This window comes from Sander lucioperca, chromosome 15 (assembly GCF_008315115.2).
Source record: "Sander lucioperca isolate FBNREF2018 chromosome 15, SLUC_FBN_1.2, whole genome shotgun sequence".
Lineage (NCBI taxonomy): Eukaryota > Metazoa > Chordata > Actinopteri > Perciformes > Percidae > Sander > Sander lucioperca.
Window position 1 is genome coordinate 20,318,369 of NC_050187.1, and position 60,292 is coordinate 20,378,660.

The 60,292-nt window shown below is 41.3% G+C and overlaps 2 protein-coding genes across 6 annotated transcripts; one reads left to right on the forward strand and one right to left on the reverse strand.

Moving 5' to 3' along the window:
- Nucleotides 1-906: 906 nt before the first annotated feature.
- Nucleotides 907-19,137, forward strand: pdzd7a (PDZ domain containing 7a). Of its 4 annotated transcripts, XM_035992217.1 has the most exons (17): nucleotides 907-1,243; nucleotides 1,725-1,907; nucleotides 2,173-2,420; nucleotides 3,086-3,223; nucleotides 3,325-3,499; nucleotides 3,962-4,138; nucleotides 4,681-4,828; nucleotides 6,152-6,212; nucleotides 6,973-7,497; nucleotides 9,061-9,216; nucleotides 9,680-9,852; nucleotides 10,844-10,935; nucleotides 11,043-11,134; nucleotides 11,295-11,381; nucleotides 13,053-13,724; nucleotides 14,085-14,185; nucleotides 17,538-19,137. In XM_035992217.1, exons 3-17 carry the CDS (start codon nucleotides 2,228-2,230, stop codon nucleotides 17,712-17,714), a joined length of 2,967 nt encoding a protein of 988 aa, XP_035848110.1. In that variant the 5' UTR covers nucleotides 907-1,243; nucleotides 1,725-1,907; nucleotides 2,173-2,227; the 3' UTR covers nucleotides 17,715-19,137. The 4 variants fall into 4 exon arrangements, with proteins under 4 accessions (XP_035848110.1, XP_035848109.1, XP_031161657.1 ...); XM_035992216.1 differs by having other exon boundaries at nucleotides 1,725-2,420; XM_031305797.2 differs by having other exon boundaries at nucleotides 908-1,243; nucleotides 1,725-2,420; nucleotides 11,313-11,381.
- On the reverse strand, nucleotides 18,886-59,990 carry lzts2a (leucine zipper, putative tumor suppressor 2a). 2 transcript variants are annotated; one of them, XM_031305833.2, is made up of 9 exons: nucleotides 59,694-59,990; nucleotides 41,105-41,217; nucleotides 26,040-26,693; nucleotides 23,842-24,504; nucleotides 23,603-23,725; nucleotides 23,263-23,409; nucleotides 22,511-23,026; nucleotides 21,955-22,059; nucleotides 18,886-21,799 (listed from the first exon to the last, which is right to left on the reverse strand). In XM_031305833.2, exons 3-9 carry the CDS (start codon nucleotides 26,658-26,660, stop codon nucleotides 21,617-21,619), a joined length of 2,358 nt encoding a protein of 785 aa, XP_031161693.1. In that variant the 5' UTR covers nucleotides 26,661-26,693; nucleotides 41,105-41,217; nucleotides 59,694-59,990; the 3' UTR covers nucleotides 18,886-21,616. The 2 variants fall into 2 exon arrangements, with proteins under 2 accessions (XP_031161693.1, XP_031161684.1); XM_031305824.2 differs by lacking the exons at nucleotides 41,105-41,217; nucleotides 59,694-59,990 and adding an exon at nucleotides 37,902-38,248.
- Nucleotides 59,991-60,292: the final 302 nt, after the last annotated feature.

Here is a 60,292-nt window from a genome sequence, read left to right on the forward strand (position 1 = left end):
ATCCCATAGAAGATTGGATTCCGGAAATCAGAGCTTCGTAGAGACCTTTGAAAGCAGCACCGTGAGGGAAATACTGGGGGCGGTGCTTGTCATGGAGGACATGCGTGAGTTGTTGGAAACCGCTGGGCGTGGGAGGTAAACAACACCTGATTGGTTAAGAAACAGCTGACTGGCCCTACAGACAAAACTATTGAATAATTGTGTTTAACAAAAGCCACTTTGATTGCAATCCTGCCATTCTAATATACGTTATTAATTCAGTTATATTGTATGTATGTCGTCCGCAGTAAAAATGTGCAATGAAGTAGTCCTAAGTGTTTCTGTTTTTCTTATAGGTTTTTATTCATGATATGAATCTTGGAAAGAAGTAACCAGTATAAACCAACATCTGAAGTCTCTGTAGCATTAAAAAAATGTCATGTTAATTTTGATTGTATTTATAGTATCTATTTTGAAAACTATTATGATATATATTCGAGTATATGAATTTCATGTTTCGCTCCTTTGTTTCATGCTATGGTGTGTTGTTGTGCATTGCTTTTTTTAAATAAAGTTGTATAAAATAATAAGAATTTTGTCTAATTAAAACAACCCTTATGATTCCTGGGTGATGAGCTGACTTGAAAATTAGATAAATATCAACTTTAATCATTTTGGAGAAATTAGGTCATATATGATTAACAATATTTAAACTTATCAACCACACCAAAAAATTGAAATAACGAAGCAACGCTAATACAAAAACCATATGTTCAAGGTCAAGGTTTCCTGTTGTATATTGACTTGTATTAATATGACGAGATTGGGATCTGCACTATGGATCTGCATCGAAGTTGTGATATGACAATATGACACATCTGACCCCTTGGTGGGGTTGTTTACCCACCTTACAGGCACGGTGAAGATCCACAGCTCACTTTCTCCACATAGCCTACACCTCTCTGCAGTTTTACGGAAAAATATGGACACATTAATAACCTGAGGACAAACTGACACAGACTTGAGGCAGTATTACTGTAATATAAGTGCAATTAGTGTACTTAATTATAACTAGTCCAGCGCTAATGGCTGCACAGCTGCAGAGGCTTATGTAAAAGGCTTACAACTCATAAGACAATGATTGTCACCTGGAGAATGACTGAGGTGGCACTAATACTCCGGAGGTGTCCGATGATGCGTCAGCGAGGCGGAGCAGTGAGCGTCTGTCCGAGCTCAGCCGACACAACATGGACACACACAGCAGGTACGCTCTCATGCTTTTCTGTTCACTTTAGTTTTAACGCTCATGATGTTACAATTGTTTTACGGGCGTTTTGTACAACTTGTGGTTGAAGGGAATCAACAGGAAGAAGTTTAGATCCAAACAAGACGCGTTGAAGTTTACCGACATCGCTCGGAACAATGTCAACAATTAGTAGTAGCTTACAGAAGTTTCGTTAGTTAGTTATAGATGATAATTACCGACCAAAACGATGCCACTTGTTTATGTATGCTATCTCTTACTCGCTGTCCATGGTGCTGATTTATAGAAAATCACACGAAGTAGCCTAATAGTTCAACGTTACTTCTGTTGACACAATTTAAAAAGCGATATTCAATTTGATTTGTATTCTATTTAAGATCCCAGGCTATAGGTCATTACTGTATCATATAAACTAGTTTATTATCCCATCTGGAACTTCTGAGCCCACATTACTCACCACAGCATATGTTCTTCAAAACAGATATCCATTTAATTAAACATGACCCGAGGGGATCACCATGCACCGCTGACTTCTCTGCAGACAGGCCAACAGCCTCTCAGCTGAAGCAGGGGGAACAAGGTACCATGGGTTCTATGGAGATGGATTCAGAGGCTGCAAAGGAAACTAGTGGATTATACCAACTTCTTTAACCTACAAAGAAAGGTCCACAGTTCAATCATGGATCACTACTTCTTGCCATTGCTTTTAAATTAATGTTAGTTTGTTAATTCAGTTGTGGCATTTTATTTATGGTCTGAAACTGGTTTTAATGAAGATCAGGGATGTTACCTACATTTTTATAAGTTGCCTGCTCCAGTATTTCATCATCTACTTTGGACCAACAAGTGCAAAAAAAGTTCCCCACAACATTTGTCCCCTACCTCCGTTCCCTAAATCCCAGGCTGCATCTCTTCCATCCTGACAGCAGACACCAGATATCCTCCTGTCTGGATGACTAAGGAAAGTATTGCCAGACACATAGCATGGCTCGCTCCTCTCATCCCTCTGGCTGGAGGGAGATGACAAATGGAGGGGGGAACCCCCACTTCAACCATGGAGGCCAAACCGGGGGTTCCCACAGCACCACGCGCTACATGCTAAAGAAACAGCACCGCCACAGACATAGGTCCTCCTCACCCATGGGCAGGGTCATTCTCATTAACTCACCTGTTGATGGTGAGTTCACAATCCTCTGTTACCATGGTAACACACACATATTAATATTAGATTAGAGTTTAGAGCAAGCCAATGTGTTATTAATAATGCAATATACTGTAGGTACTAGAGAGGAAATAATTAGTCGATAAATTGTTTCGTCAATCAAATTGCTCATCTCATTTTTTAAAGCAGGAATAAAAATTCAGAGATGTGTAAATATTTGCTTGTTTTCTTATTCTTCTATGATGGTAAACTGAAAATCTTTGAGTTTTGTGATCAGAACAAACAAGCAATTTGAGTACTTCACTTCTGGCTCTGGAACATTTTTCACTATTTTCTGACATTTTATTGACGAAACAATTCATCAATGATTTAAGAAAATAACTGACAGATTAATCAATAATGGAAATAATCATTAGTTTCAGCCTTAGTAGATACTACACAGGTACACATGAATATCTCAGTGACTCATGGTTGAAAAATGTCACACTATTTGGAGGAACAATGAATGAATGTTTCTAGTTTTGTCAAGAAGTTTTTAAAAATGTATAGGTGCAAAAATATTGATGTTTCTGTTCTCTTTACCCCACAGTAATTGAGTATCAAGAATTTCTGCAAATTATTTGTTTTTCATTCAATTTTGAAATGTCTTTCTTTGTCTGTCTTTCTTTTCTGTTTTGCAGGAGGGGATGACAGTGAAGACATTCACACAGTGACAGTAGAAAAGAGTCCAGATGGGCGTCTGGGTTTCAGTGTCCGCGGGGGTTCTGAACATGGACTCGGCATATTTGTCAGCAAGGTGGAGGACGACAGCTCTGCAGGTTAGGAGGCAAGCTTATTTTTCAGTGTGGGGCATGTGGTCTTCTGTTTCCCTGTGACATTTACTGTAGTGTATCATGCTGAGTTCCACCTGTGTCTGCAGCGCAGGCTGGGCTGACTATGGGCGATAAGCTGGTGGAGGTGAACGGGGTCAGCCTGGAGAGCATCACCATAAGCAGCGCTGTGAAGGTCCTGACGGGCAACAACAGGCTGAGGATGGTGGTGAGACGGGTGGGCAAGATCCCCGGCATCCGCTACTCCAAGGAGAAGACCACATGGTGAGGCCAAACAGCTCAGAGGTGCTGCTCAGTACAGGTTCTGCCAATGTGAATACAGCTGCAAAAAAGGGATATTTTGCATCTAATCTACAATTAAATATGTATTCTACATAGTTAATTAAACAACTTTACCAAACAGTAACTGTATATTATGACTGTACTTTGCTTATTATTATGTAAAGTACAGACTACCACCTTGTTGTTATCGCCACTGACCTTTGCATGGCCCTTGTTTTGTGAAGTCTTGTCACTTGACTGTAGCTCACACTGGTAATCTTTCTTTTGGGATATACTGTATCTTGGTTTCATGTGGCAGCAGTGGATGGATTACCGCTCTGACCTTTATGGCTGTTTGATTAACCACTACTGACAGGCCTGAGTGCAGAGGAGAAAGAGAAAGCAGTGTATGTGAATGTTTTCATGCGTGCATATATTTCATCTTTTGCATGTGTTTGTGTGTAGGGTGGATCTGATTCACCGGCGGATGGTGGTGGAGGAGAGCGGTCGCACACCGTCAGAGGCCAGTTCAGACAGCGCTCTCCGCAGGATCGTACATCTCTTCACCACATCAGATGACTATTGTCTGGGCTTCAACATCAGAGGAGGCAAAGAGTTCGGACTGGGAATTTATGTTTCTAAGTATGAACCAAGCGTGGTTTGAAGCACATTCGGCTCATGGTTGTTTTTACACCTGAAGAGGCCATCAGCATCAGATAAACAAAATGGTTCAGGGTGGTGCAGTGTGTGCATGCAGTGGAGCCCAGCTTCAACCCCCCTGTTGTTTAATTAATTAAATATCTATTCATAATTTCATCTGCAGTTTTTGTTTTCTTCTTCCTGTTTTTTTGCATTTAATCAAAGCAACCAGGCTTTATTGCTTTATTGGTTGTGGCAAATGAATTATGTTGACTTCATTGCCATTACAACAAGTGGTTAAGAAACTGCCGTGATGAGCTTGTAATGAATATGGATAAGACACATACATCTAGTAAATGCAAAATATTCACTATACTTATATCACAATTAAATATAGAATAGAAAATGAAATAAGTGTTTTATTGATATAAGAAGTCAATTATAAGTAAGTGCCTTTACCCACTGCTCAGATTTAATAGATGTCTATATCTCATGTATGTATGTATGTGTGTGTGTTTGCATGCCTTTATATATTTTGCCTTCAGGTTGGACCCGGGTGGGCTTGCAGAACAGCATGGCATCAAAATGGGCGATCAAATCCTTGCAGCCAACGGGATCAGCTTTGATGACATCACCCATAGCAATGCAGTTGAGGTCCTGAAGAGCCACACCCATGTCATGTTGACCATCAGGGTGAGCGACAATTTACAGATAAACTTGAGGTCAAATTACAGTAAGTTTGGTCAAATTAATAAACCTATACCAATCAATAGTTTTTATATTGCTAATGGATCAAATGATTATGTGCAATATGAAACGGGGTTGTTTGTAATGACGAGCTGACAGAGAATTATCACCCAACTTTGCAGTTCCCCTCAGCTCTACGGCACTTTTTAGCCTCTTTAACCTAAATGTTTTAGTTTTACCCGCAACGTCAGTGTTTTGGTTCACTCTCACCGCGCTCATCATCCATTTTTTCAGCTAAAAAGCTCTAAAAACCCACTGTACACTACCTGCTCAGCACCAAACAGCAGAAAGTTAGCTACTAGCTGATAAACATAGTGGAGCATTTAGCAGCTAAAATGTGAAATAGGAGTTGGTGGAGAACAAAACACAGCTAAAAGGAGATTTTAGATATGTGCCCCCCATGTTCCTTTACACATCTCTCGTGCAGTGTCTTGTGGCAGTGTTAATCATTTGCTCAGGTTTAAACATAATTGATTGGGGGCTTTAAGTGCTTTGATACAGTAATAATTGTTACAGCGTGTTAAGCAACAGTTCTTCTCTGGAGGGGACAGAATGAGCCTGCACAGCAGAGCAGGCTGCTGGCTTACAGCCACTGAGTTCCCTTATGTGTGTCTGTGTAAGCATGCATGTGTGCAAGGCTGCGCCACATAACCTGTGTCATTTTCAGGTAAAGGAATTGTGCATATGTTTGTGTGTATGAATGGGCACGTGTGCAGTGAGTTTGAGTACTCTTTTAGCTCACTAACATTACTGCATGCTCATTTTACTCCTCTGATCTCAAGTTCCACGTGTGAAAAACAGCCAGGGACAACGTTCATTATTCAAAGGCGGTCAGGGATCAGGTTATAATCAACAGAAAGCTGAATTTTATATCTTCCTTCTGTCCTGTATTAGCCCCATTTGTGTGTCACACACAGTGGAGCTAGTGTTAATGGAAAAGTTTGTGGAAAATTGTAGATGTAACCTTGCTACATCTGCGCGTCTTCTCTTTGACCTTAAGCAATGTATTGGTGGGACAGTCTCTTAAAATAGACTTGGGAGGCTATCGGAAACTAATTGCTAATGCAAAATGGCTCCTTTCTTTAAAAACATTGCCTAGAGCAGTGGTGTCCAACCTTAAACTCATGCTTAAAGCTTGAGTTGTTTAGGAAACAGAGATATTCTACTTAATATAAGTACGTATAAGGTGTAGACACATGTGCAATTTGTAGTTTTGTTGTTTATGTTCTCACTGAATATTAATATTATCATGTTTGTGCTCTTCAACAGGAAGCTGGGAGATACCCTGCATACAAGGAAATGGTGGCTGAATACGGCTGGCTCGACAAATGTATGTTGACTATCCCAAAATATGATTTTACAAGATGGAGTGTTAAAGATGAGTGTAAAAAGACATGATGACTTGAGTAGTAGTGCGAAAGAATCACCTGCATTAAACTCAATATTACAGAACAAAATAATGAAGATGTGACCTGGTGATTAGGAGTTTTAAAATCTAATTTCCGTTTGCAAAGCCACATGTTTAATTCTACTTGGAAATCTAATGAAAAAAGTGGAACAGTGGCCACATGTATCCTGCTTATTCTAAAACCCTGTCATTTAATTTCTTCTCAAATTCCTTGTTTTTTAGTTTGATATGAGTACTTCTGAACACAGCCAGGGATTAATTCAGTGTACTCAAAGACAGCTCAGTTGTTTGGAACAGAGCATGACCTGACATCTGTGTCAAGATGCAGAGTCATTTTGGAGTTTCATTAAAAAAAGAAAGACACAGAATAACTCTGTGGGTTCATGTTCTGTCTCTCAAACGTTTAGAGGATTAACAGGACATGAGGGCAGACAGACTTTAATCTAAACAAAGCAGACTGTGTAAAATAAGGAAATTGATCTTCCTGTGCAAATCCTATTCACTGTGTTACCTAGCTGTGGTGTGTGTGTGTGTGTGTGTGTGTGTGTGTGCTTGTGTGCGTGAGTGTGTTGTGCTCAGATATAACAATTGGACAGTTTCATAAGGTATTGCACTTGCATAATAATAATGAAATACACACTAATCCCCATACTTCATTTTAATTATGGATTGTTTTCGACAGTGGCCAATGGGGGCCTGGCATCATCCTCCCAGGGTTCAGACTCCAACTCCTCTGCCTCCTCGTTGTCCTCCAGCACCCCTGTCAGCTCCCTCAGTGGTCTCTCCCAGGTCCTTTTCCCTCCTGTCTTTGGCTCCGGGATGGTAGACGTCGCCATCTCCACAGAAGACCGCTCCCAACGTCAAAGCAGCGCCGAACGAACTGCTGACACCGCCATACAGACCGACCTCCACCCTCCATACTACTTGGATCACATCTCCACTAATGGGTTGTACGCGGACAGGGTGGTCGCCACAGAAACCAGCCGGACTGTAGGTGCCACAGTGCTGCTGAAGGACACACTCATACGTGGGAAAGGGGAAGGGCCAAGGGAGATGGTAGGAGCTGGGGAAGGAGGGCGGGGACGTACGAGGACGTCATCTGGGGACCAGGAAGTAGTGAAACCCTCACCTAAGACGGCAGCGCTGATGGCCCTGAGCAGACCACGGAAGCCAATCAGACGTTCTCAGAGCCACATCATTGTGTCAGGTGAGACCTGCAGTCTCACTGGGATTGTAAGGATTGTAAGGTCGCTTTATAGACTTTAAGGTCATATTAATTAAAAAAGGTTTTTTTGTATTAGAGATAGACTGATAAGTTGGCTCGGCTGGTATATCAGCTGATATAAGCTTATTGCAGATATATCAGTATTGTTGTATATGTCGGCTGTAAAGGAACAAGAATTTGCAGTACAAAACTGGCAACATATGTTTGAGGTAGGCAAGTCCAGTATCAGTCAGGCTGTACTCTGTGATCGGGCTGGGCAATATATAACGATATTATATCGACATCGATATATGACACAAGTGTTGTCTTTTCCTGGTTTTAAAGGCTACATTACAGTAAAGTGATGTACTTTTCTGAACATACCAGACTTATTAGCTGTTTTATTTATTGCCTTTACCCACTTAGTCATTTATTGGTGATTATTTTTCAAAACTCTCATTGTGTTAATATTTTGTGAATGCACCAACTATTGACCCTACAATATCGCCGCAACATCAACATTGATGTTTTTGGTCAAAAATATTGTGATATTTGATTTTTTCCATATCGCCCAGCTCTACTCTGTATCGTGGTTGTTGATTATAGTGGTAGTATCCTCCATCTCAGTTGAGGAATCAGCCACAGCACGATGAGTATTGCAGCCAAAATCAGGTTAAATTCTTCAGCTGATTTATGTGGCAGTACCTGCATTCCCTGTGTAATGAGATCCACTCTCAAATCATCCAGAGATGTTTCTGCAGGCCATCTGTCAGTTTAATGACCCCTCATCTTTCTATCACTCCAGGAAGTAAACAAGAACATCCAGGCTCCACATTGCTGATTTAAGCTCCGGACACAAATTGTCCAAGAGCACAAAATTCAATGCAGACTCATGATTAATCACCGTCCCTTACTCTCACTTGTTGTACCTCTGTGAGAAATGAATAAGAACAAGCATATGGAGAAATATCTCATCCAAGCCTTGGTAGGGCTATTGAGTTATTAGCCTTTCCTTCTCAATTTATCCAGCTTATTCATACCTCCAAGTCCTGGCGGGGGCTTGGGGTGAAGCTCAGGGCTGATTGGACATTTGTTATGTAAGCTGGAGCACTTTGCTGTTGTGCCTTCAATAGATAGGGGTGTGTTCAGGTTGGTGTAGCTGCAATTCATCAGTATTACTGTGTTACTTTCCACAGTGGCAGATTTACTGCATTGAACAGCGGAGCTGACTGGAAGAGAAATGAACAGTCTGTACTCATAGCGGAGAGTGTGTATCACCCACTGTTATTAGCCAACAGCATAAAGCAGTACAAAGCCTAATGAATTATGTTTTTAACACCATACACAGATATGCAGAATTTTCTATTCTTGCTATGGGTCAACACCACGTATGGAAGATTTTCCTATGAGTTAGTCGTTTAGGTAAATACTTGTTTGCATTTTTTTATATAATTTAGCAAGTGTTAAAATCTGTCATTTGGTTGGGAAAATGTATCTGTATTGACTACATATGCTGATTTAGAGGGACTTGAATGCTATTTTGTCTTCCTCTTTTTCTACCTTTAGAGGAAAGACAAAAGAAGCAGAGACAACAGAAGGAAAAAAACTCTGGAGAGGGTAAAACCAGCCTGCAGCGATCTAAAACCTTTGTCAACCTGTTCTTTAAGAAAGACCGTAAAGAGAAGAGCCCATCCAAGTCATTGTCTCACAATGCAGACAAAGGTGAGGGCATGGTCACAAGGCATTATTTTTACTTTCCAGGCACATATTCTGCATCCCACACAGCAAAATATACCCTAAGGTCTTGACTGAATTGACATTTTGTTTCACTTCAATTAATATATTTGAATCCCTGAATTAAATCAGAGAAATCGGCAGCAAGTCAGGTCTGGAACCAGGAAAAATACGTAGCATCCTGTTTCAGATTATATTTTTGGCATTTGGGGGGTTACAGTTCATCACAGTAGCTATTCGCTCATTCCTTTGAGTTCTTAAATTTACATCAGTTTTGGCCATTGGTGGTGAGATGGGGTGGGAACCGACAAACATCAGACATAGAAAGACTTTGGGACTTTTTGCATGGACATCTCTGGGTTTGTGAGGTGAAATCTTATTTTTGTATGAGTGTAAGTGTCTCATGCCATCCGCAGATGCTTGTTTATTTCAGTTTGCACTAATTCCTTAGATAAGGAGCGGGGCCGTCCCTTCCAGCTCTTGACCTCCCCGAGGGAAACCCGTGCTGGGGTTAAAGATAGCAGCCCGCTGCCCCGACCAGAGACCCTGATGCATGTGGAGGACATGGCAAAGAAACTGCTCAGCCATGATGAGGTGGCTGCTGTGATGAGACACTGTCGGCGGGTGAGTTTCACACCTCAGTGGCACTCTCCTGTTTTTTTTCCTCCCACTGAATGAAAACCAGCCATATTACTTGCAGGCTTAAGTGTGCAATATTGTTCCCTGTGTTGTTCAGTGTGTCCCTTAGTCAAAGATGCGTCTGGCAGTGGCTGTGACAAAAGACGGATTTGGCCTGTCATTTATGATTAGGATCAAATACCAGCCATCATTTGATCCCCTTGTGTCTCTTGGGCCCATCTCACACTTAGTGGCCAATTTCAGGGGATCAGCTTCTTTGCCAACACTGCAGAAGATACCAAGTCTACTCAGAGCACAGTATGACTCACAATACAGTAATTAAACACCAAAGACTGAAAACAGCAGAGTGCAGTGGTGTTCTTGGAAAAGTGAATATTTAATGTACATGCAACATGTCAGAAGACAACCCAACTCCCAATCATGAAAATGAAACAACTTCAGTTAAAAGGCTACTCCAGCAATTCATTATTGCACTTCCATAAAGTTGGGGGACTCACAAGAGACAAGATAAAACAATTTAAAAAATGGTAGAACTTGATGTAGCAGAGCCAGAGATATCCTGACTTTTAGTCTCACAGTGGATCATACATTTCCCAAAATGCACCTTTATAGTGTCCATCATTAGATACTCCCTTCCTCCTCACTTCTTTCAAACCTCACACCTTCAGTTTGCAACTCAGACTTACTGTTAAAGACTCAGGCACAAGACAAGACAACTCTAATGACATTATTAAGACATCATCAGGGTTATTTTTTCAAACTTTGGAAAACTCCTACCAGAGACACAGAGGACATTATACGGCTGTTTTCACAAGCTTAGTAGTGGTCTTTGTGACGAGTAAACTGTAATTGGTGGAGTGCCCTTTAAAAAATCAGAAAACAATCTGATAGAAATCTGTCTATATACACTACCACACTTGTTGGCTCTTGTTATTCTTCTCCTCTAATTTGTGTACCTATCTAATCTTTCTCTCAGTTTTTGTCCGACAATGTAATTGAGGATTTAGTGCGTCCGCTTTTGGCCATCTTGGACAGGCCAGAGAAACTGCTACTTCTCAGAGAAATAAGGTGAGATACATATATGTAAGTATATGAACAGTAAAATACTGTTTTTCTGTATACATACTGTGTAACTATGTGTTAATATGTATGTAACTGACTCATTTCCCTTGCAGGATGCTGATACCTACTACGGAGCTGGGTCGGTTTGACAGCATGGTCATGCCCTTTGAGCTGGAGGCGTACGATATTCTCAAGAGTCGCTCTGGTAAGCAGAGGAATGGACCTAACATCACTTTCCTGATTACAACATACACATACATTCATACTTTCCTGTTTGCATGAAAGAAACAAAAGAAATATAGAAGTAACAAAAAGCAGGTACACAGACCAAAGGAATTAATGGAAAATAAACGATATATCTTTAGTTGTTTATTTCTTCTTAGTGCGTTCTCCAGCTCTGCGCTCCCCTCGCAGTGGAACCCCTCGACGTCACCTCATCACCCCAATCCCAGGTACATTCGCTGTATCTCTTCCTTCCTCTCACCCTTTCTCTTTCTAGACAGCACCTCTTTCTTCTGACTTCCTCTCTGTCTGATTGATGTCCTTTCTCTGATCCCAGAGCAACATGAGAGTCATAAGGGGCTTAACTCTCACTTTTTATCTCCTTGCCCTCCCACTCTTATAGTACCTGGCTCATCTCATATCTTTAGTGTCAAACTGAAACACCTGCAGGCACATACCATATCCTGTCACACACACACACACACACACACACACACACACACACACACACACACACACACACACACACACACACACACACACACACACACACACATACACATACCCACCTCCTGACCTCATAAAAAACACACTTACACACACACATTGCCATGCACAAAATATCTCAGGTTTCCTGTGCCTGCGCTGAAGCAGAGGCTTGTGTTACATCTCTGTGGCCAACAGAAAAGACTGAGACGAGCCTGGTTGGCCACTGTGTCACTTCAACAATACAGAGATGATTTTATCCTTTTTCTCATCCAATAGTCATTTGAGACACAGTCAATAGAGTCTAACTTTAGACTGACTGCAGCCATCTCATTTTCTAAAATCACAGGTTCGTGGTCACAAGGTCAACATCATTATTTCAGTTTGGTGCTCTGCCTCACAAATAAATTGTTTTGCAAATAAATGATAAATATAAGATGACAGCACCATTTCAAAGAGCTTTTAGACAGTGATGTTATCCATTTGTTCCAACAGTTTTCCTTATATTACAGTAAAATTGTGAATATTTGTTCTTTCATGCTGCTGTTATCCCTTAGAATGTAGGCTTATTATCATTATTTCATTTCAATTTCTATTTGCAAATATTAAAATGAAATCAAATCCATATTTTGTCATTCAGGCAGTGTAATGTAAAATCGTCACCCACTGTTTGCCTTTCAAAGGACACCCTTATGATCCTTGCATGAACAAGCTTGTTGGGATGTTTTCGTGGCATCAGTATTCCAAGTAATGTTATGTAACCCTTATAGGTTACGATGTTGTTTACTTTTTATAGTGACTTGCCCAATTGAGGAAGTAAAATGTAATAACATAGAAAATGTAGAAAAGTCTGATGCGGTGAGAATGCTAGAAGGTAGTACAGCTTGAGCTTGTTTTATCCTCAGGATTTAAAGGGGGACTCCTTTTACACATCAACGTCTGTTTAACGTTACAGGTCTTGGGTAGTACTAACATTACTGCACATGTGAAAAAAAACTTGTATAAAGCCTTTGGTGGCTCCAGAGGAAGCTGCGCAAATTCAGCGTCGGCTGAGGCTGAAGACTACATGTTTGAAAATGAAAAAGCTTGAGGCTAGCGGCCCGAGGCTACATTAGTTGCTACTAGCATAACCAAAGATCTTAACCGTCTCTGGCATAACGCACCTGAATATCCGACCCAAACTGTTGCATTGTGGGTGATGTAAGCACTAGGTTTTGAACATGGTTTTGAAAAAGAAGAAGAATGTGTGTTTTTAAACCTTCCATTGTGAGTTCAATGTTAAATCAGTGGAGTAATCTTTTAACTCATGCTGAGCAGCTGCTTTTATTCTGAATAATCTAAAGACGATCTGCAGAAGTTCTTAAAGAAACATCTACTTTTGCAGGGCTGAACTTACTGTTTTTATGTTTGTCCAGACTACAAGGGTGGGTTCCACCTCCAGCCGGTCCAGGACACACTGCGGGAGCGTCAGTTGATTGAGGAGTTGGAGAGATTACGTTTGTCCAGCCAACAGTCAGGGCATCTGCCTCCATCCCGTGCCTTCACCCCTCTGCTGGATGTACCTCTGGACAACTATGCCTCCTCTACTGTGCGATCCCGCTCCCTGAGCCCCTCACCCACCCACAGCTTCCTCCTCACAGAACCATCACACAGCACCCAACGTGGGCGCCAAACCCATCACTCCCCAAACAGAAGAGAGAACAGGGCCTCGCGGTATGACGATGTCTCCTTGTTGTCAGTGTCTGACCGAGGAGATGTGGCTCCTGAACGAGGGCGGTCACCTGTGAGGAACGGCCATGGGAGAGCAAGGAGGGAGGTGAGTCCTGACAGCATAGATGACAGAATGAGCAGGCAGGAGGGCTACACAGAGGTCAGCGTACAGGTTCCTTCACAGCTGCAAGGGAGAACCCCTTTGGCTGATGTGTTTGAGCATGAGAGAGACAAGAGTCCATCCACAGGCAGAGAGAGCAGTCAGCCGCTAAATGGACATTCACAAAATGGTCATGGTGTAAAAAGAAGAGCAACTTTGCCACCTGAGGAGTATGAAATTAACACTTTGACCATCTCTAAGGCCAAGCAGTCATTGGGTGAGTTCAACAAATAAATGCATAGTTTTCACTTTGATTTAAGTTTACTTGATTTGAATTGATTGATTTATTTAATTGTTATTATTCTTAATCTCTGAACAAGTTTGATCAATATGCCTGCAACTGCCAAATTACTTTTTTAAACTGTCCATTTCAAAGTATTCATCCTCCCATATCCATTACATCACCAGTAGAGGTCAGGGTATCACTTACTGTACTACTAAACTGAAAGGAGGAGTTGAATGCTTTAATGATAACTGAAAAAACCAAAGAGTGTATATACATTATTAGACTAGTTAGAACACAATACTGTCAAGTAATCCCTCGGTTTATTAATTTATTATTTTCCTGTATTTACAGGTATTAGTATCTCTGGTGGTATAGAGTCTAGAGTCCAGCCCATGATAAAGATTGAGAAAATCTTCCCAGGAGGAGCTGCATCCACGAATGAGGCTCTAAAGGTGAGCCGTTATGGCAGAGACAGGAAGAAACACCTCAATATATCACAAAAATGGGTGTCAATTGAAAGGCAAAGGGCTGAAAAAATGAAAAATGATTACGAGTCTTAGCCTTGTAACATGTTACAACATAATTACATCTTTTCACCATAAATGTTGACAATGTACTTTAGTTTCCACATAACACCCTGATCCTGGTTGGAGTGTATTGTAAGTACCTGTCAGACCTCTGTCCTGTGGTTATGAGTTGTTGCTATAAGTAAGCACGTCTATGATGGTGTGCAATGAGGAGTGGAGACAAGAAGAGTGGAGAGCCATCTCAAGTAGCCCATCGCCTCCATTATTTATGAAGTACACAGGTGCTGGTCTGCTAATGTATTGGTAATATATTGCCTGCACAGTAACTTAACAGTTGTCTGTGATCTTGGCCTGATTCACTTAAACACACATGATACACACACTCATTCACTGCAGTTTACCACAAGCTAATTCTAGACCAGAGTCAAAGATACAGCGGTCACACAACACTTGCATTAAGATACTTGAAAAGAAGCTAAACAGCTAGCTATAAATATCCATGCCTAATGCCTGATTAGAGTGTCAAACATAGGGGGGAACCAGTGTCTGCTCTTTTTTCATATTCAAAAAACTTTCCTCTTACAGTCCCTGTAGTCACACACATGCCTGTGCTCATAATCACACAATACACAGACACATGCAGTGCACCCAATCTTGGAAAAAGGAAAAACATAAAGAAAGAGAAGAACAAAAACTGAGAGAAAGCAAAACACCAGTAACAGAGCAACAAAGTGACAGGAATGGCAAAGATGGAGAATAAAGCAGGATATTGGGGTTTGTGAAAACCAGAACCTGGCAAAGAGAGACAGATTGGAACAAGACTTAGCCACGCGATCGTGTCTGTGAGGCTGTATTTAGACACAGTGGTACTTTGAGCTGAATGCTAACTTCATCACCACAGGTATTACAATTAATCCTGAGGGCAACATGAATGTCTGTGTAGAAATTCATGGCTTTCTATCCAATAGTTGTTGAGACATTTCACTAAAAACCATAAATGTCAACCTCATGGTGAAACCTAGAGGAAAAATCAGGAAATCACCAAAGTCAGTATGATTCATCCTCATAAATGACCAAGCCAAATTTCATGGTAATCCATTAGGTAAATGTTTAGACATTACACAGAATAAGTGAAAAGTTTGACCTGCCGGTGACGCAAGAGAAAAAGTCTGAGGATGATCAAAGTTAGGAGGATTCATCCTCCGAGAACCATGAATAAATATCATGGGAATCCATTCAATAGTTGTAAAGATATTTTAGTCTGGACCAAAGTGGTGGATGACTGACAAACTAACATACTACTGCTAGCAAAATCAGAGAAGTTGTTGCTTAGTAGACACATATCTATGACTACTTTCCAGCACCCTACTGCTATCTGTTGTCTTCACGTCCCACCTCACAACTAGGCATGTCAACTCACCAATATCAGCTCCCTGACTCAGTGCTATCACCCCCTACTCTGCAGATGGAAGTGAAACCAGGGCAGCTCTGTGTTGGTCTCCTTAGACCCACATGATAACGTCCAATCGGTGAAGAATGTTTTGTGTGTGTATCTGTGCGGCCGTGTGCACACATACTTTCCTGTTCATTAGACTCTCCCACCTGTCTTTTGTCAGCGGAAATCTGGATGTGAGTGTGTCATTTCTGCATTTAACTGGCTGTGTAAGAGGATGTAGTAAATATTGCAACATGTGACCACTGAATGCACCTGCCTTTTGTGGAAAGAGTTGGTTTACCCACAATATATTTACATTTTTTTTTCTTTTTCTTTGTTTTTATTGGAACTTGCATTTAGCAAACATTTCAGGGACAGATATCTCAAAACCTGAACAAATGTTTGGCTAGATACCATTAGAAGTAAATGAGATAATATGGATTTTGGTATATTTATTAATAATTTTAGCATCTATAATGAGATGTACCACTATTGTTTGTGCATATAAATATACAGTATGTCTACTCATCTATATAAATAATAAATTACTTTCTATTTTAGCTTACTTATTTTACTAAATGTATCTTACTTTTATTGTATAATTACTCATTATATACTTACATTTATTACTCTACTGATTTTATTGTTATGTGGTTGTAATTTCTGAGCAATCTCTGGCACAAGAATTCCTTTCAGGATTAATAAAGTTCTATTTTATGTTACTATAGAGATTTCTCTTACAATAAATAAAATAGAGAGCCAATACTTCTCCTCTCCTTAGCTAAATAATGTAGTTGAGTTTCTTTGTAATGGCCTGGTTAACCACATTATGAACTATTCACTGATCCTTCCATGCAAGCTGTAGTAATTTTGACAGTCTGTGTTATTTTTGGATTATGACGTCCATTGGCTAGAAAAGAGGAAACCTCATAAATGCACTCCATAAATGGCCGTAAAGAGGATGGGGCAGATTAGGTTTCGATCTATTTAATTCAAATAAATTACTTTTCAAAAATGAAAAAAAATCACTTTTAATCTCCTCTTTGGTTAAATGGATCTAAATCTTTTGATACTGGAAGGCTATAAGGATATTGGTGAACATCAGACTGTCTGATGAGCTTTAAGAAAACCTGTCTGGACAAACACAGGGCAGCGCATGTCGAACCTCCTCCATTACAAATATGTTTGACCCATAATAGATCAAATGCAGAAGTGCAGAAAGAAGAAAAAACAAATATCTTTGTGTCTAATCACTGGAAAGGAAAAGGGAAAAAGACAATACAACAATAGCCATCGGCCTTGCGTGTTTCTGTGCTATGTTTTGCTAACCTTTACTGAGGTTGAGCACATGAGGCAGGTGCATCCTCGTCAAACGTTGATGACATCAGAGGAAGTTTCTCTCCTCAGGCCTCCAAAGTTTTGCCACTCTCTGCTCGCATCCTGCAGGAAACAGCGAGAAAATGGTCCCTTGTGTGTGTGTGTGTGGTTGTCTCAGTGTATGTTCTTTTTTTGACAACCTTGTGCTGAAGTGGAAACTTTATATGTGCACTAGTGACGGCCTTCAGTGTGAATATATTAAACTAACGGGAGAGCCCCAATTCTCTCTGGCATAAATCAGGTTCCCGCCAAGGGACACAATCACTGCAGATTTATGGAAACTGTCCATAAGGGACGGATTGCTACAGAAAAAAGAGATACAGAGGGGGAGGAAAACATACAAAGATGTATGTAATCATGAAATATGAATACTAATCTTATTAAATATAAGATATTTATAATCTTATTCTTTGTTTACACAGAGTTTTGCATGTTAAACCTTTTACCCTGTGTTTGTATTTGTAGGCAGGGTATGAGCTGTTGGCTGTGGACGGCGAGAGTCTGCAGGGAGTGTCTCATCAGCACGCGGTGGATGTTATTCGCCGAGTGTTCAGCAACAAGGCCAAAGAACCGATGGTTTTTGTGGTCAAGGTTCCCAAGGTCCCTAACACCCCTACAAGCCCCAGGAGACCAGCAGACTAACCTTTCGCCGTACTGCAGTTTGGGCATGAAGGACACCAAAACCTGCAACTCCTGTGGGAGTGAATAAACTACAGGATTCACTCCTGAAGAGGAGATATGGGACAGGTACATCTCCGGTCATAGCGGAGAGAAATGGATGCACAGAAGCATTTGTCCTATGAGAGAAAGAGTTATGATATGTCAAAGAGAATGCATGTTGAAGCAGGTTTTTGAGACTGATGCAGTAGGTTATTTATCAGGATAAAGATTGTTATAGATCCCTTTTGCTACGATGAAATTAAGTGTGTTGCAACTGTACAACTTTTATAACATTCTTAGTGTTTTTAGCAAACATTTTACTAAGTGCATACATTGCACATTAACTGGACAAAAAATAATAATATGTGTTTTGTGATAAGATCACATGGTTCATGAACTCCTCCTTGGTTGAAATTGTGCCACTGTTTGACACGTGGCATCCTTGCCGCGACCTCTGAGCACTGTCTGATTGTGGAGCCAGTGGTCTGCACTTTTTTCAGTTGGAGCATCTCCGTCCTGCAGCCCCGCAGGCCTGCCAGAGGGAGATTACCCAAGCCTGAGTTATGAGATTTATAGATTTATACCCAGATTAAACCCCTGTATTATGTCAAAACCGATAGTTTGGGTTTAGTGGATGTCTGGGGGGATTATTACAAATTGCTGCTCAGTATTTTTGTGCTGCATTTTTCTGGCAGAAGTGCTTGTGCTCTGGAGCAATCCGCCACTTTAGAGGCTTAATTACACCACGCTGTGGACTGAGCTTATGCAGACATGTGGAGGAGCTGGAAAAACATGTCAATGAGAAATGCAGGATATGAAGGCCAGTGTCAGAGTTTAAATCAAAGTAGGCTAGAGGAGATATGGGCAGCAAAATAACTGGACTATAGTGTGCATAGTGCCTTACTTCTTCTGCAGATGGCCAGTGGGGGAAAACATTAATAAATATTACACAAATAAGTGCTAGAAAAGCTCAAGGGGAAATGTTTAAATTCAGACATGCTATTAAATTTAAAGATTAAATTGAGCGTGTCTATGCCTTTGAGTTATTATAAAGTGCTTCAGGTATTTGACTTAAATTCAATAAATGCTCATTCAGTATACGTTACTCACACTTGATGTCTTTCAGGTAAAAGAGCACATCAATCAACAGTAATTTTAAGGTGTGACAACTTGTTCTTTAATTAAAAACAGTCATTTGTACAAGACATGTACACAAAAATATACATGACAACTAAATTATGAATTACTGAAGACACAACGTAAGTAAACATAAAAACAAATTGCACACAAAAAGTTGCGAAAAATGCCACAAAAAAGAAAATGTGTTACGTTGCTTTGGTCTAGTCACAGTGGCTACATTTGAAATAGATATTCTGTCTAAATAAAAGACAATGTCACTCTGTTATACTATTAAGTGTTTTACATATTTACACAGAAAATGGTTATGCAACGATCAAGACAACTGAGATGGGAGGGAAAAACAGAAAAACGGTTTGCATCACCTGTGTTTGTTGTTAATCTGTACCTGTGCTGCATCTGTAGTGAGTGACTACTAGTGAAGGTTGAATTGAAATTCCAAGTATAGAAAACATAACATTTCCTTGGTTTGCATCAGCTCGGACCTCAACTTAATGAAGAAGTCACTCAAAAATGACCCTTCTCATGCTTTTATAAACTAACAACGTGCACGAAACCCAACAATGAAAACGTGAATTGGTTCGATATTATGATACTGAAGATCAAATGAAAGATCAATCAAAATGGAGAGACAAAACTGAGCCTAAAATAAAAGCTCCCGACTGTTTTATCAGCTGCAAAGTTTGGTCTTAGACTATGTTTGTGTCACACAGATTATATAATGTAAACATATTTTCATGCATTACATATTAGGTGCACTCTATGCTGCCGCCTCCATTTAAAACTGATCCATCATTTGAAATATATATATATATATATATATATATATATATATATATATATATATATATATAAGTCCTTTTTACTTTGTATATTAAACCCACACTTATATCAGTACTACAACAAAATATCTTCAGGTGCTATATATATATATATATATATAAAAATATACAACATCTCCTCCATTATATAGATTTCCATTTAACTATTATTCCTTGATATAGACTCTTTGTAAAATAAAAGTTCTCAGCCCACTATTTTCCCCATAGACACCCGCCATGCTCAGTGTTATACAAAGCCCTGCATATACAGTGAGAAAACAGCTTCAAATGTGAACATGCTCCCAATCGGTTTATATTTAGGGCTTTAATGGCCAACCTGCCATAAGGACATTCAGAGCTGGAGCTACTGCATCTGAAAAATTCTCATCTCACCGCTATGTGAACTGGCTTCTTCTGAAATCTAATATAACAAAGACATGCAGAGATGCCAGTCTTGCTACCTGTATAGCAGTCAGTGAATATTATAGTCTCGGCGAGACTAGGAAGACTTTAAAAGTGTTATTTGGCTTTGGGCTGCCAAAATCTAAATAAAGAGCACTAATGGGAATGAAGAAGAATAAACGGAAACTCTGACATAGCATGCCTTAAATCTCTCGGTGACGACCAAACTGAAAGAATATGCTCCATTTTTAGTTTCCTGATACTGACTGTTATAAAAATAGTTGAGTAAGAAGCAGAGACAGAGATGGAAAGAGAGAGCAGACATAGAGACAAAGGCAGAAATAGAAAGAGAAGAGGAGAATCAGCAGCATCCTGGTGATATCTCCCATGCTACGGTCTGCTTCCAAGTGCTACATAATTGAAAAATGTAAATGTTTATGTCAGAGCTTGCTGTGTTGTCTGAATGAGTTGACACATTGGTCGAGTGCACCAGCATGACTGTTGGTGGTCTAGAAAACATAAGCACATACATACATAAGCAGCTAACCTTTAGGCGTTTGGTTTCTGTGGTTTGGGAAATGAGAGATTAGGATGTCCACATGTGAATGTCAAAACTGGTTTGTTGAAGTCTGATGATTTACTCCACAGGAACGACAGCTGTATCTCGAAAAGTTGTGCAAAATGATACCATGTTGCCTTGGTGAGCAGATTCTTTAAATGCCAGTGATGCCCATTTATACTGCATTTCCCTGGAGTGATAACAGTCACAATACATTCTTTTTCAAATACACTCTGCTGAGGAAATAGAGCACAAGAACAAAAATATTCTCATCCTTTGATGAACTGCTGATCCTCTGAACACCATATAATATAACCGGCAGATGTTGTAATAGATGGTTGGTTATTTTCCTTTCAGCATTTACTTGGAGGACTAGTGCAGCTGTTGGGGTGATGAGATCATCAGTAATAGCCAGTAGTGGCGGTGTTGATGGGACTGCTGTCATGATGCATCATTACCTGCATGCTGGTGGCTGGGTGTTTAACCTTGTGTGCTACTGAGAAAGGTATGACTGCACTTTGACCAGACTGCTGTGCCTGTAGTAAAAAAAATTTGCTTTACGTTCCCGACAATTATCGATACCCTGATATGAACGTGGTTTGAGGAAGGAACACTCTCTTCACTGATTTTGCTCCCACAGAAGGAAATAAGTCTTTGTGCTGGCTTTGTAGTGGAATAAAACCTGTTAAAAGCGCCGGAAGGGACACCTTATAGGGATTTATTGGAGTACTTGTCTGTTAGTGGGAAGTAAAAATGCACATTTGGGAGATCTCCCTTTTGAGAGTGAAGAGTGGTGAGTGCTCGCTCAGTGGTCCAGGGAAAGCCATGTTGAAAATAGTGCAGTATTTGGCCTGAAGTTCAATGTTTGGTTTACATCCTCTGAGTCTTTTGTTGTATTTCCATGTTTCTGTGTATTACTGTAAGTGTGTGTGTGTGTGTGTGTGTGTGTGTGTGTGTGTGTTTTTTTAGATTTCAGTGGCGGTGATTTCCTCAAAGTGGATGTCGTTGCTGCCATTGTGAACCTCATAGTCCTCCATGTCCCTGTTCTCCAGCTCCAGACTCAGCTCCCTCATCACTCGTTCGAGGTCCCGGTTTCGACGGTACATCTGGATGTAGTTCTGCTGCAGCTGTTTCTGGTAGCGGATTACCTGGGTGGAGGGAAGTACGCTAAGTAAGTACATCAGCAGGGAGGATCAGAGTAAACTATTTTGACATAATGGCACTGAGTGAAAATGACAGATTGAAAGTCAATCCCCAAGCGATTAGACCAAAAACTTTTTTTTTTCTCCTTCCTCCTTTTTACCTTTTCCTTCTCCTCCTGCCACACCCTCCTCTCATCCTCAAACCGTGACAGTTGCTCCTCACTAGTCCTCCTCTCGTACATGAGTTCAGCCTTCAACCTGTCCACCTGCGAAAATGAGATAGAAATAATGTTAGAAACTGCACGGTTTCAGTGGAGGAAGACGTATTTAGCTTTTAAATAAGTAAGCAATATGTAGTTATGAGTTTAACATTTAAATGTACTCATTATGTAGAATAATTGTCCATGTGATTGTTATATTATATTTTAATATTCAATTATTAATATTGATGCATTAACATGCAAGCAGCACTTCAGTGTCATTAATAGTTGCGGTGGAGCCACTTTTAACTGCTTAATATACCATTTTGTAGTTTGTAGTTTATTTGTAGTCTATAACAATGGATCATATCATATAACCTAATCATATTTTTGATCTGCAAAGTAATAACTATGTGTGATCTAAATGTAGTGGAGTAAAAAGTACAATATTTTCCTCTGAAACGTAGAAGACATTTTCATTACTTATGCCTGGAAAAGGTGCAGTAAAAACATGTACCTGCTGTCTGAATCCCAACATTGCTTCTGCATTCTGCCTCTGAGCCTTGGCTTCATCACTGTCCCCTCCCCAGACCACATGAGTCTCCTCTGCATCCCGATACAAAGACGGACTGGGACCCCTCCTCCCTGCCATACCTCTACCCTGTTGGAGTGAGAGGCTCATGCACTGCCCCTTCATGCTTAGATTTCCAGGTAGAGAGTGTCCACTGTGATTGGACCGAGTGTCACGGAGGCGGGCAGACTCCTCTTCCAAACGGCCCACTTTCTCCCGGAGCAGCTCAGCTTCACTCTTGCGCCGCTGGAGTTCATTCTCACAGACTTCTAGCTCCAGAGATCGCGTCCGCAGGGCCGTCCCAGCCTCGTGGGATCGAGCCTGGCTGGCTTGCAGTTCAGAACGTGCTTCTCTCAGCTGGGCCTTTAGCACCACAATGTCTCCAGCCTTCTGGCTGAGCTCTGACTGGATCTCCTTTAGCTGCTGCTTCAGGAGGGAGATCTCTCCTGACTTCTGACATACCTGAAGGGTCAAGGGAAAGCGAGATAGAGAGAGGTGAAAGCGCTGAAAATACAGAACAAATTGTCTCTAATGGCAGATTCTCAAAGTGACACTGTGGATTGGCTCTCTTGTTCCATAAACTTCAAATACTTTTAAGCGTATAAGCTTATGAGGTTAATTTAATTTTAATTTAATTCTAATCGCATTAATCACCTTGACCTAACACCTCTCCAGTGTCTGACTCTTACAGTACTCACCTCCCACTTTGTCTCTTCCAGACGTGGCCCCAGCTGGGTCTGCTCCCTCTGAATGGTGGCACACCTCCTTTCCAGCGTCTCTCTGTCCTGCAGCAGAGAGGAGAAGTCCTCCTGCAGCTTCTTTTTTTCTTGCTGTAGTTGAAATACCTGATGACACACATAGATTCATATTTTACAACTGCCTTACATACTGAAACAGATATGTCCATCTTGAATAAGACATGCACCCTCAAAGAAAGAATCTCCAGACTCACAACTAAAGCATGAGACTAGCAAAGTAACAATTTGAACATCTCTCTCTGTGTAAATGATTAAAAAGGTTTTTAAATACTTAGCATACCTGTAACTGTAGCACCTGATGTGCCCTCTGGGCCTTCTGAGAAGCCTGCTTCATCTTTGTTGCACAGCTCTGTCTCAGCTCCTCCATCTCTTTTTCACAGCGACGTTGCTTCTCCTCATACACCTTTTAACACAAAAGACATGGGTGAGAGGTCAGTGTTTCAGCTGTACTAACAACTTAATTTGGAGTTTAAAGGAAGATTTGGTCAGTGTGGTGTGGTGAGTGTCTTTATGTCTCACCTGGCAGATGGCAGCTTCATTCTCATCCAGATTTTCCCGGAGCTGCTGGAGCTCCAGGTCTCGTTCTCTCAGCTTCTCCTCCAGCTCCCTCACCACCGCCTCGTAGCCCTCCACAGGTGGCGGCGAGTGGCCACAGGACCCGGTGTCCGACAGGGGCTGCCCGCGCCCACTTAGCGACCCCGATCCTGTGCTCTTGCTGGATGAGGAACGTCCACTGTCTGAGTTTGTGTGGCCGTGGCTCCCACTTGCAGCTGAAGTGTTTCGGACCAGGCCTGGCACGGGCTCTATCTGGCCCCCGGAGCCAGAGCCGGAGCTGGAGCCCTCACTGGGGGCCAGACTGTAGCCTGTGCTGCTGTGAGTAGGGAGGCTGGAGAGGGAGTTCCTCCCTGAATCTGACATGGAGCAGGACTGGCTGCTCCGAGCATTGCGACCTGTGCTGTAGGAGTTGCGCTTTCCTTCAGTGCTGGAATTTCCGCTCCCTCCAATGACGTTTGTGCCGCTGGTGCTGTTGGATCCCCCGAGGGGCAGCAGGAGGTTGAGGCTGGCCTGGCTCTCTGACAGACTGCTGCCCCCTGGCCGTGGTGACAAGTACAGGACAGAGTGGCGATTCTTGGGAATGACAGGTTTGAACGCTGTAGGACGGATCAGCACTTTCTCCATGTTCTGAAAGTAATTATAAAAAAAAAACAGCATTAGTGATTGATAAAAGCTAAGCTGTGCTAATTAGCAACGGCTGAATAAAACTCATTAGAGAGGGGTGAGTGATATGCTGGCAGGTCACCCCTCCAGGCTCTGATTAGTTTAATTGGTTTAATTGATATGCATGGGCTTCGTTAAGCAATTTTCTTAACGATGTTTTCTATCATTTAAGATATAGAGAGACAGGCAAGAGAGGGAGAGGACAGAGACAATCTGATTAAAGGGCAGAGAAACAAAGAGGAGGGAGAAGAGTGGAGGAAGAGCCAAGACAAAGAGAGAGAGGGGTGAAAGCTCCTCATGTTCTGAAAGCATTTTTCTTAACGATCTTCCTTAGGGTTCACTAAATACTTCAGTGAATGTAAGTGAGCGCTGACATTGAGCATGATGTGTCTGCAAGGTGAGTAGCTGTCAAATGAGCCATCAGAGCCTGTCAGGCCAGTGATTAAGCTTTTCTCTGGATCGATGGAAATAAATAGCCAATTAGACCGCTGAGGTAATCTGCTGTAAAACATGTCAGCACATGCTGCAGAAATGCTCACATCTGTTTCATAAGTACAGTGTGTATTCCAGGTAAAGCAGAGAAAAAAAGTTCTCACTATGATATTTAATGTCACAGCGTGTAATCTTGAGCTGTAATTAAAGCAGACATTTTTCTATAAATATCTTTAGGTCAGAGGTCACGGTCTACATCTACACAACAGCACTTATGGAGCTGATTCAATGTCATGCTGAAAGGCACTTAAACACTTCCAGTGAGGTAGTGTTTCTACTTTCTATACCACCCTATTGCCACAAATGTGTCACATACAAAATATTTCTATCAGGTGAAACAAATAGCATGTATTGGAGCTCATCCTATGTAGGAGTTTTGCTCCGGCAGATACTGTAATTACAAAAACACTAGCTTTTTTCGAGAGCTTTCAGCTGCATCTCACAGTGTTTAAGTAAATCGAGTTAGCTCAGAAGACTGTGATGTGGTTTAAGAGCTTCCTAAAAAGCTTGTAAGTGGACATTGAGTTAAGATTATTTTGTCAAACGATGCTTTTCAAGGTCAAGAATAAACTTTTACGCCATAACACCACAGATGTTACACCATAACATCTTTATGCAACAACAATTATATTGGCCATGGCGATTTATTGGTCGGGCTCTTGTAAATATAGCACAATCCGCTGTAGAGTGATACTGGATTTTTGAAGCCGATACTGACATTGATATTTATGAGTTTTAAAAGGTAAAGATATATATCGGCCTAAAGTTTTTATTTTTTACATTAAAAACTAACATAAACAAACAATCGGATACATATCCTTTTATGACATTTTATTTTGACCAAGAAAAAACAACTTGTCAGTGCTCTCTGGTGGATAAAACTATGTAATGGAGACACTGTTTCTAAATTGCATTTTTGTACTGCAGGTTCTTGTTACTTATCGCCCAAGCTAAATATATCTGACCGTCTGATTTATTGGTCTAGCTCTACAGTCTACTCCTCTTACCTTCTCTAACTGTCCGGACACTGGGATGAGTTTGGGAGGAGGCCCTCCAATGTTGCCATTCAGAGTCTTGTTGTCCTTTTGGTCCTCCGAGTCACTGCAGGGGCTTGCAGCTGATAGCACCAGGTTATCGTTCCAGTCTCCAACCACCACCTCGTCGCTCACATACCCAAAATTCCCATTAGTGCCACCACCTACTGCTATAGCCACCGTTCCACTGCCTGGCCCAGCAGAGTTACCCGGCCGGGGCTGCTTCTTGGTGGGCAGTGGTGGAGGCAGAACCTCGGCCTGGGGAAGTGTTTGGTTGCTGATAACCAGCAGCTGCTCCAGGGAGCTCCCACTGCGCAGGGTGTTATCCTGGAGCCGGAAGCAGCTGGTTGCCGGCGTGGAGCGGCGTGACTTGGTGGTGAATTCGCTGGCGGCCCGGCAGTGTCTCTCCTGATACGTCCGGCCTGATATGAGGCTGCTGACAGAACCCATGGCGGTCCCGGAACTGCAGGGCCCACAGGGGCCAGGGCAGGGGCCTGAGGGGGATTGGGATGATAGCGGCCGACACTGCTGGATGTCAAGACCTGGATTGGGGTGGTCAGTCACGGTCACAGGTAATGCCTGAACCAGAGCCATGGCACCCCGACAGCGTCCGACACACCACACACTCTGATGAGAGAGAAAATAAGGAAAAAAATTTATTCTTACTCGAGATATAACAGATGTGACTATTACACATGCTCTGTTGGAGAGTTGTACCCATGCATACAAGGTTTTTCCTTTGATATTTATAAGTAATTTATAATACATTCTTCTGATTGCCAATGATGTCACAACCAAGTTTATGGCCCTGTAGCCCACTAAAATGTAATTTAATTCTGCCTTCTGAGTGACTTATGATGCAATAATTTGGCGTAAACTCAGGAATCACAACACTAGAACCCAGCAAAGACTGCACTGCACTGTGGGAAACAATGCTAATTAAGTTAAATATATACCTGCTAAACATCAGTATGTTAGCATTGCCATTGTTAGTATGTTAACATGTAAACATTAGCATTTAGCTCAAAGCACTGGTGTACCTAGATGCTAACCCGCATAAATATTAAGTGTCTTGATACATTTTACTGACAAAGAATACCACTACTGTGTTTTAATATGTTTTCCCTTGCAAGTTCAGCAGAAAACAAGAGTAACAGCAGACATTTTGACTTGTCATAGCAGGTAAAGCACAGGTGTTACTAATAACATAGACAATGGCTCCGTTGTATTCAGGTGTCCCAGTAAACCATGACAGTGAGACAGCATGCACAATACCAGCACCCTGAAACAGCTAAATGGAAATCAGCCATTTATAATTTCATTATTTATACCTTTGCTTTTCCTACTGTAGATGTAATGTGCTTTAACTAAACAAGAAACATAATTACCATGGTCATTAATGTGATTTGTGCTTAGCTTCTTATCATTTACGTGTCAAAAATATGTGAATGTGACTCATTGCTTTGAATTATAAGGCAAATCATTTTATCATTATTCTTAAATTGGTCAAATTAAAACCATTAAATGCATCATCTTTAATATTTGTAATATTAAAATGCGACATTTACTTTATACAAACTTATTTGTTGATTTTAGGCCTGTTACCACTCGCAAAACTCATTAGCTACAGCCACTTAACAGCAGTTTATTTGAAACATTTTTCCTTGGGGAGCACATCCCCAGACCCCCCCGTCATTAAATAAAATACACTCTATGTCTTTGGTGACTGATAAGTGTCAATGTCATTAACGAGGCAGGAGGAGGAAAAAAAAAAAGATTGGATTTAGTCGAAACTGAGGATGACAGACAGAGAGAGATAATGAGTCACAGTCATCAGCATCTGCTCTGTGATTTTCCTGAATGTCCCTGTCTGACATGGTGAGCAGTCTTCCGTGTATTACTTCTAAAGGGGTTTGAAAACTAGTCGCTTCACTGTTTGATTATCACAGTGCTCATCCACCCATTAAAACATCTTTCCAAATGAATAATAGCCTCACTTGGTCACTGCACTATTTTAAGATGAGAAACATGGATACATAGTATTAATACAATAAGTGGCAGCAGATTAAGTCTTCTATTTGCAGATAGTATTATCAGTGTTAGTCTCCCAGGGGCACAGAGAGGGGACACATATCCTCAGTCTGTCGTGCCAAGTCCAAATCCGTCTGGCCAAGTGGAATAATCCACGCCAGCTATGTCTGTGCACAGGACTAACACAATCATACAGACTGACACACACACACACACACACACACACACACACACACACACACACACACACACACACACACACACAGTGCATTTCACTATCTTTGTGGGGACCCGTCATTGACATAATGCATTCCCTAGCCCCTTACCCTAACCTTAACCATCACAACTAAATGCCTAAACTTAACCCTACCCTAGCCATAACCTAATTCTAACCCTAATCCTAAAACCAAGTCTTAACCCTCAAACAGCCCTTTGAAGTTGTGGGGTCCAGCATTTTGGCCTGACCCCACAAGTATACTGTATTCCCGGTTTTTGGACCCCACGAATATAGTTAAACAAGAACACACACACAGACACACACACACACACACACACACACAAACACACAAACACACACACACACACACACACACACACACACGTTAAAACGAAACGAAATTAAATTCACACAACATCAAACTTTAGCTAGGTTATACGGACAATTAGCGGCTTTTCAACGCTATCAATCATCGCTTTCAATGCATCAACAGGGCTCACATCATTCATGCAATTCATGCAACTCCTGAATAGAAAATAGTCTGATGATATCAAGTTTTGGAAATGAGAGGAGTTTTTGTTTTGTTTATTGGAGCACAATTTAATCAATTAGATCAGATTGTAGTTTATTGCCAGACTCCTCTGAAATATGTGTGTTGCAAACTCTTTCAAATTTAAAAACAAACAAAAAACATTCAAGTACAGCACACTATTGCGAAACAATAGCTTACAGTATACTCTAGCAGCCTAGGGGCCTCAGTATGCTCCAAACAAAGTGGCTGTCGGACCAAAAAGTGTCTGATCCAGCACTACATGGAAATTGAGGGACAACATTATAGGGTTGGTCTAATTATTCGTTAATGATCAGTCAGCAGGGTGGTTCAATTCCTGGCAGTTGACAGTGACTATATATTGACTAACTGTGAGCATGTCTGTGAATGTGTGACAGGGAGTGAGGGAGAGTGAAAGAGAGGAGACAGAATTCATTAGTACACATGAGTCAAAGAGATTAAGATATGTGTGGTATGTGATCTCTTCCCATGCCAAAATAATCACGCCTCACAACCTCCTTTCACCTATTATCCAGCTGTGCCCACATCTTCTTCACTCACAGCCCTGACAAGGACCTCTCAGGCAGGGATAATAGAATATACAACCTCCTGAGACCGTCAACCGTGAAACCCCCTCCGCCCTAACCCTGTGACCCCCTGATGAGTAGAGAGGAGCTGGTCTGATTCTGCCCTCCCACCCCTGTGACCTCCAAGGGTTTGGTTTTGTTCTGGCTACTAGGGCAACAAATCCCAAAAGCTAATTTCCCCGTTTGATGTTGCTCACTGGTTGTTTCTTAAAGTTATTGATGCCCTCCTCTCCTCCCCTTCTTCTTGGCTGCATTCCTCTGACAAATACTTTTACCATCCCTCCACCTGCCCTCACCACTTCCTCCACCTTCCTCATTACACACATCCTCCTCTGCTCTCAGCAGCACAAGACAGGCAGAGAAAAGTCAGTCACTAAAAATAGAAAACATCTCAAGTGCCTGAAATCATTTGATAGTCTTTCATGAGGCGTTTCTGTCAGCGAGGCATTTTATTTGGCGTTTAAAAATAAACTCCAATAGTTTTTCAGCCATCTATTACAGGGTCAATCCGGGGTCACTTTACACCACTCTAAACTATTAAATAATGCTGAATAGCTTAAATGCATCCTCACTGCTTCTGACAGGAACTGGAAATGCACCAAGTGGTTGTGAGAGTTTATCCTCCACATGCCACCAACTGGCCCAGGATGAGTAAGAGTAGGACTGACAGAAGAAAGAGTTTCCCAGGTAGGTCTCTAACAAGATCCAGAAGTGGGGTCTGTGACGAGGAAATAATCCAGTTATGATAAGTCTATTCATAATGCCAGTATTACCCAGGAGAGGAAGCCCATTATTCCGCAGCAGCAGATCGCCCCTTACTATCACACGCAACCTCCAAGCTGTTCCGGAGACTCTGCTGGGCTCAGGACACAGTTAGAAAAGCGAGAATAAGGAAGAAAAAAAAGAAGTGGGTTTAGGGGCGAGAACACAAAGGCGGGCTGGGTGGGGGTGATGGTCGACAGTTTAAGGGAATTCCAATACCAGGTAGCCAAAAGAGAGGCTCCAAAGAGGCCTGAGCTCTTGGGAACACCAGACATCTATAATCCTGTTTGGACATTATTTGGCCAGCACACAGACACCAAGGTCTGAGCACCCCAAGATCTCTGAACAGGAAAATCAAATGTGAAGGCAGACATAATTTCCTATCTAAACCATCATCTCTACTGCTGAGCACCGAACCCAGTACTTATGTCCTTTTCTCTCTTTTATCATGTTCCTTCTACATGTCTGCCTCTTTCAGATATTGTAATGATAAGAGACAAAGAGCAAAAAAAAGACAGCTGAAATCTACACTGTAGCCTTTTGGCTAATTTCAGCTGATGTGAGCGATCTCTGTGAAAACAAACCAAGCTGAAGCATCCTCAGTCCTGGAGGGGAGGTTATGGGCGCATGTTGTCATGAGATCTACAGTCGAGAAAGGCAGCAGCTGTTAAAACGTGGATAATGTACATACTAGCAATGTGTGGTGCTAGCCATTGTACTCATGCTTGGTTTCGATCCACACAAAGGCAAAGTTTCCAGTGAGCTGGCTTTTAAAATTGTAGAAGCTGGAACCTGCAAATGTTTGGCATTCTTACTCAATAAATAGCTTTAAATGATTACTCGACTAAAACTCTTAATTTTCTGTTCATCTGTCTGACTTTAACCTGCATTCATGAATTTTTTGGCACATAACATTGACATATTATCACCTTATTAAGTTGATATGGCAAGAATGTTAGAAAACAGTTGCTTAATTACATATCCAGCAGACAAGGAGCAACATTAGCTTTCATTTGGAGTTGTGTGGAGGCTACCCAACCCATATATGTCCAATATTCACTCTCCTTTTAAATCTGTTTTGTTCTCCACCAACTCCTGAGGGAAATATCTGTCTCTTTAGCTGCTAAATGTTCCAAAATGTTCACCAGCTAGCCACTAACTGTGTCTGTCTGCTGTTTGGTGCTGAGCAGGTAGCGTACAGTTGTGTTTTAAAGCTTTTTTACTGAAAAACAGCTGTGTGTGAAAACGATGCCATGAGAGCGGTGAGAGTGAACCAAAACATTAAAATTGCAGGTCATAAAACCTAAACAATGAACTGAAAGATGCTAAAACATGTTGCTGGGTAATAATTCTTCGTAGATTTTCATCTGCCCCTTCTTCCTCAACAGCAACACTACAGCGTGACTAACCAAAGGCAAAGCCAGTGTGAAGGCGAAAGCAACAGGTGGAAAGTGTAAAAATTGTCGGATGAGAGCAGGCACTGTATGGACAAGGGCAAAAGTATCAGTATGCGAGCCTTAATAAGAACCATTCATAAAAAAATCCTATATTTAACCTTTCTTTTTCTTTAATGGGTGGTCACTGCCCAGTAGAGTTAATCAACTGATCACAAAAACAGTAGTCAGTGGTACCCTAAAACACTTCCATAATAAAGCCGGATGTTGTAAGAGTGTGGTGTTGAGAGCTTGTTCGGACCAGCAGAAATATTCCACTTTGGTATACAAAGCTTGGGTGGCCTTGATTAATCCTGAGACCAGTGATTCCAGTGGATAGACAGTAAGAAAGGCAGACAGAGAGACTGAGGTAGAGAAATCTGTCTTTCTCACTTTCTCAACAGGCTAGGTGAGTCACAATAATCCTTGATGGCTGCTAACAAAAGAAAATCCACAAGTACAGGCAAGGCAGCAACACACTGACACACACAATAGCTCAGCAAGGCAATCACTCCACACCTAATCTACTCTCCCATTTATTTGTCACGCATCTACTCACTGAAAGTCCACAATAAAACTTCAAACAGGCAAGAAAATGGTATTGGAATGAAGTCAGCCGACTCCACTGTAAAATGAGCTGAAGTCTTTTTATGTTTTGCCAGAAGACCTGAGGTTATAATATGCCTTCATTCCAACACAATGACTATCTGTCTGACTGGTCGCTCACTGTCACCTACCCCCACATGGCTTGGCTTTAAGGTCTCGCAGTGTGTGTGTATGTATGTATATGTGTGTGTGTGTGTGTGTGTGTGTGTGTGTGTGTGTGTGTGTGTGTGTGTGTGTGTGTGTGTGTTTAACGGCCCTGACACACCAACCCGATAATTGACCGTCGGACAGTCTGGCGAGGTCAGTGACTCGAGTCTGTTCGGTGTGTTCCGTGCCGTCGTCCGTCGGAGGAACTGTCGGCCTTCATTTTGGCCGACCTGACTTGCTGGGTTGGATAGCAGGCAGTCGGACTCACTCCACCAATCCGATTGGTGGAGAAAATCTTTCAAACTGACCTTTGTCGATCTAAAATGAAGACAGATTCAGCAACTGTATGGCCTATTTCTCGCTTAAAATGTTTTCAGAAACACGTTTCTGTGAACTATTTCAGTAAAATACGAGATTGTATTTAGAACAAGCCGCCATTACTATCGGCTGGAGAAGCCAGACCCACGTGACGCATTGTCATTTCTGGCTTTCATTTTTTGTATTACGTCTCGCGCACACGCAGAACGTACGCTCAAGACGGAGTCGCTTCGGTGTGTTCCAAGGCACTTTTTGGATGTCAGGGAGCCGACTGATCAGTCCGCCTTTTCTGCCAACGGTCAGCCATCGGGTTGGTGTGTCAGGGGCTTTAAATTGCTGAATGCATGCAAACCTACTCAGTCCTCATTAACCCATCATCTCACTGCCAAGAGTGTTTTCACTCAAACCAGAGAGATATTGTCCTCCTTGGCAAAGTAACATGGTTGACATTGTAGCTTTACAAAATGTGTGAGTTCAGGTTTTCTCTGTGGTGAAATAAGGTTTCTAAAAAGTGAAAAAGTGTGCAGAAGTAATTGGCAACAGGTCCTCAGACAGTTCAGTTTTTTCCCCTTCTATTCTTTTACAACCAAGTTGTTGCTGTTACAGACTTTAGCTTCTCCCTCTGTTTGGAAGCGTTGCGATGGCAGCGGAGGCCCACATTTTTCATGCATGGGGCGAAATGAGATAGAGAGACAGGAACAAAGGAAAGAAGAAAGACTGAATGAATAGGTGAAAGAATGAGCGAGTTTTGTGTGTGTGTGTGTGTGTGTGTGTGTGTGTGTGTGTGTGTCAGTCTGACAGTCTGACAGCGGACAGTTTGGCTCTTTAGCATCTCAAAGCATCTGGCCTCAATTCGGACATGAGAGGCTGCCGGAGAGTGGGGTGACTGAAGCCTAGATTCTTTTTCTCTATCACACACATTTAACTGCAGAGAGACTCACTAAGTCCCTGTGGGGGTTGACAGAGAGAGCAGCCAGCAATCTATTGAAATGGGATGCAGTAGATGTCGATGACATGAAAGTAGCGACATAGCCTTGTGAAAACACAATGGTCATTTAGGGACACAAACTGCCAATCACATCCTTATTTATGGGTCCAGTTTAAAATGAGTTTCTTCACAGAGAGCAGTAGCTTACTAAAAAAATGTAGGTTGCATTTTGTCAATGTAAAATCTTTAGTGTATGACAAAGCATATGTTTGTGCCCACGTCAAGCTACGTCATGCTTTATGTACTGTACTTAATTAAAAGTAGAGCTGTCATCTCTTTTTTTTTTCTCTTTTGCTGACAGTGAAATACAGTATCAACATGTTTTTCTACAGAATACCTCTTTTCATTTAACAAAAGAAGCCACAAGCCATAATTCAACATTTTGGGAAATAGCCTTATTCGCTTTCTTGACAAGATTTAAATGACAAAATTTATACCACTATCACACTAAATATGAAGCTATGGCCAGCAGCCGGTTAGCTTAGCTTAGCAAAGAGATGGGAAACGGGGAAACAGCTAGCCTGGCACTGTCCAAAGGTAACAAAATCTACCTACCAGCACCTCTAAAGATAATTAATTAACATGTAATATTTTGTTGTGATTCTATGGGGAGTTATGTGCCTTATCTAATTCTTGGCTTGGAGCAGTGACTTCCTAGACTGAGTAAACCCAGCCCGATCTGCCGGCGATTTGATTTCACCCTGCAGCTCAGGCTGGAAACCTGTACGTTTATCTATCCTGCTTCCGTTACAATTTTGTGGGGACCAATCACAAACTGGCTTATCCACCTGGCGCGCTATTGGTGGGTTTAACATGATGACGATAGAGAAGCGACCAAGCTGCTTTTTGTTTACATTCAACATAGCGGCCACCGAAGCGCAGCAACCCGTTGATACTGCTGTCGCTGCTAGGTGACCTGGATCGTTGGTCTGATTGGTTGAAGGACTATCCAATTGCGTACAGTCATTTGAACTATGCCCGTTGATCACGCCTCTTGTGCAGTAGAAAATACAGAGCAGACTCCCTAGACTAACGTTCAACCTTAAACGATTGAGCTTGGTCTGGTGATAGCCAGACTAGTGACGTCCTGGAGTCTCTGCTAGTTGACTGACTACAAAACTATTCATTTATAAAAGTCAAATCAGGAACTATCTAAACAAATAAAAAGTAAATAAGATTAGGAATCTGACTAGACATTTGATGCTAGCTTGCAGTACTTGATAGTTTTTGATACTGGATGTTTAGGACATATCTCAGTAACAGTTTCCATCCCCAGTCTGACACAGCACTCGAGCTGAAGAGTGCTGGTTTACTAGCTGGCATAGAAGGAAATTGAGGTAAGAGTATGTGAAAAAAGGAAGATGGCTGACATTCCTGGTCCTCTCCAAATGTTGGATTTTCCAGGAGGTTTTCCAGCCACGTACAGTTATCCAGCGGCGGTCAGTGGTCAGACCCGCAGACACTGGAAATACCAAGAATGCCGGTGGTAGAGACACAGGGATTAGTGTGGCCAGTGGACTTCTGTTTGTCAGGATCAATGGCCAGTTCAGCCTTTACTCACAGACCTAGACTTAATAGAATAACTGGGGGCAGCGCTGATCTCTTATCAGTGCATGTAATTTTGTTTTAAGCATGGTGCTTACTAGAGTATATTTTTGAAAATCCAGGTCCTCAGGCTGTTCAGACTTCTCATTGTCCCAAATCTGGAGTGAAGAGTTAAGTTTTCCCTCCTAAACTTCCCTTCCTCCCCCCTGCCGCTTTGGCTGTATGAACAGTGGAAGGCCATTGTTTCAGTTTAACAGAGGGCAGAGAGCAGAGAGGGGCCTGTTATCTCACACTGAAAGTAACAGCACTTTGACTGACAATAATGTGAGTGAGTGAGGATGACGGGAGCCTTGATTGTAGGAGAGCGGTTTACTTACAACAAGACTTCAGTGAGGAGAAGTAGGCCACAATATATGCTCAGCAAAGGTGTCACAGCTTTAGTGTGAAATCACGGAATATAACACACACACACACACACACACACACACACACACACACACACACACACACACACACACACACACACACAGCTACTAAATACAGGCAGGCAAATGAGTTTCACAGCAGCTATTACATAAGCAGTGAAGCCTCACTTTAACTGTGCCAGCCTCGATATATAATTCACTTCCACTCATCTGATAAAATATCTGACATGGCAAAGAAGCACATGTGCCGACAATGTATTCAGACACACTGTCCCTGCTGCTGTAAACTGGAGAAAGATGGAGGGGAGGACACAGACTGGCGTGGAAAACACACATTCAGCAAACTGAACAGAAGCCTGGCCGACGTCTAATCTCTTGCTGTCTCTTGGTCTTCCTGTGTTTCTGTCTCTCTCTCAGTCTCCCTCCTTCAGTTTTCCACCATGCTTCTTAACTCAAGGCTTTACATAAATACCTGGCATAACATTTAGCTTGATGGGATCACTGTAAAAAAACGGACCCGAGGATAGGACATCGAATTGAAGCTGAATCCAGTTTCAAATTCTTTAACAAATCTTTTTTTGGTTCTAATGAGGCACAAGAGTCTATCTAAGAGACATTGTGAATGTGAGATTCGATGAGGGGTTTGTTGGCCAAGCTTATCAAATCTGAATATTTTACCAACTTGGACCTGGATATCGGACCCTAAGGAATGAGGAAGAAAGGGAAGGAAAACCAAAGAGAAAGAGGTCTCACTACCTTTTATTTGGTGCTACTTTACTACCTTTTAATGCTGTACACACAGACACAAACACACACACACACACACACACACACACACACACACACACACACACACACACACACACACACACACACACAGGAAGCATGAGTCAACACAGCTGGAAAGCGTTACATATGTAACCTGCAACACGTGACACATATTTACCTCATTTGTTTTGTTTAAAGAAGATGAGGTAACCCATCTTCTCCGTCTCTCTGTCCCCCAGTCTTACTCCCCTTGAGGTAAACTTTACGTCAGCGTTTGCGTCTCGACACCTGCCCATTTACAGCCGCTAGGTTTATGGAGTGAAACGTCACTCCTTTTAACTCTGCCAAAATCCAGTCAGCAAATCAAACCTCAAAATGACACGGTCAAACAGACAGCTACTACAAAGAGTAGAGTGAATGGACGGCCTTCTAACTGCTCTGACTATAAACATATCTGCTGAAACATCACTCTTGGGCCAAAACAAACTTGATGAGAAACTACAATATGTGGCCCAGGGCACATGAGGAGTCTTGTAATTACACGCATAGGGAAGACAGAAGAGAAACAACTGCGGCCTGAGTCTCCTAAAGTGCTTTGTCATCAAAAGAAACATATATGTTTTGTACGGGTCACAATTCTAAGATGCAGCCTAATTGTCTGCTCTGGTAGAGACATATCTGCTGCCTCATGCTCTTTCTTATCTTGACTGTAAGGGTGTGCAGACAGATTGAATAACAACACCACCCTCCTCCTCTTTCCTATTACTCCTCCAGGCCAACTGTTCAGAGGGTGGGACAGCTGAAATTTCAAATCAATACCCCAACAGTCTGTAATGAGCAGATTACCCAGGGTTGGGATTAGAAAACCATCAAAAACTCATCATCCCACCTCAACAAATCCAAGCTACCGGGTCTGTTTGCCCTGGCTTGTTCAGACCAAAAGTCTCCAGGGTCATTTAGAACAGCTACAGTCCTAACAACTTTAGAAAACTAATTTCAAGCTAACACCAGTCAGCTGACTCTGAAGCATCCAGCTGCCTTCACTCTTTGACAAAATGACAGGAAACCAAGTTTTCCAGGGATCATTATTTGACCAGTTAGATCTCAGTTTATCCAGATTTTAGAAGACATCACCAACTTTTTTGCCTTCACTGACATTCCAATCCTGTTAAAATCAGTGTTTGTGTTTGAATGGGCCTGCCAAGCAACTTTTGTCTCAAACTCTTTCCATTACAAACCTTCCATTATTGGCATTTTCCACAATGGACACCCTCTTAAGTGGCTTCACACTGATTCAAGGTGCTCATGAAAACAACGTTTCCGCAAATTTGTCTTCAAGTAAACCAAGCCAAAGTGGGATAAAGGGCAGGGTAAAGAGAGCCTGAGTTTGGAGAATTAAAGACACACACACTTATGCGGACACATGCATAAACACACACACTCTTTCTCCACACTCACCCCAGTGAGAGCCCTGCATCGCTGCCTCCACTTGTCTCCGTCTCTCTTGGAAAAAATAAAATAAAAGTAATAATCACTCCAGCCTCTGCTGGCTCAGATTTTCCCAGTCTCTTCTTCCTTTTCTTCGTCGTCTACCTCTTCTTTACAACACTCCAGCTTCCTGCCGTTGCCTTTGCAGCGCGCCAGGACTTCATATCCCGACACGAGGACTTTCAAATGGAAGCCCCCTTATTTTCCTGTCCTCTCCTCCTCCTCTCTCTCTCTCTCCTCACTTTTCTCCACTGTTCCTCTTCTCAGCTTTCCTGCTGTCTGCCTTAGCACCGCCTTCCCCTCCTCCTCATTTCTTCCTCCCCTCTCTCACTTTTGTCTGCCAGCCCCCCTGCCTCTAGTTCCCCTCTTTTAACACACAGACTACTCTCCTCTGTCTCTCTCTCCTCCCCCTTCTCTTTCACACACTCTGCATCAACACAATCCTGCGTGAAAGTGAACATTTTTAGAAATGTTATCGACTATTTCTGTTTGGTGTGTGTGTGTGTGTGTGTGTGTGTGTGTGTGTGTGTGTGTGTGTAAGTTGGATGGCCCACAGGCATTCAGGGGAACACCCCCTCTTACCCCATTGTTCTGCATCTACCCTTTGGCTAAATAACAGTGCAGTTATCAAACAACATCGACTATATCAAGAGCTGTAGCCGCTACAGAGGGAGGGAGGGGGTCAATTCCCTCAGATGGGGGTAAATTACATAACATGTTTCTGCTCATCTTTGTGCCTGCACACACCACACGCTCTATCGTGCTGAGTATTATTCGGCAGGTAACAGGAAGCATTAAATGCCTGAGTGGAAAGGGATTGAAAATGTTTTGCTTGTTTTTTGTGGTGTTTGGAAGTGAAATTGAAAGGGTGATGGTGGAAAGAAAATTATGCGCGCAGTGAAATGAGGCATACTTTGGCTATATCAGGGCTGCAACTAGAGTATTTTCATTATCAATTAATCTGTTGATTATACATCATTCTATTTTGTTTTGGCTTGTGACACCTTCAGTTTAAGCTACATCTACTTGTGACCTCTCATCATTATGGCCTCAGTAAAGAGTTTTTACTTCTCAGGATATTTCTCTTAAAAAAACAGCTTAAGGAGGTAAAAGTATCTAGTATTTCAAAAGAAAAAAGCTAAAATAAGACAGACATGACCTCTTAGATTTATCTTGAAACGTGGTGGGCAACCAATGCACTAGTTAGTGTCAGTAAAAAGTGAAAAATGCTTATCACAAGTTCCCAGAGCCCAAGGTGATGTCTTAGAATTTCTTGTTTCACCTGACCTATGGTATAAAACCCAAGGACATTAAATTAAAAATTATATAAAACAAAAAAAGCAGCAAATCCTCACATTTTTTTAAGCTTGAAACACCACATTTTTGGCGATGGCAATGTAGGACTGTTAAATGTCAGTCCACCACTTTGACTGAAAACTCCAGACTGAAATATCTCAACAACTATTTGAAGGACAACTATTTGGTAATCCTCTGACTTTTCATTTAGTGCCATCATAAGGTCAAATTTTCAATTTATGCCAATACTTTAATTTTGCAGGTATTTACATAAACCAAGGCATTCCCATCAGCCTCAGCTGTGCTTTGTGTTTTGTGCTAATTAGCTAATGTTATCATGCTAACACACTAAACTAACTAAAGTTTATTGTTGTATGCTTCCATGGAAAACCAGTAGGAGGACTGAGTAATGCTGGAGGAGAAGTGATAGTGTGTGTGTGTGTGTGTGTATGTGTATGTGTATGTGTATGTGTGTGTGTGTGTGTGTGTGTGTGTGTGTGTGTGTGTGTGTGTGTCTTCTCTCTCTCTTTATTGGAACTGCCCTGTACCTCCCTCTGAGTCCCACAGTAACAAGTGAGAAGAGAGTTCACTTCTGTTCTCTGACTTGGCACTTCACTGCCATTAACACAGCCCACCTCTCTATGCTGAAAATACAGCACCAGAGAGCTTTTGAGTCTTTTTTGCATGTGACAGTGAGTGAGTGAGTGAGTGAGTTTGTGTCAGCAAGAGTTTATGTCAGCCTCCAAACCAACAATAGAAACTCACAAACTTCATAGTTCATCCGTTCAGTGTGACACATTAAACCCTCACATGAGTCCACACAGAGCAGTAGGCTGAACGTGACGTTAAAGAAAAGTAGGAAGAGAAGTTTAAACTTGTTTATTAAGTGGACTTTTAGAGGAATGAAACATACCACACAACAAAACAAACAAATGTGCAAGCCAAGAAACAAGGTAATAAGTAGGACTTAGGAGTCTTTTGTCTTTAAAAGTGACCTTGCCTAAGCAGCTGGTCAGTATCGTTGAGGGACCACTAATGAAGGAAGGGGACAGCTGGGCTGGGACAGGCTGAGCTGGACTGGAGGAAAGACAGAGAGCTGAGGATACAGCAGATCTGTAATGGAGACGGTGGAAAGAAGAGAGGAAGACAGCTGCTGCTGTGTGGACCATACATTTTTATCCCCCCACATATCTCACAAACACTGCCCTTTACTGCGAGGCCTTGAGTTGATAGAAATGATAAGGAGCTAATGTCAGGACTCAGTGTTGTGTGACTGCTCGTGGCCCAAAAACAAACAAAAACATTGTTGTAGCTATCCAATTTAGATTGACACAAATTAGTTTAGAGGAGGCTTTGTGAAAGAGAAAATTACATTTGTGGCAGCAGTAAACAGACAAACACACCTTCCCTGACTTCTTCGAGGTATTGCTGTCGCCCGGCTGCCGTATGGAACAAAACAGGCTCAGCCACAAATTCCTGACCCCTTGACCCCCTCATCTCCTCCTCCTCTAAATCCTCCTCCCCCTGTGTCACACACTCTAACTGCCATCCATCTCTAAACACAAACCCTAAATGGACACTTCAAAGATGGAGGTCAAGACCCCCATTTCCATAAATGTGTATGCATGTCTGTGTGACAAAGTGACCACAGCGGGTCACTCCAAACTGAGCCCATACCAAGAAGTCATACCATTGATCAATGTCCCCAGCGCTCCCAGACAGGAGAGAAAATGACAAACACCAAAAGGGAGGGAGAGAAAGAACAAGTGGCATAGGAGGATTGGGGGACGCTTGAGTCAGCAAATACTGAAGGTCAACATTGTCAGAGAAGGGTTTTGTCTGCAGAGGGTGTTTTATTTTTGTGTGTGGTTCTTTACCTCAGAGTGTCGCCCAGCGTACTCCGCCTGAAGGTCTGGGGGACACAGGGAAGTAGCAGTGAGCTCTCATCCCAGGACCTCACTCCTCTCTGTGCCTCCTCCTGCACTCTGGCCTGAGGGAAAACACACAGCGTTAATGTTAACCTGTTGACTCAATATTACACTAATGTTTGCAGGATTTACCTTGTATTAAACCTGCAATACGTTTTTGGCCACTCGTGGGCAACAGGAACACAGCACTGACATACAGTATCATCACCTTTTAAGTTGGCATGGCAAACTTTACTTTATTTATACATTCAGCAGTTAAAGAGCAACATTAGTATCCGTTTGGAGTCGTGATTGTGTCCACCTGATGAATGTAAGTCCAATATTCTCTCCCTTAAAGCTCTAATTTTAGTCTCCACCAACTCCTAAGGAAAATATCTGGCCTATTAGCTGCTAAATGCTCCACTATGTTCTATGCGTCTGTGCTGAGGTGCTGGGCAGGTAGTGTACAGTGTGTTTTTAGAGCTTTTTCATTGAAAAATGCTGCATGCTGCAGCCGAAAACAACACAGAGTGGTGAGAGTGAACCAAAACAGTAATGTTGTGGGCCGCACAGTTAAACAATGAGCTGAAACTTTTAACTATTAAGCTCCATAATGCCGAGGGGAGCTGCAGAGTCGAGTGATAATTCTCAAGTGACTCCTTTTGAATTATCAGTTACTTAATTAACTGAAGTTAATTACATTGTTATTATTGTTATAAAATAACAGCTTTAGATATTAGGGGGCAGCATTGTGCAAGTAATACATTTAGAAGTCTATCTGAAGTGTGACTATAAGTCAGATCCATATCTTTGTAAAACCAACCTCTGAACAAGCACCCACATGCAAATGAAAAATACAACCAAATAAACCAAGCATCTCATAATGAAATAATAATGAAATAAAGTGTGGAGAATGAACAATTTCACTGACTCATAAAAAGTGTATAAGAGAAAAAAGAGGGAGGAAATAATAAAAGAACAGGAGCTAAAAAGGCAGTAGAGCTTAGTGATATATTGATTTTGGTTAGGTTATATCCTGAATTAGTGTTTCCTGGTTTTATGGGCTGCATAAGAGTTAATCAAAACAAACCTCTGAACTTATCTGACTTCAGAGTTAAATAAGCCATGATAAATATCAGTATAGTAACTGTAGTGCCAAGCTATTTTGTCTAAAAAGCCTTGTGAAGTTTGATTTTGTCAGTATTACCACCCCCTGGTGTTCAATAACAGAAAACTTCTTCCATTTGTATACTGAAGGGTTTTATCTTCTTTTCCCAAAAATGCTAATTAGCCCTATTTCATTTATGTTTTTTTATCTTCTGATCTCACCACTTCTTATTCTTTGCTTCCTCCCACCACCTCTCTACTTTCTACACAAGCAGCTGATGAGGTAATCAGTCAGCTTGTTGCAGTCTGATAAGTGATATGATACAACTATTGATTTTGGCCCCTGTGTCCACATGCAGGGGTCATTCCTGAGCCTCGGAGCTGCTTTTGAGAACCACAAACAGATGCTGACTGGGCTCCTTATGAAATCATGTGCTGGTCCGTCAACAGAAAATCTAACAAACTTGTATATGGATTTCCATTAAATCTGGAGGTTAGTAAGGCTTAAGGCCAAGGTACGACTGATTAAAGTGGCAATCAGAATCTGGGATTCCTGCCATTAGATGATTATTATGTTTCAGCCATTTGAGGCCGGATTTGATGGCCACGTGCCTTGTAGTTGTCATTGTGAACACCAGTGAGACACAGCCTGATCATCTGCAGCTGAGCATCAGTCTGTCCTAACAGGGAGCCCCCAGGAGGACAAATGGTCAAGGTCTTCCCTGAGGGACACAGGGGATTAGTGAGATAACAGAGTGGGGGTTTATTCAGATTTCCCACCCACCTTTAAGTCATTTGTCTTGGTAATACATACAACTTCACAGATATGATAGTGATAGAGCGTGTGAGGCCGTAGACAATGTGCTTTGAGCTAAATGCTAACGTCAGCATGCCAACATGCTAATGTTAAGCAGGCAAAATGTTCACCATAGTCACTATCTTAGTTTAATGTGTTAGCATGCTAACATTTGCTAATCTTGACCCAATGATGGCACTAGATGAGTTAATGGATCATCAAAATTATTATAAAAGGGAACATGCATGTTTTAACCAAATTTCATCACAATCCTTACAATAGTTTTCCTCAAAACCAAAAATGTCAACATCTTGGTGGCGCTACAGGAAGTCAGGGGATCACCAAAGTCACTAGGATTCATCCTCTGAATGTATGTACAAAATTGAATGGAAATCCATTTGCTAGTTGTTGAGATATTTCAGTCTGGACCAAAGTAATTAACTGATCGACCGACATTGCCATCTCTACAACCATGCTGCTAGTGTTTCTATAGATCAAGGACAGATTTATAGAAACAGTAATTTGTGAATAGGCACCTATACTGTACTGGGTGCACGCACACACACACACACACACACACACACACACACACACACACACACACACACACACACACACACACAATTATCTTGTCATTTTCATAAAACCCACTTCAAGGTCAAAAGACATGACGTGATGCTGTAATTATTTCTGCAGGGCTTGGAGTTCTCTCTCTCTCTCTCTCTCTCTCTCTCACACACACACACACACACACACACACACACACACACACACACACACACACACACACTAATCAGTATATGACATCTCACCCTGTATGATAGACTGATGTGAACCAGATTAGATAGAGATTAATAATCCTTTAGATCACTGGTAGATAGATTACATCGCTATAGCAGCATATGTCCTCACCACAGGGACCACACTTAATGTAAGTACAATGACACAATGATTCAGGGTGCTAAGTATTAAATTCAGCTGAAGGTGTTATTAAGGTTATGCAGCGTGTGTGCTTTGGGTTCACTTTGGTAATCACAGTGCTTCTAACGTTACATGTGTTGGGTCACTCCAGGTCTTTACTGTGTTTCAATGCTGTACTGATGAGGGAGGAGTAAAGGAGGGTGAAGGAGAAAGTAGCTGCTGTCACACAAAAGGCGTGGCTGAGTCTGTGCCAAGGTCTTGCAAAACGAAACAAGAGAGAGAAGAGTTCAGCTCAGCCTTGAAAGATTGACCAACACATGAACACAAGTATTAGACGTATCTAGGGGTGGGTAACAGGGACAGGATCTCAGTATATTAGTATATGTCACTATATGTTGCAATATCAATATATTGTATGTGTTATAGTACATTGTGCTGCAACTAACCATTATTTTCTTTTTTGATTCATCTGACAGTTATTTACTTGATTAATCGACTCATTGTTTTATCATTTTGTTTATAAAAAGTCAATAAATAATGAAAAATACCCTTCACAGTTTTCCGGAGTCCAAGGTGTAATCTTCAGATGTCTTGTTTTGTCAGACCAACGGTCCAAAAGCCACACATTTACAATTATATAAAACAAGCAGTGAATCCTCACATTTGAGCAACTGGAACAAAGAAACGTTTGCTATTTTTCCTTTAAATAATCAAAAAAAAAACGGTATATCAATTATCAAATAGTCTAAATAATTAGGAATTTATTTTCTATTGACTAATTAATTGATTAATCAACTAATTGCTTTAGCTCTAAAAAATAACCAGACAGGAATATATGTTTTTGGCCAATCCAGTGAATTACATCCCACATAAATCACAATACTTCATTCCATTGGTGCAAAAACTTGGTAAATGCAATATTGCCATAAAGAAATTATTCTCAGTAATTTGCAACATAGAACTGAAACTATTAAGCAATGAATTGATTGACAGAAAATCATCGTTTCTGTCATATTTTCAAGCAAAAATGTCAAAAATTCTCTGTTTACACCTACAAGTGTTTCTTTAGGTGTCATTGTAAACTTAATATTGGGGGTTTCGGAATGACAAAACACGCAATCTGAAGAAGTGAAGCTGACTTCTGATTGGCATTTTGCACTATTTTCTGATATTTTATAAACCAAAACATGAATCAATAATCAAGACAATAATCACCAATTGAGCTGATAATAAAAACAATGGGAAGTTGCAGCCCTAGCCTGATACAACCAGAGGTATTAAAGTGATAGCTACCTCGGTGTAAACATCTCAGTATCACAGTATATCTTCATATTGCTCACCCCCAGACACATCTATTAAATAATGGAGCTAACAAGTCAACAGCACAGTTTCTACACCAGAAGAGAATCAATGGAAATAGTAAAACACTTTCTAAGAATAGAGCAGTCAGGCAATGCAATTTCTATGTATCTATCTTTCCATTTTCGCTGTCATTAACCGAACACTCGTATTGTACTCTGCGCCTGGCACTTTTCTGGCTGCCGCTGTCGCTTTTTTCCAAGAAAGTGGAAAGCTGCTTTGTTGCCATAATATGCCCTGTGTGATGCTTGGCCCATTTTCCAGCCTGCTTTCATTGTGTAAGCACACATACACTACATAAAACATGATTTGCTGCTTCAATTTCTGACTTTTATTCAGCAGGGATTTGGTGGCAGACAACATCAGAGCCATGAAAAGCAGAGCAGAGCAGCAGCGAAATGCAAACTCTCCCTCTGATCCACTGAGCGAGGGAGGGAAAGAGAGATAGAGATGGATAGTTGGCTACGTTACAGAGAACACGGTTTAATCACTGACCTCTACTCTTACAACTGAAGACAAATGGCCATGATTAATGAGGGCCATTCATCTTATAGGTTACAGAGAAAAAAACACAATGGCAACTGCATTTGCACATGCTGCTCTGATAAATCTATCTGCTGTATATATTAAACTGCAGTCCTGTTAGTTTGCACTTCACTTCTGATCAAGGAGCTCAGGTCACCCTCGTGTAGATCCAGCATTGTTCACTAGAGGGCAGCTTGTCGAAGTCTGGCTTTTCTCAAAAACTGATTTGACATTCAAACCTCAGGGAAACACTGTTGTTACAACCATTAATAGAAAACACATGTATTGTTTCAATGCATCCTGTACAAAACTGGGCCCTCCAGCTTTATTTTAATTAATTCCTTAAAACATCTCTTCCACTTGTATCCAGCGATGTCCACCTACACTGAAGAAGAAAAGCATGAACTGAGACCAGTGGTAGAAGAAGTACTGTGATCCTTTACTTAATTTAAAGTACCTATATGATAATGTCAAAGTACAGAAGTATTGCCAGTAAATGTACTTGTTCTGCAGAACATGAATACATATACATTATAAGACTGTTAATACTGTCAATATGTAAGCAGCATGTGCTGGTTGAGGTAAAGCTAGTTTATCTTAATCTGAGGGGCCGAGAGATGATGAATAAGGATTGGAAAGTAGGCCTGCACGATAAATCGTTATAAAATCGCGATCTCCATTCACCCCTGTTCGCGATTTAATTTTTAAATGACTTCGATTTTTTTTTTCTCTCCTTCAATTCATTTATTGAAAGCATTTGACATTGACATGTTTTATTTATGTAAAAACATGTTCATGGAGTTCAGATAGAGCCTGTATCAGGGCCATATTTAGTTCAATGTGTTATATGTCACTATTTTTGGTAGCCTACTGTACTTAAATGGCCAGTATGTACTTTATTTTCTTTATTCATTGAAGCCTCTATGTTTACAGGCTTGTGGTGATGTGCAATGTGCTATAGGTGCCAAAAGAATCTATATTTGGTACTGCCAATTTGTTTTGTTTTGTCATGGTTCATGTGTGCAATAAACATTACACTTCGTGAGAAAAAAATTGTGGCAGAGAATCGTGATCAATTCTAAGCTAAAAAATCGTGATTCATATTTTTCCCCGAATCGTGCAGGCCTATTAGAAAGATAAAAACTTTCTAATTAAGTTTTGCTTCACAAATATGTGTCCATTTGCTTTACTTTTCTCTAACCTTTATTTTTATTGTGGGCCTTGAACTGTTACTTAAAGGAAACTAATCGAGAAGTTTAGAGGGGAAATCACTCTTAGCCATCTTAACATCTTGTAACAAGAGACAACTAGACTTACTTTACTTACTAAACTTTAATCTTAAAAAATGTGTTGTATTTTATAAACCCATCATGTGTTTGTTTTTTTATGTGGAATCTTAATCTCCAGAGCAAAAGTACAATATATGCTTCTAAAATGTAGAGTAGTAGAAGCATTAAGGAACATAAAGTAGATACTCATAATACCTCAAAATTATATTTACTCAAGTACAGCACTTGAGTAACTGTTACTTTCCACCTCTGCAAGAGGAGAATTACCTCATCAAGTACTCCGTGAAGTGAAATGGCTAATTGATACACTCCTCCTCTAACTCTCCTTTCTCTACCCCCTTCTCCACCCTGTAATGTCCTCTAAGATTTCAGATCTGAAGTCCTCAGTGGCCAGATTAGATGAGATGACATGAGATCAGGGCAGCAGCAGCAGCAGCAGCAGCAGCAGCAGCAGGTCAAATCTATCTCTGTAACCGATCTTAAGAGCACCAGCTTATGCTCGGCCACAGCCACACACAATTAACCTCTCTCTGTGAAAATCTTACTATAAAAAAAGGATGATGTTGCATGTTCCCAGATAGCTGATAACTAATGAGGGTCTTCTGTGGGGAAACGGTGAGACATGGGCAGGAGTAGCAAAAGCTGACTGCACAGAAGAAATAAAGAGAGCAGGAAGAAATTAACAAAAGGAAAAAAAAAAAAAAAATGTAGAAAGTTTTCATTTGCCTTCTCAGCGCTTCAACTACAGCCAGAGCCAAAAGCTTTGTCTTGGCTTTTGTCTGTCTCCAGCTCTATCAGCCTGCCGCTGTTGTAACAATTTGTCTGTCTAGAGGATGCAAATCATCTCCTTTTTATTCACACAGTTTGTCTCCTCTCATGATATTATGTCTCCCTGTCTTTAGCTTTTCCTCTATTATGTCAAATACATTTCTCAGCTAAAGGAGCAGGAACATACAGTAGTGTGCGTGGGGAAGTTAAGGGGGTAAATATTTCATGGAAACACACTGTCAGCATCTGGCTGCACTTTAACTGTGCATTATACCTAAATGCAGAGAAAGTTGAAATGAGACAAACAGCATGAGAGCTGCTGCTGTCACGCTTCACGCGGGCTACAGAAAAGTGAAAGATTTCCATCTCGATCATGTTTCGCCATCTATGACTAACGCAGCAGGGTGGTTTGTGCTGTCACAAGAACACAAGGAAACCACTCTGATGGTGCATATGTAGTTCACCGACGAGTGGTGGAAGTACTCAAATGTAAAAGTACCAATACAACAATGTAAGTCCATTACAAGTAAAAGGCCTGCATTCAAAATCCTTTCCAATAAAAGTAAGTAGATTTAGTGTCATACTGTTATATACTGTAACATTATTTTATCTTATCTTATTGTTTGTGCTGCATTAATGTTTAAGCAGCAATGAAACATCTTAGAAGTTTAGAGGGGAAATGTCTCTTTGATGGAACTCACAGACAAATTACAAGACGAGACTTAAGATACTTTTTTGTTATTCATTATATGAGCATATCGTACAGTTTATTTATGTAAAATCTACCAGATGAGCCAGATAAATGTAGTGCAGTACGACTACAATATTTCCTTCTGAAATGTAGTGGAGCAGAAGTATCAAGTGGCAGAAAATGGAAGTTAGTACAAGTTCCTCAAAAATGTACTTAAGTACAATACTTAAGTAAATGTAGTAACCTTCCACTCTGTACAACAGCAGAGAGAAAACTTTTTTCTACAAGACTAAGATCAGTAACCAACAACAGAGTGAAGAAAGAAAGCACCAGATTAAGTTCGAGACACGAGAACAAGGAAAATCTAATGCTATTATTTATCTCAAGCCTTGAGATGATTTCCATTCTTGCCTCTATGTGCTATACTACATGGTGGTAGTGAAAAAAATGATATTGTCTGTCTCTCTGCAGACATCTGCACATGTGCATGTTGTGAATACTTGCGTCTATGTGTGCTCATGAATGTGTGTCTGTACTGTATATGTGTCCCCTGTGCCACGACCACAGTAAGTGTGTTATTGGAGCAGGGTGAGCCGGGGGCAGAAACAGCAGAAACAAACGAGGTCCTGTGCAACCCCGAGACTGTTCCATGAATCATCCAGGAAGTTATACAGTAGCTGGCCAGTCCTCGCAGCCTTCAGCTCACAGTTAATAACTTCCAATGCAAAGTTTCCTATACTGGGCTGATTAAAAAAAATCAATTTAGTTTTAGCTTTATTCCCCCTAAGAAACCCAAATAAATATAAATGGCCAGTGGTTAGAGTTCATGTTTGTGACTTAACGGAAGAAAATTTGAGCTGTTTTTGTGTTATAGAGCCAAATCTGGGACCCAACAAGCGTGAAAATGAAACCAAAATTACCCTGAGCCAGCAGTGCTATGGTAAATACCCAATAAAAAAAGAAACATAAAAAACCTATTTGCAGAAACACAGAACACCTTCTGAATTTAGTTTAAAACAGGAGCTATTTCTTCTGCCTGATCAATTAGATGTACAGTAAGTGTGTGTATGTGTGTGTGTGTGTGTGTGTGTGTGTGTGTGTGTGTGTGTGTGTGTGTTTGCCTGCAGCAGGTACAATAAACAAGTGCATTGATGTCATATCCAAGTTGGCCAAAAGGGAACCCCACAGTTCGATGTAGTTGAGGGAACACGTTTCTCTCCCTGAAACGCATGCACTCACCTGCACGTGTGCTTGTAGCTGTGTGTATGTGAGAGGACAAAAAAAACCCAAAGAGAACATATATGCAAATCCGATCAAAGGACTCGGGAGATGGTGGAAGGTTATTTTATTCCTAAGATTAAGCAGTAAAATTAGAGAGAAGACGTTAGGTTTGGCGTGTACTTTGCGTTGGATTTTGTGTGTGTTTTAATTTGAACCCATCACTGAGTGGCATGCAATTACACCCACATTTCACAGCATATTTATATCAGACACTGTTCGACTGTAAACTGTAGCTCTAACTTAGTGCCTTACACACACACACACACACACACACACACACACACACACACACACACACACACACACACACACAAACACACCGTCTGATCCGTCGAGTTGTCATTTTCTTTTGCTCAGGGGCAAAGGTCAGCATACACACGTTTTCATGACACCCTCAGGGTATATAGACATACTGTATACGTGTGTTTGTGTGTGTATATAGAGCTAATGGAGACTGACATGAGGACTGACATGGATGCTGAGCAGTTCTACGCCGGGCAATGCGGTCTAACCCAACAGCAGGGATAAACTATAAATAGACTATCTCATTCATCCCCAAAACTCCCCCATCCCCCCTTTTCTCCTGTTTCCTCTTTTCCTTTCGCTTTATCTGCAGACCTTTTATAACATTTGCTGTGCTTTCTATTTCCTCCACCAACTACATGTTTCTTCCCTGCATCGCCTTGTCGATTCCTAATTTTTCATCATCTCCCCAAATCCCCATTTTCAGTCACCTACTGTCTTTTGTTCGAGGATTTTTAGTCCCAAAGAGAAGAAGAGCTAAAAACAAAGAAATATATCCAAAATACTGGAATAACAAATAGGTCAACACCAATCTTTTGATCTCAGAAGAGAGAGGGAAAGTGTGTGGGATGGGGAAAAGGAGGAGTAGAGCTAGTTAAGAGTGGAGATAGGGGGAGACAGTTATGTAAGCAAGGCTAATCCCCTCCCAACCCTGCATAGTAAATAAGATAGGATGACAATGGCATCATTTCATCTGTTTATCTCTGTATCCGCCATCGCTACCACTCCAAACCGCTCTGTCTTCACCTTAATCTATTTGTTTGATCTTTGGCAGCAGACAAGAGCTGCGTTTTAAACTCCACAAACTAGCAAATCCTGGTCTGCTAACACTTCATTATATCATCAACGATAACATCTGATTTTTGAAATCTCTCTCAAAGTGAGAAAGGAATTGGACATATTCCTGTTAACAAACTCAACTGACAGCAACTATAAATATTCCACATCTTGTTTGTTATCAGATGCCAGGCATTGGTTTTCTAAAAGTGGAGCTACAGAAACAACATGATTATTGTTAATGATATACTGAATTTTTTAGACTTGGACTCATAAAACTCCCATCATCACATGACCCTCACCCCTCCAGTCCTTCTCTTCTCAACTCTAAGCCGACATTCTGACCTCTCCCAGTCCCATCACACTCTCCCACCCAGACACTAATCTGTAGAGGTACCTTTGGTTTACAAAGGTCAACAAGGCCAGCAGAGTGAGTTTGCATTAGGTATTTCGGCACACAACTATTGATTGAATCCTCTCACAAGGAAAGATAAGACATTACATAGCATGTTAATGGTTTCAGTTTAAAATGACCTATTCTGTACTTTGTGTTTAGTGCTTAGCATGCTGACATTAGCATTTAGCTTAAAGCAACGCTGCCTAGTACAGCCTAACAGAGCCGCTTACTTTGAGATTCATTTAGGCTCTTCAGAAACCTATGGGTGACATCAGAGAGACTATGGTTTCACCCTAACCCTGCCCCAGCATCACTGATGAGTGTGGTTAGTGAGCACCTGTAACCACGTGCAACAGTGATGTCACGGTGCACAGACAACATGAACACTTCGACATCACCGCAGCACTGTGAGAAGGGGATGTTACTCAATAAAGACAACATAAACACATAACACAAAGAAACATAATTTTACAAAATCCCTTAATTATGGTTCTATAAGCATAGATATGTACAGTAGCGGATATTTACAGATTTTACTATGCACTCTTTCTAAGTTACTATAAACATATCTTTGGCATTTCTGTGCTGCACTTTCTTGTTATTTATCGGATCATTTATGCCAATATATACCTATGAGCTTCAATCACCCGTTAATATTGGCCATCAGTCAAGTTTTATTACCTTCATTAATGGGTTTTAATGAGTTTTTCTACTTTACATTCAGCCATCAATTCTTTAGTTACAGTTAAAATACAACATTGATAAATGGTTATTAGACTTTACATTTTCCTAGAAGGCAGACGGTCAAACTCTCTATATAAGTAAGCTAGACTTTCATTATGAAATTGATTGTGAGACCCCCTCCCTCCACCTCTCCAATCCTCCTGCTCAGACAGGACGCTCCAGTAAACTTTGACCTACTTATGTTTGCCCACAGTCTAGGCCAAGAGGGAGGGGAACCAAGACCCCAAACACTGCAAGCTTCATGCTGATGCAGCCTGTTATGATAATAATATGAATATCAAAGGCTTGTTTAGACAATACATCTTTTGAATGTCAAATCGCAGAGGGAAGCCGAGGGAGGCTTGAGGACGCGTGCAATGTGCAATCACACTGGACTCATTGTTCAGTACATTTTAAACTAAAAAACACGCACGCACGCGCGCACGCGCACACACACACACACACACACACACACACACACACACACACAAAGTATAGCTCATGCTGAGGCTTTGATTTCACTTTTCTGCTGATCAAACGCCATCTTTTTATCCGCACTGTGTCTCTCTTTTCCAAGAAATCTCACTCAACAGATGGACACAATCCTCCATAACCAATTCTCTGCAGGATAATGCAGAGCAGACAAAGACATGGCAACACAAAAGCAGACAACACCTCCATGATTCAGCTCTGTCAGTGTGAGCCCAAGACCCAGTGAAACTGATACAAAACCAGAGACTGCATCACTTCATAAACTGCAACTATGTTCAAAATCTGCCAAATGTTTCATAAACGCAGGACGAATTCCAGGCCAGCTGAGTCCTGGCAATCCATGTATGATGGGACCGCTGAGGGATGAGGGCTGTCTCGGATGAGAGGGTGGTGGGAGTTATGTTACCGCGGCTGGGACTGCATCCCAGAGGTTCCCAGAAGAATTCTGGGAACATTGGAGCCCAACATGTGTGTAAGAGAATGGAAGTAAGAGATGGAGGGATGGACGTTTGGGGAGGAGACATCTGTCAGCAATTAAAAAGTAGGGATCAATCACCACTGAGAGTACAGTATGCAGAGATACACTAGGGTCACGATGTAAACTCTCTCATGGTTAAACCCCACCCCGTCTCCCTCTCCTCTCCGCTTCCACGAGACAAGCCGACCACAATTTATCCAAGCTAGTCAGCTGATGCGGGAAGGGGGAGGGGCCGCCGTTGGTACGCATTCTGCCGAGGGGTCATCTGGCAGACGCATCCTCCGAGCTGGCTTCACTTCGCTGAGCAAAACACACACACACACACACACACACACACACACACACACACACACACACACACACACACACACACATAAAGAGGCAGAAGCTGGCCAAGAGGGTGGGTCTGATCTATAAATCAGAAACATGTCCAAACAACTGGGTGTCAACAGATCTTTGCTTATGTTATTAGCTCATAGGTGTCCCGCTGCAACATGCTGAAAAACTCACTGATTCGATTCTGCTGAGGTAGTTGTTTTAGACATGGCCTATGAACAACTGTGTAGTGTTTGGAAAGACAAAATCATATCTGAGAGGATCCTGAGTAAATTACAGCTAAACCACAGTAGCAGGGGGCAGATGAGCTTTTAAACCGGATCAATAATTCATGTTTTGCTTCCTCTTGCTGGAACAAATCAGGTTTCCAATAGAGGCAAATCAACAAACAGCTTAATCAATGGCTTTCTCACTTGTACAGTAAGCAGGGCATTGTTAGTCATGTAAAGAGTCCAACTCTGATAGATTTGTTCAGATTTCAAACTAGAATAAGAAAATGTCTCTTAACTCACAAAGAATGGGTTTTCTCACAGAGACAAGATTGCTACCAATAAAAACATCTTATTGTTGCAACTGCAGGTCGTATCCCGACCTCCTAAAACCATTTATCTGTTACCAGGCAAAGTGCCTCGATTCTGGACCTAATACTGGTGTCATCCATCAATCTTGTGTCGTGTGTATCTGTGTGTGCGTGCGTGTGGTCTGCTGTTTCAGCACTGGCCATTTCGGTCCTCATACATCAACCTACTGACAGCAGTGAAGTGACGCTTTGTGACATATGAGGCCACTTTACCTTCTCCTTAGAAAGAGAGAGGGAGAAAGGCTAGGCAGTGCTCAAATGGATGAAAACTGGTTCCATGTGCAGTGATGGTACTTATACTGTATACTTTGCACACAGTACAGCTGGCGTATTTGTATACTGCAAAGGTTGATAACTACTTACATAATCACTGTGAATTTTGCTGCATTGTAACATCTTAAAACTGCAATTTCAGCGTGTAATAGAAGTTTCTCTACAGTATCTTTAGGGTAAAGTGAACGAATACATGAGTGTTGAGTAAACACACTTTGATTGGCCTACTAATGGAAGTTTGGAGCAGTTGGCAGACTTCAGCACTCCTGGTTCTAATATGATCTGTGCCAGAGCTCTGCCCACTAATGTCCATTACACACAGACTTACTCCACTCTGCATTGATTCTGTCTTTTCTTACAGACTGTAAAGGCTTTCAGAGCTAATCTCCGCCTGCCATCTCAGCTATCAGATTCCAACAGCAATTTAATTGACCTGCAATCTACTTACGCAAAGAAAACACATTTTGAGTCTCCTTTCATGTTGAAAAGGGTTCTGCACAAGCATGATAATAGACAGGCAGTGTGCAAGTCCATGGAGCATGTAATGGCTGCTTTTGGGTGTTTTTAAATCTGTAAAAAAGTCAAAGGGGGTAATGACAGGCTGAGACTGAAGACAGCTTGACGATGATAGGATTGGTCCACCCGAGTCTGTACAGCCACACCTTGGGGCTGATGAATAGGCAGGGCAGAAGTCTGTATGGAGTTCCTGTGGCTCCATATTCCTCTTGACTAGTTAGGTGAGACATAATAGCGGCTCTGTGAGGCACAGCAGTGCTTTTAGCTAACTGCTAACATTAGCATGCTACTAGCGCACAATGACCATGCTGATGTTTTAGAAGGCATAATGTTGACCATTTCCACCAACTTAGTTAATCATGTTAGTGTAATTGAGTAATTATATTTACTAATTAGCACCTGATGGGAATGTCTTTAGTTTTGCAGGTATTTGCTCAAAATAAAAAGTATGGACACATAAAAATTTTGACCTATGATGGTGCTTGAGGAAAGTTCAGGAGATCACCAAAGTTATTACAATTAATCCTCAGGGTGACATGAATGTCTGCACCATATTTAAAAATATTGCAGTCAGGACAAAAGTGGTGGACTAACAATACCATCCATAGAGCCAGCTTAACTAAAAGGTACAACACTTGATACAGCCTAATTCTTAAACTTAAAATAATTGCAGAAAGAAGCAGTCTTGACCCCCTGTGACCTGGCCTGGCCTCCTGTAGCTTGACAAATGTCATTTAATTGAAGTGATGCAGTCAAGAATTATTTAGATAAATGTGTGAGATTAACAAAGAGCCTAGTAAACCCAAAATAGCTCACCTGGCTTTCATGTCAGACATACAGGGTCAGAAATGCTAAAAATACTCATTTTTATCTGCAAGGCTGTGTTAATTTTTGCAAATAACAAATAATTTAATAAATAGATTAATTCAATAAAAAGGTATTTGCAGTAGAGGATGGCTGCACTGTTTATGCATCCATGTGTTTACAGGAAACAATCACTACACGCCACTTGTTGTTGGGAGTTTTACCCACTGGCCATAACATCTCATCGTACACTGCTACTGTAAAACATTCACACAATTTACTGGGAGTGGATCTATCAATAACTCAAAAGTTCAAAAAATAAACTCTATATTATTGATTTGCAGCAGGCGGGCCTCTTTAAAAGTTATAAACCTATAGTTTAATTGTTTAACTCTTCAGTATTCAGGACCAGACTAAATGCAGCTCTTGTTTAGTGAACCATCAAGGAAGGTCTGACAGTGGAACTAACAAAGATTAAGACATGTTTTAACACTGAGTAAAACAATGATGAAAAAAACAATTTTAAATAATGTTTAATGAACATACTGTATAAAGCTATGAGATAAATGTCTCTGAATGAAGCCTAAATGAGTGTTAAGCATACAGTACAGTGTCTATAATCAAGTTCCATTCAAGTCCAATAAACTCCAATTGGGCTAAAACTAGCAAGATGTGAAAGGAAGCATGTCACTGTAAACAAGGAATGATTGGGGTTTTGTGTCTTCCTCCTGATTCAAAGCTGTAAGTTGGATGTTAACATGAAACCTGCTCTGGAAGCAAATAAATAATGGGAACCAAAATACTCGTACTGCTATTTTGGAGGATCATGTTTATGGCAACAGCTTGTCTCTCCCTAAATAGCGTGGACACCAATTTCACATGAAGAAATTCTAAATGCTAAACTCTGAAATCATTTTAATTGCAAGAGACGATTAATCATTGAAAATAATCAATAGCAGAAATAAAAAGAACCATCTCCTCTTACCCTCCGTCATATCCATGTTGCTTTGTTTATTTCTGGCCACAGTAAACTCTCTGAAATGCAAGTCGACAAAATGCATCTACAAATCAACCACATATGTAGTGTATGCACATTTAAATTAACAACTGACTCACTGTCAACTGTAGAAGTTTGCTAGCTCATCGAGCGCACACTGTGACCTGCATGACAGAAGACAAATCTATCTGCTGGTGTTTCTTTAAGAGTAAAAATGTATAGCTTCAAAATGCTGAATTATAGCAGATGAATTATAGCAGATGCAGATAATTGTTACTCTCTTTTATAAATTGGTCAAAGACTTTGAAAAATAAAACTGTATGAACATTAAAGCAAAGACATTAGTGATGTTGTTGCTACACTTTTAGTCAAGAACGGGTCTTTAAAAGCAGGAAACCAGGCAGCTAATCACCAGACGAGGGTAGTCTGTGTGTGTGTGTGTGTGTGTGTTTGTGCTTTTTAGTTTTGAATGTACTGAACAATGAGTCCGCAGTCAGTGAGTCTGACACTGACAGCTCGTCTGTCCCCTGCTGTGCTCTAGCTCTTGTCCTGTTTTAATGGGCTGACAGCGAGAAACTGACAGAAATCTCAATGACGCTCCCGCTGTTAGACACACCACAGCTGAGGGGAATCACAAGCAAAACTGGATCTCAGCAACAACATTACTTCCACGAACTGTATCTAGAAACAGGGGGGAAACAACTGCACAGGAGACACTGAACTGCAGCATGAAATCAAACAGACCTGCTTGTCTGACATGAAGCTTTAGACATGAAATAGGTTATGGAGAGAAACAAAAGACAACACCGAGAAAACACATCTGTTGAGCTCCTTTGAGTGCATGATTCCCTAAGAGGAGTTTAAGGCTCCTATAGTGCTTCCACAAGACTTTTCACAAGCTCAGTAGAAAATGAAATATATTATAATTCAGCCTCTTTTTTCTTATGCAACAGTTATTTTGTATGTATACATTTGTTTCTGTATTTATTGTTTATTTCATATTAATGTTTAATATGTTTGTTTGTTTATGTATGCACCATTCACCACGGAAAATTCCACATAGGAGTAATTTATTGTGGCATAAACCATTTTATGATCTGATTCTGAAATACACTGAAATACACAAACTTACCTACAGTGGTGTTTAATAAGAGCAGTAGCCTATGTTACATCATGATGGATGACAATGAATTAAACATGCAGACATGCTACTTGCATGCTTTTAATCACATCCACTACTCAACGTCATCGCCGCTGCAGCAATATGAAATGGAAGTATGTTATCATTGTCATTTCAATCCCAGATGGCTGGAGAGGCATTTTGCTAATTGAGCCTCACAGGTGTGGATCAAATTGCTCTCTCTCTCTCTCTCTATCACTTTATTGTGGGATTTTCCTTTACTCGTTATGCAAGAGTGCTCCCGAGTGCACAGATGTGCCCCTTGTGTGCACATTTATGTGCTATTTTCAGATGAGATTATCTAATGAGCAAATTAAGCTGCAAAAGCTGCTGCTACATTTTGAGCAGTAGGTGTGTCTATAATGTTTCCGCGTCTTCAGAGCAAGTACTGTGCATATGTGCATCAGCTGTCATAGTGCCTCTGGCTGTGTTCTAGTTTCGACTCACACATATTTGTTAACTCAATGTAGACATGAATGGAGATGATGGGAGGTCGGATTATTTGACAGTAGAAGCAGAAAGCTGAAGAAAATCTATTTCATAATCAATTTGAAAAGGTAGAGCAGGAGCGCAAAAAGACAAGGAAAACAGTTTCAGGATTACATGCTATCAACAGCACATTGAACCATGACTTTGCTCATGTTATCGCTCGACTGCCTCACACGTCGCCCCCCTCAGGGCTTCTCGTCCTATGAAGGAGCCATGTGATAAAAAGGATCCCTCAGCATCACACCCTCCTCCCTTACCTGCCCCCCTCCACCTCTTCAGCTGTTCAATCCTGATCATCCAACAGCTTGGTTATCACCTCCCACCAAATCCCCCTCTCCCCCTTCTCTCTCTGTATGTGTCCTGCCACCCCCCGTCTGTGCTGTGGTGACAGGGAAGGATGATATGATATGATGTGATATGATGTAGGGTCTCCAAGTGAGGTGGCGTGATGCCTGAACACCAAGTTAACATCTGTGCAGGTGAGGAGGGAGCATGTGTGTGCAGAAAAAAAAGAATCCATGTTTGCAGCGTACATGCATTCATGTGTTGTTTGCATTTAGCTAAAGTCTTAAAGCTGTGACAACATGACGTCTAACCCATCAACCAGCTGCAGGGAGGGTGTTCACCACAGATGAGAAGAAGATGGAGAGCATCTCAGGAATGCTTCAGCATTTATATCTGCTACTGTGGGGATTATTTATGGTCTCATAAGACCCTGGGCGTTTCCAGTTCAACTACTAACTAATCCATATATTAAAGTGGACCTTGAGAACATAAAACAAGTGGTGCTTAGGTCTCTCTCTCTCTCTCTCTCTCTCTCTCTCTCTCTGTGTGACCTTTCCTTTTCATTACATTCCCTTCATCCTCTCTGCTTCTTTCTGAGAATTGACAACAAGAAAAGTGATATGCAAGAGCAGTTGTGTGTGTGTGTGTGTGTGTGTGTGTGTCAGTTGCAAGGGGGCAGCCGAAATCCCATTCACCGAAATAGCCGGATGGAGATAACAGAGCAGTGCTTATTCTCTAGTTTCTCTCCCTCATACCCCTTCTTTCTCTTCACACACTCTCACACACACACACACACACACACACACACACACACACACACACACACACACCATTCAACTGAAACAACTGCACATGTGCTCAAGTACTTTAAACTATCAATTACCAATTAATCATGGAGACTACTGTAAAAAAAAAAAAAATGCACATTCTAACGCTGTACTATCAACTTAGTATCATCAACCTCCATTTTGACACAAATGGCCATAAACCACGCTTGTTTATGGATAATTTTGCACAAATTAGTCAACATCATGAAATGAGTTACTTTTAATTCTTAACTAGATGTATACAAACAGGGTGAGAAGCTTCGAAACAAAGACAATAACTTTATTTAAACCTCCTGTTATAGCACAAAAATGCAGACTGACTCACTAAATCACTGTTGCACGCTGCGTGATCTAACGTTACTCACCTTAAGCAAGATGTTCTTCACAAGCAGACCGTACAGCAATATTTCCTAACATAGTAAATGTGCATGAATCCGGTGTCCTTTTCTGTGCAGGTACAACTTTTCTGAAAACAGCAAGCAGCTTGAAAAATCTCCTCTTCTTTATCTGTAGTTCTTTCTGTAGTTAATGCTCCTTCTCCCACAAACCCGTCCGGGTCCAGCTCGGTAGGGGTAGATCCGCTGCTGCTCCTGCTCAGGCTGAGTGTGTTTGGTACTGTCACCGCCAGAGCCCGGGCTGCAGCTCTGCGGGGCGGGCTGACTCTCTGCTCCAGAAGGGGATCGACTGCTGATCCACAACAGTTAGGTTAGGACCGGGGAATGAAGGGCAGGGGGCGCCGCAAGGGGGTGCTGCGACGACCGATGAAGCAATTTCTCCAGCGGATGTTGATGTAGGCTATTTAATACTTTGTATTTATAATACAGTATTCTTTACCGGTGCAGTGAATCACTGCCAGTAGGACTACTATACTTGAGAGACTGTTAATGATAATTAAATATTGTACAGAGAACAATCAGAAGATAAACAACAGAGCAGTTTGGGACACAGAACTGGTTTTCAGTTT

Coding starts and splice junctions, on each gene's coding strand:
- pdzd7a (XM_035992216.1), top strand. CDS start 2,228: ATGGCTCGCTCCTCTCATCCCTCTGGCTGGAGGGAGATGACAAATGGA. Junction 4,139..4,680: donor CTGGGAATTTATGTTTCTAA/GTATGAACCAAG, acceptor TTTTGCCTTCAG/GTTGGACCCGGGTGGGCTTG. Junction 11,135..11,294: donor TATTCTCAAGAGTCGCTCTG/GTAAGCAGAGGA, acceptor ATATATCTTTAG/TTGTTTATTTCTTCTTAGTG.
- lzts2a (XM_031305833.2), bottom strand. CDS start 26,660: ATGGCTCTGGTTCAGGCATTACCTGTGACCGTGACTGACCACCCCAAT. Junction 24,505..26,039: donor TGTCCGGACAGTTAGAGAAG/GTAAGAGGAGTA, acceptor AATTACTTTCAG/AACATGGAGAAAGTGCTGAT. Junction 23,027..23,262: donor TGGAAGAGACAAAGTGGGAG/GTGAGTACTGTA, acceptor TTGACCCTTCAG/GTATGTCAGAAGTCAGGAGA.